The sequence below is a fragment of the Ranitomeya imitator genome, chromosome 4 (genome assembly GCF_032444005.1).
Source record: "Ranitomeya imitator isolate aRanImi1 chromosome 4, aRanImi1.pri, whole genome shotgun sequence".
NCBI classification, from domain to species: domain Eukaryota; kingdom Metazoa; phylum Chordata; class Amphibia; order Anura; family Dendrobatidae; genus Ranitomeya; species Ranitomeya imitator.
Window position 1 is genome coordinate 172648122 of NC_091285.1, and position 60948 is coordinate 172709069.

A 60948-nucleotide genomic window follows, 5' to 3' on the forward strand; every position below is an offset into this window, starting at 1 on the left:
CTCCAGGGGCAGTGCTACTTATGGGCCAGTTACCTTCCTCGGTGGCACTGGTCACTTTCATGGCGTCACCTTCCTCACGGTTCCCATGCATCTCCCCATTTCCTGTAGCACCGACACTTGCCCCTGTTAGGGGTTCCTCAGCCGTCTCACTCCGCAGAGCGACGTGGCTGGGCACGCCTGTACCTATGGACATATTAACCTTCACAGAAAAATCATTATCAGGTTCAGCTGGCACAGGTACAACATTTTCACCATCAATCCTAGGGAAAAAATGGTTATTAGATGCATCATTACAAGATAAAGCATGGTCAGGTAACACATGCGATTTCCCATCATCATCATCATCATCAGGGTTAACGTTACCCGCATTAGTAGATTGGGGAGGGGTGTCAGGAACGTAGTATGCAAACATCCTCCCCAAATCAGTCCCCAACAAAACATCAGTGGGCAAATTATCAGACAGCCCCACTTCCTTCACCCCGCTCCCAGCACCCCAATCAATAAAAACCCGGGCCATCGGTAAGGGACAGCTGATGCCCCCAATTCCAGTGACAGTTAGGGTTTTCCCCGGAATGATTTCTTCAGGGGCCGCCAGTTCGGGTCGGATGAGGGTTCGTTCAGCCCCGGTGTCCTTGAGGCCTGTAGCAACATGGCCCCCCACAGTAACGGGCTGTACGTTGTCACACACCCTCCCAACCACACCACCCACCAAAAGAACTGCTGCATTAGGCCCTGGGGCCTTGGCTGGGGGGTTCTTCGGCCTGTCTGGACAGAAGGTACTGATATGCCCAGGCCGCTTGCAGGTGTAACACGCGCGAGGTACGGTGGTAGGTCTGGTGCTGTTGGCCACAGGGCCAGGACCTCGGGTGTGCTGGCTGGCAGGGGTACTGGCGTTGGTTGCAGGCTTACCCCCTCTCCAGCTGGTGGTGACTGGCACTTCCGATCTACGGTTGGCCTCATAGGCATCGGCAATCTGTGCTGCTTTCGTCACGTCTTTGGGTTCTCTGTCCATAACGAACTGTCGCACCTCAGCTGGGCAAAGATGAAAGAACTGGTCTTTGATCATCAGGTCTCGCAGCTGCGCAAAGGTGGTCACTGACAGTCCTTGGGTCCACTGGTCAAAGTGGGTCCCCAGTCCATGCACCACATCACTGTAACTGTCGTGTGGGCCACGTTGGAGGGTCCGGAACTTTCTACGGTACACCTCGGGAGTAAGCTGGTACTTTGCTATCAGGGCCTGCTTGATGGCCTCATAGTCACCATCTTGTTCTTGAGGGAGGGCAGCAAACGCCTCCAGAGCTTTGCCTCTCAGCCCTGGTGTCAGGTATCGGGCCCATTCATCTTTAGGCAGCCGGTACTGTCTGCAGGCTTTCTCAAAGGCCCGCAGAAAAGTGTCCAAGTCCCCGTCCTTCTCCATAACAGGAAAGTGATCGGGCCGGGGCTTAGGTATCTGAGCGCTGCTGGGCTCACGGCTGGACTGGGACGACCCCTGCATTTGCAGTTGGGCTAACTGCAGCTGGTACTCCCACTCCGCTTGCCGCTCGGCTCGCTGGGCCTCTCGCTCGGCTCGCTCATGGTATTGCTGAATCAGCTGCCGACGTCCCTCTAGGTCATCTGCGGCGCATTGTTGCAGAGCCAGCTGCAGGAGGAGGTCTGCGCCCCCCTGGTTGCCAGTAGGGCCCGTATTCAGTGGTTGGACCTCTGCTGCAGTCTCATGTTCGCTGGTGCTGGCTTCTGCGGCCTCTGAGCTCTGAGATTGGTCTCGAGCGGCTTCCCATTGCACCAGATCTGCGACCAGTTGGGCTTTGTTTTTGCTTGCAAAGTCAATGTGCTGTGACTTGCATAAGGCGACAAGGGTGTCTCTGGTCTGCTGCTCATAGAAGGTTTCTCCCAGCACAACCATGGTTGCCAAATAAAAGATAGGATAGAAAAACGAAGAGAAAGGGAAGGGATAATTACCAGTACGCAATTGTCTCACAACTAAAAAGCACTGAGTTCGTTCTCCAAACTTATTTGCGCAGAGTCCTCGCAAGAACTTTCTGCAAGTTTTTAGTGAGAGGAATGATTACTCAAACCAAATCACTAATGCTCTAAAATATCCCACCGCCTTGCCACCAATTGTCACGATTCCCCCTGACCGCTGTCACCAATGGGTCAGGATTCACACCGTGACCGTCACCCCTACGTCACGGATTGAGGTGACTTTAGGCCAACAGACGGCTATCACATGTGCAGGGGGGCTTATCTTAGTTATCCCTCCACTGCTAACAATGTGATGAAGAACCACACACAAGGCTATTGACCTCTTAGTTTACAGCAGGGGCTTATTCTAGGTATCCCACTGCTTTCAATATACCACGAACTGCAGGGATTTATGTATATCCCGCTTACAGTTCCACTTAACACTTGCAGCTCTCTGGCGCCCCCTTACTCTCAGGTCAGATTAGGTACTGCACCCTGGGTAATTAGTCGCCAGAAAGGCTGCCTGCTATGTACTGGCTATTGGGCACGCTGCAGCGACGCGATAACTACTCCCACTCAGGCAGGAACAATAATTATTAACGTCGCAGCCGCTACAACATAACCCAAAAGTCTGCACACTTCTCGCTGCCACCAGCTTCGATTAAACGGGTCCGAAGCTGACCCAACACAACAGTAACAGTAGCGTATTTCACTTCAGAAGACAGGGTAAGTTTAGAGCATGGATGAACGAACTAATATATAATAGTATATTCCATTGAAATTAATTAGGCAGTGCTTTATGAAAAAATATTTTTATAAAGAAGTTACAAATGAGACAATTGCCAATATGTACAAGGGTAATTATAACATAAAGGGAATAAATGAGAAAAAGCAACACTTACATGTTCAAAGCATGACAGGCAACCAGGCTAGGGCAGTTTCCATATATCCCAGTCCATGGGATGCTGCTGGCTTCAGGAGAGGACAAGAAGTCAGGAAGAAATCTAGCAGAGACACAGCTGGGGATGTGTGCAGCCAGTTATACTTTCAAGGCTGTGACATCACAGAAAGGCTGGCTTATCCAGACCCTCCTCTCTCTACATTCTGCCTAAACTTTAAACTATTCTCTCTGATTTCTATAACTTCACTACAAAACATGTCAGCGTCCTAAAAAACCCATCAATCATCTCGGATTAACGTGAGCATTCTAATGAGATCAAATATGTCCTAACTGGGATACATATTTACAGAGAAATCCCTACCTCTTTACCAGATGAAGTTAGAAACCCGAGTTTAAAGGGATGGGTACCTACACCGAGTGAGACTACGAATATATATTTTCGTATTTCTAGCTTAAATCGTTTGCCTAATATCTAACAAAAACTAAACAAAGAATCTTTCATGAATTTTTGGAGCCACTTTTCCTTATAGCTGAACAAGAGCTTACACAGGAAATGCTAGTCGTAAATTCCGTTCGGCAATAAAACCTCTCTTCCCCCATACTCTCAGAGAAGGACAGCCAGGAATTTGCAGCTACAAACTGTTACTCCAAGAAGGGGGGGCTTAGCCCACTCAGGCTAGCAAGAGAACTACTTATGATATTTCATACCATATCGTGACAATCACTATACAGGGAGCCATTATAGCCAGTGCTCACTATACCGGGAGCAGTTACAGCCAGTGATCACTATACCGGGAGCAGTTACAGCCAGTGATCACTATACCGGGAGCAGTTACAGCCAGTGATCATTATACCGTGAGCCGTTACAGCCAGTGATCACTATACCGGGAGCAGTTACAGCCAGTGATCACTATACAGGGAGCCGTTATAGCCAGTGCTCACTATACCGGGAGCAGTTACAGCCAGTGATCACTATACCGGGAGCAGTTACAGCCAGTGATCACTATACCGGGAGCAGTTACAGCCAGTGATCACTATACCGGGAGCCGTTACAGCCAGTGATCACTATACAGGGAGCCGTTACAGCCAGTGCTCACTATACAGGGAGCAGTTACAGCCAGTGATCATTATACCGGGAGCCGTTACAGCCAGTGCTCAATATACCGGGAGCAGTTACAGCCAGTGATCACTATACCGGGAGCAGTTACAGCCAGGGATCACTATACCGGGAGCAGTTACAGCCAGTGCTCACTATACCGGGAGCCGTTACAGCCAGTGATCACTATACAGGGAGCCGTTACAGCCAGTGCTCACTATACAGGGAGCAGTTACAGCCAGTGATCATTATACCGGGAGCAGTTACAGCCAGTGATCACTATACCGGGAGCAGTTACAGCCAGTGATCACTATACAGGTAGCCGTTACAGCCAGTGATCACTATACCGGGAGCAGTTACAGCCAGTGATCACTATACAGGGAGCCATTATAGCCAGTGCTCACTATACCGGGAGCAATTACAGCCAGTGATCACTATACCGGGAGCAGTTACAGCCAGTGATCATTATACCGGGAGCAGTTACAGCCAGTGCTCACTATACAGGGAGCAGTTACAGCCAGTGATCACTATACCGGGAGCCGTTACAGCCAGTGATCACTATACAGGGAGCCGTTACAGCCAGTGCTCACTATACCGGGAGCATTTACAGCCAGTGATCATTATACCGGGAGCCGTTACAGCCAGTGATCACTATACCGGGAGTTGTTACAGCCAGTGATCATTATACCGGGAGCAGTTACAGCCAGTGATCACTATACAGGGAGCCATTATAGCCAGTGCTCACTATACCGGGAGCAGTTACAGCCAGTGATCACTATACCGGGAGCCGTTACAGCCAGTGATCACTATACAGGGAGCTGTTACAGCCAGTGATCACTATACCGGGAGCCGTTACAGCCAGTGATCACTATACCGGGAGTTGTTACAGCCAGTGATCATTATACCGGGAGCAGTTACAGCCAGTGATCACTATACAGGGAGCCATTATAGCCAGTGCTCACTATACCGGGAGCAGTTACAGCCAGTGATCACTATACAGGGAGCCATTATAGCCAGTGCTCACTATACCGGGAGCAGTTACAGCCAGTGATCACTATACCGGGAGCAGTTACAGCCAGTGATCACTATACCGGGAGCCGTTACAGCCAGTGATCACTATACCGGGAGCCGTTACAGCCAGTGATCACTATACAGGGAGCCGTTACAGCCAGTGCTCACTATACAAGGGAGCAGTTACAGCCAGTGATCACTATACCGGGAGCCGTTACAGCCAGTGATCATTATACCGGGAGCTGTTACAGCCAGTGATCATTATACCGGGAGCAGTTACAGCCAGTGATCACTATACAGGGAGCCGTTACAGCCAGTGCTCACTATACAGGGAGCCGTTACAGCCAGTGCTCACTATACCGGGAGCAGTTACAGCCAGTGATCATTATACCGGGAGCAGTTACAGCCAGTGATCACTATACCGGGAGCCGTTACAGCCAGTGATCACTATACCGGGAGCCGTTACAGCCAGTGATCACTATACCGGGAGCCGTTACAGCCAGTGATCACTATACCGGGAGCCGTTACAGCCAGTGATCACTATACCGGGAGCAGTTACAGCCAGTGATCACTATACCGGGAGCAGTTACAGCCAGTGATCACTATACAGGGAGCAGTTACAGCCAGTGATCACTATACCGGGAGCCGTTACAGCCAGTGATCACTATACCGGGAGCCGTTACAGCCAGTGATCACTATACAGGGAGCAGTTACAGCCAGTGATCACTATACAGGGAGCAGTTACAGCCAGTGATCATTATACCGGGAGCAGTTACAGCCAGTGATCACTATACCGGGAGCCGTTACAGCCAGTGATCATTATACCGGGAGCAGTTACAGCCAGTGATCACTATACCGGGAGCCGTTACAGCCAGTGATCACTATACAGGGAGCCGTTACAGCCAGTGATCATTATACCGGGAGCCGTTACAGCCAGTGATCACTATACCGGGAGCCGTTACAGCCAGTGATCACTATACAGGGAGCAGTTACAGCCAGTGATCATTATACCGGGAGCCGTTACAGCCAGTGATCACTATACCGGGAGCAGTTACAGCCAGTGATCACTATACAGGGAGCCATTATAGCCAGTGCTCACTATACCGGGAGCAGTTACAGCCAGTGATCACTATACCGGGAGCCGTTACAGCCAGTGATCACTATACAGGGAGCAGTTACAGCCAGTGATCACTATACAGGGAGCAGTTACAGCCAGTGATCACTATACAGGGAGCAGTTACAGCCAGTGATCACTATACCGGGAGCAGTTACAGCCAGTGATCACTATACCGGGAGCCGTTACAGCCAGTGATCACTATACAGGGAGCCATTATAGCCAGTGCTCACTATACCGGGAGCAGTTACAGCCAGTGATCACTATACCGGGAGCCGTTACAGCCAGTGATCACTATACAGGGAGCTGTTACAGCCAGTGATCACTATACCGGGAGCCGTTACAGCCAGTGATCACTATACCGGGAGTTGTTACAGCCAGTGATCATTATACCGGGAGCAGTTACAGCCAGTGATCACTATACAGGGAGCCATTATAGCCAGTGCTCACTATACCGGGAGCAGTTACAGCCAGTGATCACTATACAGGGAGCCATTATAGCCAGTGCTCACTATACCGGGAGCAGTTACAGCCAGTGATCACTATACCGGGAGCAGTTACAGCCAGTGATCACTATACCGGGAGCTGTTACAGCCAGTGATCACTATACCGGGAGCCGTTACAGCCAGTGATCACTATACAGGGAGCCGTTACAGCCAGTGCTCACTATACAGGGAGCAGTTACAGCCAGTGATCACTATACCGGGAGCCGTTACAGCCAGTGATCATTATACCGGGAGCTGTTACAGCCAGTGATCATTATACCGGGAGCAGTTACAGCCATTGATCACTATACAGGGAGCCGTTACAGCCAGTGCTCACTATACAGGGAGCCGTTACAGCCAGTGCTCACTATACCGGGAGCAGTTACAGCCAGTGATCATTATACCGGGAGCAGTTATAGCCAGTGATCACTATACCGGGAGCCGTTACAGCCAGTGATCACTATACCGGGAGCCGTTACAGCCAGTGATCACTATACCGGGAGCCGTTACAGCCAGTGATCACTATACCGGGAGCCGTTACAGCCAGTGATCACTATACCGGGAGCAGTTACAGCCAGTGATCACTATACCGGGAGCAGTTACAGCCAGTGATCACTATACAGGGAGCAGTTACAGCCAGTGATCACTATACCGGGAGCCGTTACAGCCAGTGATCACTATACCGGGAGCCGTTACAGCCAGTGATCACTATACAGGGAGCAGTTACAGCCAGTGATCACTATACAGGGAGCAGTTACAGCCAGTGATCACTATACAGGGAGCAGTTACAGCCAGTGATCACTATACCGGGAGCAGTTACAGCCAGTGATCACTATACCGGGAGCCGTTACAGCCAGTGATCACTATACCGGGAGCCGTTACAGCCAGTGATCATTATACCGGGAGCAGTTACAGCCAGTGATCATTATACCGGGAGCAGTTACAGCCAGTGATCACTATACCGGGAGCCGTTACAGCCAGTGATCATTATACCGGGAGCAGTTACAGCCAGTGATCACTATACCGGGAGCCGTTACAGCCAGTGATCACTATACAGGGAGCCGTTACAGCCAGTGATCATTATACCGGGAGCCGTTACAGCCAGTGATCACTATACCGGGAGCCGTTACAGCCAGTGATCACTATACAGGGAGCAGTTACAGCCAGTGATCATTATACCGGGAGCCGTTACAGCCAGTGATCACTATACCGGGAGCAGTTACAGCCAGTGATCACTATACAGGGAGCCATTATAGCCAGTGCTCACTATACCGGGAGCAGTTACAGCCAGTGATCACTATACCGGGAGCCGTTACAGCCAGTGATCATTATACAGGGAGCAGTTACAGCCAGTGATCACTATACAGGGAGCAGTTACAGCCAGTGATCACTATACAGGGAGCAGTTACAGCCAGTGATCACTATACCGGGAGCAGTTACAGCCAGTGATCACTATACCGGGAGCCGTTACAGCCAGTGATCACTATACAGGGAGCAGTTACAGCCAGTTATCACTATACCGGGAGCCGTTACAGCCAGTGATCACTATACCGGGAGCAGTTACAGCCAGTGATCATTATACCGGGAGCAGTTACAGCCAGTGATCACTATACAGGGAGCAGTTACAGCCAGTGATCACTATACCGGGAGCAGTTACAGCCAGTGATCATTATACAGGGAGCAGTTACAGCCAGTGATCATTATACAGGGAGCAGTTACAGCCAGTGATCATTATACCGGGAGCTGTTACAGCCAGTGATCACTATACAGGGAGCAGTTACAGCCAGTGATCATTATACCGGGAGCAGTTACTGCCAGTGATCATTATACAGGGAGCAGTTACAGCCAGTGATCACTATACCGGGAGCAGTTACAGCCAGTGATCACTATACCGGGAGCAGTTACAGCCAGTGATCATTATACCGGGAGCAGTTACAGCCAGTGATCATTATACCGGGAGCAGTTACAGCCAGTGATCACTATACAGGGAGCAGTTACAGCCAGTGATCACTATACAGGGAGCAGTTACAGCCAGTGATCACTATACAGGGAGCAGTTACAGCCAGTGATCACTATACCGGGAGCAGTTACAGCCAGTGATCATTATACCGGGAGCCGTTACAGCCAGTGATCACTATACCGGGAGCCGTTACAGCCAGTGATCATTATACCGGGAGCCGTTACAGCCAGTGATCACTATACCGGGAGCAGTTACAGCCAGTGATCATTATACCGGGAGCCGTTACAGCCAGTGATCACTATACCGGGAGCAGTTTCAGCCAGTGATCACTATACCGGGAGCAGTTACAGCCAGTGATCACTATACCGGGAGCAGTCACAGCCAGTGATCACTATACCGGGAGCCGTTACAGCCAGTGATCACTATACCGGGAGCAGTTACAGCCAGTGATCACTATACAGGGAGCCATTATAGCCAGTGCTCACTATACCGGGAGCAGTTACAGCCAGTGATCACTATACCGGGAGCAGTTACAGTCAGTGATCACTATACCGGGAGCAGTTACAGCCAGTGATCATTATACCGGGAGCCGTTACAGCCAGTGCTCACTATACCGGGAGCAGTTACAGCCAGTGATCACTATACCGGGAGCAGTTACAGCCAGTGATCACTATACCGGGAGCAGTTACAGCCAGTGCTCAGTATACCGGGAGCCGTTACAGCCAGTGATCACTATACAGGGAGCCGTTACAGCCAGTGCTCACTATACAGGGAGCAGTTACAGCCAGTGATCATTATACCGGGAGCCGTTACAGCCAGTGATCACTATACCGGGAGCTGTTACAGCCAGTGATCATTATACCGGGAGCAGTTACAGCCAGTGATCACTATACAGGGAGCCTTTATAGCCAGTGCTCACTATACCGGGAGCAGTTACAGCCAGTGATCACTATACCGGGAGCAGTTACAGCCAGTGATCACTATACCGGGAGCCGTTACAGCCAGTGATCACTATACCGGGAGCCGTTACAGCCAGTGATCATTATACCGGGAGCCGTTACAGCCAGTGATCACTATACCGGGAGCAGTTACAGCCAGTGATCACTATACAGGGAGCAGTTACAGCCAGTGATCACTATACAGGGAGCAGTTACAGCCAGTGATCATTATACCGGGAGCAGTTACAGCCAGTGATCACTATACCGGGAGCTGTTACAGCCAGTGATCATTATACCGGGAGCAGTTACAGCCAGTGATCACTATACCGGGAGCAGTTACAGCCAGTGATCACTATACAGGGAGCAGTTACAGCCAGTGATCACTATACCGGGAGCCGTTACAGCCAGTGATCACTATACAGGGAGCCATTATAGCCAGTGCTCACTATAACGGGAGCAGTTACAGCCAGTGATCACTATACCGGGAGCCGTTGCAGCCAGTGATCACTATACCGGGAGTTGTTACAGCCAGTGATCACTATACCGGGAGCAGTTACAGCCAGTGATCACTATACCGGGAGCAGTTACAGCCAGTGATCACTATACCGGGAGCCGTTACAGCCAGTGATCATTATACCGGGAGCAGTAACAGCCAGTGATCACTATACCGGGAGCAGTTACAGCCAGTGATCACTATACCGGGAGCCGTTACAGCCAGTGATCACTATACCGGGAGCCGTTACAGCCAGTGATCACTATACCGGGAGCAGTTACAGCCAGTGATCACTATACCGGGAGCAGTTACAGCCAGTGATCACTATACCGGGAGCAGTTACAGCCAGTGATCACTGTACCGGGAGCCATTACAGCCAGTGATCATTATACCGGGAGCAGTTACAGCCAGTGATCACTATACCGGGAGCCGTTACAGCCAGTGATCACTATACCGGGAGCCGTTACAGCCAGTGATCACTATACCGGGAGCCGTTACAGCCCGTGATCACTATACAGGGAGCAGTTACAGCCAGTGATCACTATACCGGGAGCCGTTACAGCCAGTGATCACTATACCGGGAGCAGTTACAGCCAGTGATCACTGTACCGGGAGCCATTACAGCCAGTGATCATTATACCGGGAGCAGTTACAGCCAGTGATCATTATACCGGGAGCAGTTACAGCCAGTGATCACTATACCGGGAGCAGTTACAGCCAGTGATCATTATACCGGGAGCAGTTACAGCCAGTGATCACTATACCGGGAGCCGTTACAGCCAGTGATCACTATACCGGGAGCAGTTACAGCCAGTGATCACTATACCGGGAGCAGTTACAGCCAGTGATCACTATACCGGGAGCAGTTACAGCCAGTGATCACTATACAGGGAGCCGTTACAGCCAGTGATCACTATACCGGGAGCAGTTACAGCCAGTGATCACTATACAGGGAGCCGTTACAGCCAGTGATCACTATACCGGGAGCAGTTACAGCCAGTGATCATTATACCGGGAGCCGTTACAGCCAGTGATCACTATACCGGGAGCAGTTACAGCCAGTGATCATTATACCGGGAGCAGTTACAGCCAGTGATCACTATACCGGGAGCAGTTACAGCCAGTGATCATTATACAGGGAGCCGTTACAGCCAGTGATCACTATACCGGGAGCCGTTACAGCCAGTGATCATTATACCGGGAGCAGTTACAGCCAGTGATCACTATACCGGGAGCAGTTACAGCCAGTGATCACTATACCGGGAGCAGTTACAGCCAGTGATCACTATACCGGGAGCAGTTACAGCCAGTGATCATTATACCAGGAGCAGTTACAGCCAGTGCTCACTATACCGGGAGCCGTTACAGCCAGTGATCACTATACAGGGAGCCGTTACAGCCAGTGATCACTATACAGGGAGCAGTTACAGCCAGTGATCATTATACAGGGAGCCGTTACAGCCAGTGATCACTATACCGGGAGCCGTTACAGCCAGTGATCATTATACCGGGAGCAGTTACAGCCAGTGATCACTATACCGGGAGCAGTTACAGCCAGTGATCACTATACCGGGAGCAGTTACAGCCAGTGATCACTATACCGGGAGCAGTTACAGCCAGTGATCATTATACCAGGAGCAGTTACAGCCAGTGCTCACTATACAGGGAGCAGTTACAGCCAGTGATCACTATACCGGGAGCCGTTACAGCCAGTGATCACTATACAGGGAGCCGTTACAGCCAGTGCTCACTATACAGGGAGCCGTTACAGCCAGTGCTCACTATACCGGGAGCAGTTACAGCCAGTGATCACTATACCGGGAGCAGTTACAGCCAGTGATCATTATACCGGGAGCAGTTACAGCCAGTGCTCACTATACAGGGAGCCGTTACAGCCAGTGATCACTATACCGGGAGCCGTTACAGCCAGTGATCATTATACAGGGAGCAGTTACAGCCAGTGATCACTATACAGGGAGCCGTTACAGCCAGTGATCACTATACAGGGAGCAGTTACAGCCAGTGATCACTATACAGGGAGCCGTTACAGCCAGTGCTCACTATACCGGGAGCAGTTACAGCCAGTGATCATTATACCGGGAGCCGTTACAGCCAGTGATCACTATACCGGGAGCCGTTACAGCCAGTGATCATTATACCGGGAGCAGTTACAGCCAGTGATCACTATACCGGGAGCAGTTACAGCCAGTGATCACTATACCGGGAGCAGTTACAGCCAGTGATCACTATACCGGGAGCAGTTACAGCCAGTGATCACTATACCGGGAGCCGTTACAGCCAGTGATCACTATACCGGGAGCCGTTACAGCCAGTGATCATTATACCGGGAGCCGTTACAGCCAGTGATCACTATACCGGGAGCAGATACAGCCAGTGATCACTATACAGGGAGCAGTTACAGCCAGTGATCACTATACCGGGAGCAGTTACAGCCAGTGATCACTATACCGGGAGCAGTTACAGCCAGTGATCATTATACCGGGAGCCGTTACAGCCAGTGATCACTATACCGGGAGCCGTTACAGCCAGTGATCACTATACAGGGAGCAGTTACAGCCAGTGATCACTATACCGGGAGCCGTTACAGCCAGTGATCACTATACAGGGAGCCATTATAGCCAGTGCTCACTATAACGGGAGCAGTTACAGCCAGTGATCACTATACCGGGAGCCGTTGCAGCCAGTGATCACTATACCGGGAGTTGTTACAGCCAGTGATCACTATACCGGGAGCAGTTACAGCCAGTGATCACTATACCGGGAGCAGTTACAGCCAGTGATCACTATACCGGGAGCCGTTACAGCCAGTGATCATTATACCGGGAGCAGTAACAGCCAGTGATCACTATACCGGGAGCAGTTACAGCCAGTGATCACTATACCGGGAGCCGTTACAGCCAGTGATCACTATACCGGGAGCCGTTACAGCCAGTGATCACTATACCGGGAGCAGTTACAGCCAGTGATCACTATACCGGGAGCAGTTACAGCCAGTGATCACTATACCGGGAGCAGTTACAGCCAGTGATCACTATACCGGGAGCAGTTACAGCCAGTGATCACTATACCGGGAGCAGTTACAGCCAGTGATCATTATACCGGGAGCAGTTACAGCCAGTGCTCACTATACAGGGAGCAGTTACAGCCAGTGATCACTATACCGGGAGCCGTTACAGCCAGTGATCACTATACAGGGAGCCGTTACAGCCAGTGATCACTATACAGGGAGCCGTTACAGCCAGTGCTCACTATACAGGGAGCCGTTACAGCCAGTGATCACTATACAGGGAGCAGTTACAGCCAGTGATCACTATACAGGGAGCCGTTACAGCCAGTGCTCACTATACCGGGAGCAGTTACAGCCAGTGATCATTATACCGGGAGCCGTTACAGCCAGTGATCACTATACCGGGAGCCGTTACAGCCAGTGATCATTATACCGGGAGCAGTTACAGCCAGTGATCACTATACCGGGAGCAGTTACAGCCAGTGATCACTATACCGGGAGCAGTTACAGCCAGTGATCACTATACCGGGAGCCGTTACAGCCAGTGATTACTATACCGGGAGCAGATACAGCCAGTGATCACTATACAGGGAGCAGTTACAGCCAGTGATCACTATACCGGGAGCCGTTACAGCCAGTGATCACTATACAGGGAGCAGTTACAGCCAGTGATCACTATACCGGGAGCCGTTACAGCCAGTGATCACTATACAGGGAGCCATTATAGCCAGTGCTCACTATAACGGGAGCAGTTACAGCCAGTGATCACTATACCGGGAGCCGTTGCAGCCAGTGATCACTATACCGGGAGTTGTTACAGCCAGTGATCACTATACCGGGAGCAGTTACAGCCAGTGATCACTATACCGGGAGCAGTTACAGCCAGTGATCACTATACCGGGAGCCGTTACAGCCAGTGATCATTATACCGGGAGCAGTAACAGCCAGTGATCACTATACCGGGAGCAGTTACAGCCAGTGATCACTATACCGGGAGCCTTTACAGCCAGTGATCACTATACCGGGAGCCGTTACAGCCAGTGATCACTATACCGGGAGCAGTTACAGCCAGTGATCACTATACCGGGAGCAGTTACAGCCAGTGATCACTATACCGGGAGCAGTTACAGCCAGTGATCACTGTACCGGGAGCCATTACAGCCAGTGATCATTATACCGGGAGCAGTTACAGCCTGTGATCACTATACCGGGAGCCGTTACAGCCAGTGATCACTATACCGGGAGCCGTTACAGCCAGTGATCACTATACCGGGAGCCGTTACAGCCAGTGATCACTATACAGGGAGCAGTTACAGCCAGTGATCACTATACCGGGAGCCGTTACAGCCAGTGATCACTATACCGGGAGCAGTTACAGCCAGTGATCACTGTACCGGGAGCCATTACAGCCAGTGATCATTATACCGGGAGCAGTTACAGCCAGTGATCACTATACCGGGAGCAGTTACAGCCAGTGATCATTATACCGGGAGCAGTTACAGCCAGTGATCACTATACCGGGAGCCGTTACAGCCAGTGATCACTATACCGGGAGCCGTTACAGCCAGTGATCACTATACCGGGAGCAGTTACAGCCAGTGATCACTATACCGGGAGCAGTTACAGCCAGTGATCACTATACCGGGAGCAGTTACAGCCAGTGATCATTATACCGGGAGCCGTTACAGCCAGTGATCACTATACCGGGAGCAGTTACAGCCAGTGATCATTATACAGGGAGCAGTTACAGCCAGTGATCATTATACCGGGAGCAGTTACAGCCAGTGATCACTATACCGGGAGCAGTTACAGCCAGTGATCACTATACCGGGAGCAGTTACAGCCAGTGATCACTATACCGGGAGCAGTTACAGCCAGTGATCATTATACCAGGAGCAGTTACAGCCAGTGCTCACTATACAGGGAGCAGTTACAGCCAGTGATCACTATACCGGGAGCCGTTACAGCCAGTGATCACTATACAGGGAGCCGTTACAGCCAGTGCTCACTATACAGGGAGCCGTTACAGCCAGTGCTCACTATACCGGGAGCAGTTACAGCCAGTGATCATTATACCGGGAGCCGTTACAGCCAGTGATCACTATACCGGGAGCTGTTACAGCCAGTGACCATTATACCGGGAGCAGTTACAGCCAGTGATCACTATACCGGGAGCAGTTACAGCCAGTGATCACTATACCGGGAGCAGTTACAGCCAGTGATCACTATACCGGGAGCAGTTACAGCCAGTGAAAACTATACCGGGAGCCGTTACAGCCAGTGATCACTATACCGGGAGCCGTTACAGCCAGTGATCACTATACCGGGAGCCGTTACAGCCAGTGATCACTATACCGGGAGCAGTTACAGCCAGTGATCACTATACAGGGAGCAGTTACAGCCAGTGATCACTATACCGGGAGCAGTTACAGCCAGTGATCACTATACCGGGAGCAGTTACAGCCAGTGATCATTATACCGGGAGCCGTTACAGCCAGTGATCACTATACCGGGAGCCGTTACAGCCAGTGATCACTAAACAGGGAGCAGTTACAGCCAGTGATCATTATACCGGGAGCAGTTACAGCCAGTGATCACTATACCGGGAGCAGTTACAGCCAGTGATCACTATACAGGGAGCAGTTACAGCCAGTGATCACTATACCGGGAGCCGTTACAGCCAGTGATCACTATACAGGGAGCCATTATAGCCAGTGCTCACTATACCGGGAGCAGTTACAGCCAGTGATCACTATACCGGGAACCGTTACAGCCAGTGATCACTATACCGGGAGTTGTTACAGCCAGTGATCACTATACCGGGAGCAGTTACAGCCAATGATCACTATACCGGGAGCAGTTACAGCCAGTGATCACTATACCGGGAGCCGTTACAGCCAGTGATCATTATACCGGGAGCAGTTACAGCCAGTGATCATTATACCGGGAGCAGTTACAGCCAGTGATCACTATACCGGGAGCAGTTACAGCCAGTGATCACTATACCGGGAGCCGTTACAGCCAGTGATCACTATACCGGGAGCCGTTACAGCCAGTGATCACTATACCGGGAGCAGTTACAGCCAGTGATCACTATACCGGGAGCAGTTACAGCCAGTGATCACTATACCGAGAGCAGTTACAGCCAGTGATCACTGTACCGGGAGCCATTACAGCCAGTGATCATTATACCGGGAGCAGTTACAGCCAGTGATCACTATACCGGGAGCCGTTACAGCCAGTGATCACTATACCGGGAGCCGTTACAGCCAGTGATCACTATACCGGGAGCCGTTACAGCCAGTGATCACTATACCGGGAGCAGTTACAGCCAGTGATCACTATACCGGGAGCCGTTACAGCCAGTGATCATTATACCGGGAGCAGTTACAGCCAGTGATCACTATACCGGGAGCCGTTACAGCCAGTGATCACTATACCGGGAGCCGTTACAGCCAGTGATCACTTTACCGGGAGCCGTTACAGCCAGTGATCACTATACAGGGAGCAGTTACAGCCAGTGATCACTATACCGGGAGCCGTTACAGCCAGTGATCACTATACCGGGAGCAGTTACAGCCAGTGATCACTATACCGGGAGCAGTTACAGCCAGTGATCAGTATACCGGGAGTTGTTACAGCCAGTGATCACTATACCGGGAGCCGTTACAGCCAGTGATCATTATACCGGGAGCAGTTACAGCCAGTGATCACTATACCGGGAGCCATTACAGCCAGTGATCACTATACCGGGAGCCGTTACAGCCAGTGATCACTTTACCGGGAGCCGTTACAGCCAGTGATCACTATACAGGGAGCAGTTACAGCAGTGATCACTATACCGGGAGCAGTTACAGCCAGTGATCACTATACCGGGAGCAGTTACAGCCAGTGATCACTATACCGGGAGCAGTTACAGCCAGTGATCACTATACCGGGAGCCGTTACAGCCAGTGATCATTATACAGGGAGCAGTTACAGCCAGTGATCACTATACCGGGAGCAGTTACAGCCAGTGATCACTATACCGGGAGCCGTTACAGCCAGTGATCACTATACCGGGAGCCGTTACAGCCAGTGATCACTATACCGGGAGCAGTTACAGCCAGTGATCACTATACCGGGAGCAGTTACAGCCAGTGATCACTATACCGGGAGCAGTTACAGCCAGTGATCACTGTACCGGGAGCCATTACAGCCAGTGATCATTATACCGGGAGCAGTTACAGCCAGTGATCACTATACCGGGAGCCGTTACAGCCAGTGATCACTATACCGGGAGCCGTTACAGCCAGTGATCACTATACCGGGAGCCGTTACAGCCAGTGATCACTATACAGGGAGCAGTTACAGCCAGTGATCATTATACCGGGAGCAGTTACAGCCAGTGATCACTATACAGGGAGCAGTTACAGCCAGTGATCACTATACCGGGAGCAGTTACAGCCAGTGATCATTATACCGGGAGCAGTTACAGCCAGTGATCACTATACCGGCAGCCGTTACAGCCAGTGATCACTATACAGGGAGCCGTTACAGCCAGTGATCACTATACAGGGAGCAGTTACAGCCAGTGATCACTATACCGGGAGCCGTTACAGCCAGTGATCATTATACCGGGAGCCGATACAGCCAGTGATCATTATAGCGGGAGCAGTTACAGCCAGTGATCATTATACCGGGAGCCGTTACAGCCAGTGATCATTATACCGGGAGCCGTTACAGCCAGTGATCATTATACCGGGAGCAGTTACAGCCAGTGATCATTATACAGGGAGCAGTTAAAGCCAGTGATCACTATACCGGGAGCCGTTACAGCCAGTGATCACTATACCGGGAGCAGTTACAGCCAGTGATCACTGTACCGGGAGCCATTACAGCCAGTGATCATTATACCGGGAGCAGTTACAGCCAGTGATCACTACACCGGGAGCCGTTACAGCCAGTGATCACTATACCGGGAGCCGTTACAGCCAGTGATCACTATACCGGGAGCCGTTACAGCCAGTGATCACTATACCGGGAGCAGTTACAGCCAGTGATCACTATACCGGGAGCAGTTACAGCCAGTGATCACTATACCGGGAGCCGTTACAGCCAGTGATCACTATACCGGGAGCCGTTACAGCCAGTGATCACTATACCGGGAGCCGTTACAGCCAGTGATCACTATACCGGGAGCCGTTACAGCCAGTGATCACTATACCGGGAGCCGTTACAGCCAGTGATCACTATACCGGGAGCAGTTACAGCCAGTGATCACTATACCGGGAGCAGTTACAGCCAGTGATCACTATACCGGGAGCAGTTACAGCCAGTGATCACTATACAGGGAGCAGTTACAGCCAGTGATCACTATACCGGGAGCCGTTACAGCCAGTGATCACTATACAGGGAGCCATTATAGCCAGTGCTCACTATACCGGGAGCAGTTACAGCCAGTGATCACTATACCGGGAGCCGTTACAGCCAGTGATCACTATACCGGGAGTTGTTACAGCCAGTGATCACTATACCGGGAGCAGTTACAGCCAGTGATCACTATACCGGGAGCAGTTACAGCCAGTGATCACTATACTGGGAGCCGTTACAGCCAGTGATCATTATACCGGGAGCAGTTACAGCCAGTGATCACTATACCGGGAGCCGTTACAGCCAGTGATCACTATACCGGGAGTCGTTACAGCCAGTGATCACTATACCGGGAGCAGTTACAGCCAGTGATCACTATACCGGGAGCAGTTACAGCCAGTGATCACTATACCGGGAGCAGTTACAGCCAGTGATCACTGTACCGGGAGCCGTTACAGCCAGTGATCACTATACCGGGAGTTGTTACAGCCAGTGATCACTATACTGGGAGCAGTTACAGCCAGTGATCACTATACCGGGAGCAGTTACAGCCAGTGATCACTATACCGGGAGCCATTACAGCCAGTGATCATTATACCGGGAGCAGTTACAGCCAGTGATCACTATACTGGGAGCCGTTACAGCCAGTGATCACTATACCGGGAGCCGTTACAGCCAGTGATCACTATACCGGGAGCCGTTACAGCCAGTGATCACTATACAGGGAGCAGTTACAGCCAGTGATCACTATACCGGGAGCCGTTACAGCCAGTGATCACTATACCGGGAGCAGTTACAGCCAGTGATCACTGTACCGGGAGCCATTACAGCCAGTGGTCATTATACCGGGAGCAGTTACAGCCAGTGGTCACTATACCGGAAGCCGTTACAGCCAGTGATCACTATACCGGGAGCCGTTACAGCCAGTGATCACTATACCGGGAGCCGTTACAGCCAGTGATCACTATACCGGGAGCAGTTACAGCCAGTGATCACTATACCGGGAGCAGTTACAGCCAGTGATCACTATACCGGGAGCAGTTACAGCCAGTGATCACTATACAGGGAGCAGTTACAGCCAGTGATCACTATACCGGCAGCAGTTACAGCCAGTGATCACTATACCGGGAGCAGTTACAGCCAGTGATCACTATACAGGGAGCAGTTACAGCCAGTGATCACTATACAGGGAGCAGTTACAGCCAGTGATCACTATACCGGGAGCAGTTACAGCCAGTGATCACTATACCGGGAGCCGTCACAGCCAGTGATCATTATACCGGGAGCAGTTACAGCCAGTGATCACTATACCGGGAGCAGTTACAGCCAGTGATCACTATACCGGGAGCCGTTACAGCCAGTGATCACTATACCGGGAGCCGTTACAGCCAGTGATCACTATACCGGGAGCAGTTACAGCCAGTGATCACTATACCGGGAGCAGTTACAGCCAGTGATCACTATACCGGGAGCAGTTACAGCCAGTGATCACTGTACCGGGAGCCATTACAGCCAGTGATCATTATACCGGGAGCAGTTACAGCCAGTGATCACTATACCGGGAGCAGTTACAGCCAGTGATCACTATACCGGGAGCAGTTACAGCCAGTGATCACTATACACTGGGAGCAGTTACAGCCAGTGATCACTATACCGGGAGCCGTTACAGCCAGTGATCACTATACAGGGAACCATTATAGCCAGTGCTCACTATATCGGGAGCAGTTACAGCCAGTGATCACTATACCGGGAGCCGTTACAGCCAGTGATCACTATACCAGGAGTTGTTACAGCCAGTGATCACTATACCGGGAGCAGTTACAGCCAGTGATCACTATACCGGGAGCAGTTACAGCCAGTGATCACTATACCGGGAGCCGTTACAGCCAGTGATCATTATACCGGGAGCAGTTACAGCCAATGATCACTATACCGGGAGCCGTTACAGCCAGTGATCACTATACCGGGAGCCGTTACAGCCAGTGATCATTATACCGGGAGCAGTTACAGCCAGTGATCACTATACCGGGAGCAGTTACAGCCAGTGATCACTATACCGGGAGCAGTTACAGCCAGTGATCACTGTACCGGGAGCCGTTACAGCCAGTGATCACTATACCGGGAGTTGTTACAGCCAGTGATCACTATACCGGGAGCAGTTACAGCCAGTGATCACTATACCGGGAGCAGTTACAGCCAGTGATCACTATACCAGGAGCCATTACAGCCAGTGATCATTATACCGGGAGCAGTTACAGCCAGTGATCACTATACCGGGAGCCGTTACAGCCAGTGATCACTATACCGGGAGCCGTTACAGCCAGTGATCACTATACCGGGAGCCGTTACAGCCAGTGATCACTATACAGGGAGCATTTACAGCCAGTGATCACTATACCGGGAGCCGTTACAGCCAGTGATCACTATACCGGGAGCAGTTACAGCCAGTGATCACTGTACCGGGAGCCATTACAGCCAGTGATCATTATACCGGGAGCAGTTACAGCCAGTGATCACTATACCGGAAGCCGTTACAGCCAGTGATCACTATACCGGGAGCCGTTACAGCCAGTGATCACTATACCGGGAGCAGTTACAGCCAGTGATCACTATACCGGGAGCAGTTACAGCCAGTGATCACTATACCGGGAGCAGTTACAGCCAGTGATCACTATACCGGGAGCAGTTACAGCCAGTGATCACTATACAGGGAGCAGTTACAGCCAGTGATCACTATACCGGAAGCCGTTACAGCCAGTGATCACTATACCGGGAGCCGTTACAGCCAGTGATCACTATACCGGGAGCAGTTACAGCCAGTGATCACTATACCGGGAGCAGTTACAGCCAGTGATCACTATACAGGGAGCAGTTACAGCCAGTGATCACTATACCGGAAGCCGTTACAGCCAGTGATCACTATACCGGGAGCAGTTACAGCCAGTGATCACTATACCGGGAGCAGTTACAGCCAGTGATCACTATACCGGGAGCAGTTACAGCCAGTGATCACTATACCGGAAGCCGTTACAGCCAGTGATCACTATACCGGGAGCCGTTACAGCCAGTGATCACTATACCGGGAGCAGTTACAGCCAGTGATCACTATACCGGGAGCAGTTACAGCCAGTGATCACTATACAGGGAGCAGTTACAGCCAGTGATCACTATACCGGAAGCCGTTACAGCCAGTGATCACTATACCGGGAGCCGTTACAGCCAGTGATCACTATACCGGGAGCAGTTACAGCCAGTGATCACTATACCGGGAGCAGTTACAGCCAGTGATCACTATACAGGGAGCAGTTACAGCCAGTGATCACTATACCGGAAGCCGTTACAGCCAGTGATCACTATACCGGGAGCAGTTACAGCCAGTGATCACTATACCGGGAGCAGTTACAGCCAGTGATCACTATACCGGGAGCAGTTACAGCCAGTGATCACTATACAGGGAGCAGTTACAGCCAGTGATCACTATACCGGCAGCAGTTACAGCCAGTGATCACTATACCGGGAGCAGTTACAGCCAGTGATCACTATACAGGGAGCCGTTACAGCCAGTGATCACTATACAGGGAGCAGTTACAGCCAGTGATCACTATACAGGGAGCAGTTACAGCCAGTGATCACTATACCGGGAGCCGTTACAGCCAGTGATCATTATACCGGGAGCCGTTACAGCCAGTGATCATTATACAGGGAGCAGTTACAGCCAGTGATCATTATACAGGGAGCAGTTACAGCCAGTGATCATTATACCGGGAGCCGTTACAGCCAGTGATCATTATACCGGGAGCCGTTACAGCCAGTGATCACTATACCGGGAGCAGTTACAGCCAGTGATCACTATACAGGGAGCAGTTACAGCCAGTGATCACTATACCGGCAGCAGTTACAGCCAGTGATCACTATACCGGGAGCAGTTACAGCCAGTGATCATTATACCGGGAGCCGTTACAGCCAGTGATCATTATACCGGGAGCCGTTACAGCCAGTGATCACTATACCGGGAGCAGTTACAGCCAGTGATCACTATACAGGGAGCAGTTACAGCCAGTGATCACTATACCGGCAGCAGTTACAGCCAGTGATCACTATACCGGGAGCAGTTACAGCCAGTGATCACTATACCGGCAGCAGTTACAGCCAGTGATCACTATACCGGCAGCAGTTACAGCCAGTGATCACTATACCGGGAGCAGTTACAGCCAGTGATCACTATACAGGGAGCAGTTACAGCCAGTGATCATTATACAGGGAGCAGTTACAGCCAGTGATCACTATACCGGGAGCCGTTACAGCCAGTGATCACTATACCGGGAGCAGTTACAGCCAGTGATCACTATACAGGGAGCAGTTACAGCCAGTGATCACTATACAGGGAGCAGTTACAGCCAGTGATCACTATACCGGGAGCCGTTACAGCCAGTGATCACTATACCGGGAGCAGTTACAGCCAGTGATCACTATACCGGGAGCCGTTACAGCCAGTGATCACTATACCGGGAGCAGTTACAGCCAGTGATCATTATACAGGGAGCCGTTACAGCCAGTGATCACTATACAGGGAGACGTTACAGCCAGTGATCACTATACAGGGAGCAGTTACAGCCAGTGATCACTATACCGGGAGCCGTTACAGCCAGTGATCACTATACAGGGAGCCGTTACAGCCAGTGATCACTATACCGGGAGCCGTTACAGCCAGTGATCACTATACCGGGAGCAGTTACAGCCAGTGATCATTATACCGGGAGCCGTTACAGCCAGTGATCATTATACCGGGAGCAGTTACAGCCAGTGATCACTATACCGGGAGCCGTTACAGCCAGTGATCACTATACAGGGAGCCGTTACAGCCAGTGATCACTATACAGGGAGCCGTTACAGCCAGTGATCATTATACCGGGAGCAGTTACAGCCAGTGATCACTATACAGGGAGCCGTTACAGCCAGTGATCATTATACCGGGAGCAGTTACAGCCAGTGATCACTATACAGGGAGCCGTTACAGCCAGTGATCATTATACCGGGAGCCGTTACAGCCAGTGATCACTATACCGGGAGCAGTTACAGCCAGTGATCACTATACCGGGAGCAGTTACAGCCAGTGATCACTATACCGGGAGCAGTTACAGCCAGTGATCATTATACCGGGAGCCGTTACAGCCAGTGATCACTATACCGGGAGCAGTTACAGCCAGTGATCATTATACAGGGAGCAGTTACAGCCAGTGATCACTATACCGGGAGCAGTTACAGCCAGTGATCATTATACCGGGAGCCGTTACAGCCAGTGATCATTATACAGGGAGCAGTTACAGCCAGTGATCACTATACAGGGAGCAGTTACAGCCAGTGATCATTATACCGGGAGCAGTTACAGCCAGTGATCACTATACCGGGAGCAGTTACAGCCAGTGATCACTATACCGGGAGCAGTTACAGCCAGTGATCATTATACAGGGAGCAGTTACAGCCAGTGATCATTATACCGGGAGCAGTTACAGCCAGTGATCATTATACAGGGAGCAGTTACAGCCAGTGATCACTATACAGGGAGCAGTTACAGCCAGTGATCACTATACAGGGAGCAGTTACAGCCAGTGATCATTATACAGGGAGCAGTTACAGCCAGTGATCACTATACAGGGAGCAGTTACAGCCAGTGATCACTATACAGGGAGCAGTTACAGCCAGTGATCATTATACAGGGAGCAGTTACAGCCAGTGATCACTATACAGGGAGCAGTTACAGCCAGTGATCACTATACCGGGAGCCGTTACAGCCAGTGATCATTATACCGGGAGCAGTTACAGCCAGTGATCACTATACCGGGAGCAGTTACAGCCAGTGATCACTATACAGGGAGCCGTTACAGCCAGTGATCATTATACCGGGAGCCGTTACAGCCAGTGATCACTATACCGGGAGCAGTTACAGCCAGTGATCACTATACCGGGAGCAGTTACAGCCAGTGATCACTATACCGGGAGCCGTTACAGCCAGTGATCACTATACAGGGAGCCGTTACAGCCAGTGATCACTATACAGGGAGCAGTTACAGCCAGTGATCACTATACTGGGAGCAGTTACAGCCAGTGATCACTATACAGGGAGCCGTTACAGCCAGTGATCATTATACCGGGAGCAGTTACAGCCAGTGATCACTATACCGGGAGCAGTTACAGCCAGTGATCACTATACAGGGAGCCGTTACAGCCAGTGATCATTATACCGGGAGCAGTTACAGCCAGTGATCACTATACAGGGAGCCGTTACAGCCAGTGATCATTATACCGGGAGCAGTTACAGCCAGTGATCACTATACCGGGAGCAGTTACAGCCAGTGATCACTATACAGGGAGCAGTTACAGCCAGTGATCACTATACCGGGAGCCGTTACAGCCAGTGATCACTATACCGGGAGCCGTTACTGCCAGTGATCACTATACCGGGAGCAGTTACAGCCAGTGATCACTATACCGGGAGCAGTTACAGCCAGTGATCACTATACAGGGAGCAGTTACAGCCAGTGATCACTATACCGGGAGCCGTTACAGCCAGTGACCACTATACCGGGAACCGTTACAGCCAGTGATCACTATACCGGGAGCAGTTACAGCCAGTGATCACTATACCGGGAGCAGTTACAGCCAGTGATCATTATACAGGGAGCCGTTACAGCCAGTGATCATTATACAGGGAGCAGTTACAGCCAGTGATCACTATACCGGGAGCAGTTACAGCCAGTGATCACTATACCGGGAGCAGTTACAGCCAGTGATCACTATACCGGGAGCAGTTACAGCCAGTGATCATTATACCGGGAGCCGTTACAGCCAGTGATCACTATACCGGGAGCAGTTACAGCCAGTGATCATTATACAGGGAGCAGTTACAGCCAGTGATCATTATACAGGGAGCAGTTACAGCCAGTGATCATTATACCGGGAGCTGTTACAGCCAGTGATCACTATACCGGGAGCAGTTACAGCCAGTGATCATTATACAGGGAGCAGTTACAGCCAGTGATCATTATACAGGGAGCAGTTACAGCCAGTGATCATTATACAGGGAGCAGTTACAGCCAGTGATCATTATACCGGGAGCCGTTACAGCCAGTGATCACTATACAGGGAGCCGTTACAGCCAGTGATCACTATACAGGGAGCAGTTACAGCCAGTGATCATTATACAGGGAGCAGTTACAGCCAGTGATCATTATACCGGGAGCCGTTACAGCCAGTGATCACTATACCGGGAGCAGTTACAGCCAGTGATCACTATACCGGGAGCAGTTACAGCCAGTGATCATTATACAGGGAGCCGTTACAGCCAGTGATCATTATACAGGGAGCAGTTACAGCCAGTGATCACTATACCGGGAGCAGTTACAGCCAGTGATCATTATACCGGGAGCAGTTACAGCCAGTGATCATTATACAGGGAGCAGTTACAGCCAGTGATCATTATACCGGGAGCCGTTACAGCCAGTGATCACTATACCGGGAGCAGTTACAGCCAGTGATCACTATACAGGGAGCAGTTACAGCCAGTGATCACTATACCGGGAGCAGTTACAGCCAGTGATCATTATACCGGGAGCCGTTACAGCCAGTGATCACTATACCGGGAGCAGTTACAGCCAGTGATCATTATACCGGGAGCAGTTACAGCCAGTGATCATTATACCGGGAGCAGTTACAGCCAGTGATCATTATACCGGGAGCCGTTACAGCCAGTGATCACTATACAGGGAGCCGTTACAGCCAGTGATCACTATACCGGGAGCAGTTACAGCCAGTGATCACTATACCAGGAGCAGTTACAGCCAGTGATCACTATACCGGGAGCAGTTACAGCCAGTGATCACTATACCGGGAGCAGTTACAGCCAGTGATCATTATACCGGGAGCCGTTACAGCCAGTGATCACTATACCGGGAGCAGTTACAGCCAGTGATCATTATACCAGGAGCAGTTACAGCCAGTGATCACTATACCGGGAGCAGTTACAGCCAGTGATCATTATACCGGGAGCCGTTACAGCCAGTGATCACTATACAGGGAGCAGTTACAGCCAGTGATCATTATACCGGGAGCCGTTACAGCCAGTGATCACTATACAGGGAGCCGTTACAGCCAGTGATCATTATACCGGGAGCAGTTACAGCCAGTGATCATTATACCGGGAGCCGTTACAGCCAGTGATCACTATACCGGGAGCAGTTACAGCCAGTGATCATTATACCGGGAGCCGTTACAGCCAGTGATCACTATACCGGGAGCAGTTACAGCCAGTGATCACTATACCGGGAGCAGTTACAGCCAGTGATCATTATACCGGGAGCCGTTACAGCCAGTGATCATTATACCGGGAGCCGTTACAGCCAGTGATCACTATACAGGGAGCAGTTACAGCCAGTGATCATTATACAGGGAGCAGTTACAGCCAGTGATCATTATACCGGGAGCCGTTACAGCCAGTGATCACTATACCGGGAGCAGTTACAGCCAGTGATCATTATACCGGGAGCCGTTACAGCCAGTGATCACTATACCGGGAGCAGTTACAGCCAGTGATCACTATACAGGGAGCAGTTACAGCCAGTGATCACTATACCGGGAGCAGTTACAGCCAGTGATCACTATACAGGGAGCAGTTACAGCCAGTGATCACTATACCGGGAGCAGTTACAGCCAGTGATCATTATACCGGGAGCCGTTACAGCCAGTGATCATTATACCGGGAGCAGTTACAGCCAGTGATCATTATACCGGGAGCAGTTACAGCCAGTGATCACTATACCGGGAGCAGTTACAGCCAGTGATCACTATACCGGGAGCAGTTACAGCCAGTGATCACTATACAGGGAGCAGTTACAGCCAGTGATCACTATACAGGGAGCAGTTACAGCCAGTGATCATTATACCGGGAGCCGTTACAGCCAGTGATCACTATACCGGGAGCAGTTACAGCCAGTGATCATTATACCGGGAGCCGTTACAGCCAGTGATCATTATACAGGGAGCAGTTACAGCCAATGATCACTATACAGGGAGCAGTTACAGCCAGTGATCACTATACCGGGAGCAGTTACAGCCAGTGATCATTATACCGGGAGCAGTTACAGCCAGTGATCACTATACCGGGAGCAGTTACAGCCAGTGATCACTATACAGGGAGCAGTTACAGCCAGTGATCACTATACCGGGAGCAGTTACAGCCAGTGATCATTATACCGGGAGCCGTTACAGCCAGTGATCATTATACCGGGAGCCGTTACAGCCAGTGATCACTATACAGGGAGCAGTTACAGCCAGTGATCATTATACCGGGAGCCGTTACAGCCAGTGATCACTATACCGGGAGCAGTTACAGCCAGTGATCATTATACCGGGAGCCGTTACAGCCAGTGATCACTATACCGGGAGCAGTTACAGCCAGTGATCATTATACCGGGAGCCGTTACAGCCAGTGATCACTATACCGGGAGCAGTTACAGCCAGTGATCACTATACAGGGAGCAGTTACAGCCAGTGATCACTATACCGGGAGCAGTTACAGCCAGTGATCACTATACAGGGAGCAGTTACAGCCAGTGATCACTATACCGGGAGCAGTTACAGCCAGTGATCACTATACAGGGAGCAGTTACAGCCAGTGATCACTATACCGGGAGCAGTTACAGCCAGTGATCACTATACAGGGAGCAGTTACAGCCAGTGATCACTATACCGGGAGCAGTTACAGCCAGTGATCACTATACAGGGAGCAGTTACAGCCAGTGATCACTATACCGGGAGCAGTTACAGCCAGTGATCATTATACCGGGAGCCGTTACAGCCAGTGATCATTATACCGGGAGCAGTTACAGCCAGTGATCACTATACCGGGAGCCGTTACAGCCAGTGATCACTATACCGGGAGCAGTTACAGCCAGTGATCACTATACCGGGAGCAGTTACAGCCAGTGATCACTATACAGGGAGCAGTTACAGCCAGTGATCACTATACAGGGAGCAGTTACAGCCAGTGATCATTATACCGGGAGCCGTTACAGCCAGTGATCACTATACCGGGAGCAGTTACAGCCAGTGATCATTATACCGGGAGCCGTTACAGCCAGTGATCATTATACAGGGAGCAGTTACAGCCAGTGATCACTATACAGGGAGCAGTTACAGCCAGTGATCACTATACCGGGAGCAGTTACAGCCAGTGATCATTATACCGGGAGCAGTTACAGCCAGTGATCACTATACCGGGAGCAGTTACAGCCAGTGATCATTATACAGGGAGCAGTTACAGCCAGTGATCACTATACAGGGAGCAGTTACAGCCAGTGATCATTATACCGGGAGCAGTTACAGCCAGTGATCACTATACCGGGAGCAGTTACAGCCAGTGATCATTATACCGGGAGCCGTTACAGCCAGTGATCACTATACCGGGAGCAGTTACAGCCAGTGATCATTATACAGGGAGCAGTTACAGCCAGTGATCACTATACAGGGAGCAGTTACAGCCAGTGATCATTATACAGGGAGCAGTTACAGCCAGTGATCACTATACCGGGAGCAGTTACAGCCAGTGATCATTATACCGGGAGCCGTTACAGCCAGTGATCATTATACAGGGAGCAGTTACAGCCAGTGATCATTATACCGGGAGCCGTTACAGCCAGTGATCACTATACCGGGAGCAGTTACAGCCAGTGATCACTATACAGGGAGCAGTTACAGCCAGTGATCACTATACCGGGAGCAGTTACAGCCAGTGATCACTATACAGGGAGCAGTTACAGCCAGTGATCACTATACCGGGAGCAGTTACAGCCAGTGATCACTATATAGGGAGCAGTTACAGCCAGTGATCACTATACCGGGAGCCGTTACAGCCAGTGATCACTATACCGGGAGCAGTTACAGCCAGTGATCATTATACCGGGAGCAGTTACAGCCAGTGATCACTATACCGGGAGCCGTTACAGCCAGTGATCACTATACCGGGAGCAGTTACAGCCAGTGATCATTATACCGGGAGCCGTTACAGCCAGTGATCATTATACCAGGAGCAGTTACAGCCAGTGATCACTATACCGGGAGCAGTTACAGCCAGTGATCATTATACCGGGAGCCGTTACAGCCAGTGATCATTATACCGGGAGCCGTTACAGCCAGTGATCACTATACAGGGAGCAGTTACAGCCAGTGATCATTATACCGGGAGCCGTTACAGCCAGTGATCACTATACAGGGAGCAGTTACAGCCAGTGATCACTATACCGGGAGCAGTTACAGCCAGTGATCATTATACCGGGAGCCGTTACAGCCAGTGATCATTATACCGGGAGCCGTTACAGCCAGTGATCACTATACAGGGAGCAGTTACAGCCAGTGATCATTATACAGGGAGCAGTTACAGCCAGTGATCATTATACCGGGAGCCGTTACAGCCAGTGATCATTATACCGGGAGCAGTTACAGCCAGTGATCACTATACAGGGAGCAGTTACAGCCAGTGATCACTATACCGGGAGCAGTTACAGCCAGTGATCACTATACCGGGAGCAGTTACAGCCAGTGATCATTATACCGGGAGCCGTTACAGCCAGTGATCACTATACCGGGAGCAGTTACAGCCAGTGATCACTATACCGGGAGCAGTTACAGCCAGTGATCATTATACCGGGAGCCGTTACAGCCAGTGATCACTATACCGGGAGCAGTTACAGCCAGTGATCACTATACCGGGAGCAGTTACAGCCAGTGATCACTATACAGGGAGCAGTTACAGCCAGTGATCACTATACCGGGAGCCGTTACAGCCAGTGATCATTATACCGGGAGCCGTTACAGCCAGTGATCACTATACCGGGAGCAGTTACAGCCAGTGATCATTATACCGGGAGCCGTTACAGCCAGTGATCATTATACCGGGAGCCGTTACAGCCAGTGATCACTATACAGGGAGCAGTTACAGCCAGTGATCATTATACCAGGAGCCGTTACAGCCAGTGATCACTATACCGGGAGCAGTTACAGCCAGTGATCATTATACCGGGAGCAGTTACAGCCAGTGATCACTATACCGGGAGCAGTTACAGCCAGTGATCACTATACAGGGAGCAGTTACAGCCAGTGATCACTACACAGGGAGCAGTTACAGCCAGTGATCACTATACCGGGAGCTGTTACAGCCAGTGATCACTATACAGGGAGCAGTTACAGCCAGTGATCACTATACAGGGAGCAGTTACAGCCAGTGATCACTATACCGGGAGCAGTTACAGCCAGTGATCACTATACCGGGAGCTGTTACAGCCAGTGATCACTATACAGGGAGCAGTTACAGCCAGTGATCATTATACAGGGAGCAGTTACAGCCAGTGATCACTATACAGGGAGCAGTTACAGCCAGTGATCACTATACCGGGAGCAGTTACAGCCAGTGATCACTGTACCGGGAGCCATTACAGCCAGTGATCACTATACCGGGAGCAGTTACAGCCAGTGATCATTATACCGGGAGCAGTTACAGCCAGTGATCATTATACCGGGAGCAGTTACAGCCAGTGATCACTATACCGGGAGCAGTTACAGCCAGTGATCACTATACCGGGAGCCGTTACAGCCAGTGATCACTATACCGGGAGCAGTTACAGCCAGTGATCACTATACAGGGAGCAGTTACAGCCAGTGATCACTATACAGGGAGCAGTTACAGCCAGTGATCACTATACCAGGAGCCGTTACAGCCAGTGATCACTATACCGGGAGCCGTTACAGCCAGTGATCACTATACAGGGAGCAGTTACAGCCAGTGATCACTATACCGGGAGCCGTTACAGCCAGTGATCACTATACCGGGAGCCGTTACAGCCAGTGATCACTATACCGGGAGCCGTTACAGCCAGTGATCACTATACCGGGAGCTGTTACAGCCAGTGATCACTATACAGGGAGCAGTTACAGCCAGTGATCACTATACCGGGAGCAGTTACAGCCAGTGATCACTATACCGGGAGCCGTTACAGCCAGTGATCATTATACCGGGAGCAGTTACAGCCAGTGATCACTATACCGGGAGCTGTTACAGCCAGTGATCACTATACCGGGAGCCGTTACAGCCAGTGATCACTATACCGGGAGCCGTTACAGCCAGTGATCACTATACAGGGAGCAGTTACAGCCAGTGATCACTATACCGGGAGCAGTTACAGCCAGTGATCACTATACCGGGAGCCGTTACAGCCAGTGATCATTATACCGGGAGCAGTTACAGCCAGTGATCACTATACCGGGAGCTGTTACAGCCAGTGATCATTATACCGGGAGCAGTTACAGCCAGTGATCACTATACCGGGAGCCGTTACAGCCAGTGATCACTATACCGGGAGCAGTTACAGCCAGTGATCACTATACCGGGAGCAGTTACAGCCAGTGATCACTATACCGGGAGCAGTTACAGCCAGTGATCACTATACCGGGAGCAGTTACAGCCAGTGATCACTATACCGGGAGCAGTTACAGCCAGTGATCACTATACCGGGAGCAGTTACAGCCAGTGATCACTATACCGGGAGCCGTTACAGCCAGTGATCATTATACCGGGAGCAGTTACAGCCAGTGATCACTATACCGGGAGCTGTTACAGCCAGTGATCATTATACCGGGAGCAGTTACAGCCAGTGATCACTATACCGGGAGCCGTTACAGCCAGTGATCACTATACCGGGAGCAGTTACAGCCAGTGATCACTATACCGGGAGCAGTTACAGCCAGTGATCACTATACCGGGAGCAGTTACAGCCAGTGATCACTATACCGGGAGCAGTTACAGCCAGTGATCACTATACCGGGAGCAGTTACAGCCAGTGATCACTATACAGGGAGCAGTTACAGCCAGTGATCACTATACCGGGAGCCGTTACAGCCAGTGATCACTATACCGGGAGCCGTTACAGCCAGTGATCATTATACAGGGAGCCGTTACAGCCAGTGATCATTATACAGGGAGCAGTTACAGCCAGTGATCACTATACCGGGAGCCGTTACAGCCAGTGATCACTATACAGGGAGCAGTTACAGCCAGTGATCACTATACCGGGAGCCGTTACAGCCAGTGATCACTATACCGGGAGCAGTTACAGCCAGTGATCATTATACAGGGAGCAGTTACAGCCAGTGATCACTATACCGGGAGCCGTTACAGCCAGTGATCACTATACCGGGAGCAGTTACAGCCAGTGATCACTATACCGGGAGCAGTTACAGCCAGTGATCACTATACAGGGAGCAGTTACAGCCAGTGATCACTATACCGGGAGCCGTTACAGCCAGTGATCACTATACCGGGAGCCGTTACAGCCAGTGATCATTATACAGGGAGCCGTTACAGCCAGTGATCATTATACAGGGAGCAGTTACAGCCAGTGATCACTATACCGGGAGCCGTTACAGCCAGTGATCACTATACAGGGAGCAGTTACAGCCAGTGATCACTATACCGGGAGCCGTTACAGCCAGTGATCACTATACCGGGAGCAGTTACAGCCAGTGATCATTATACAGGGAGCAGTTACAGCCAGTGATCAGATAATTGTCAGGAGGAGTAAGAGCAGATGCTAGCGAGATGCTATCAATCTGTACCCAAGGACTCCTGGAGAAAGAAAATTGGATCCCGGGTCCATTGTAGTTGTACTGAGATCACTATACGGTTCTATGAGATCATGGGTTATTTTTCCGGTAAACACACAGTGACTGGATTTAACACAGGCATTAAAATAGGGAATGAAAATAAAAGACATATACCGTATGTAATAAATATAGTTTATCGAATACAGTAGCTGCTACACGTTAGGCACTGAACCGAATAACAAAAATCAGATTTATTAGAGAAAATAATTGGTCACAGGAAGTCTGACACCATGTTAGCGTGACACATGAATATTGTTTGCCTGATAAACTAGGATAAATTGTAAGTAATAAGGGAGTTAATAGCAAAGCAAGGGCTCCTTCCAAATGATGACATAACTCAGAAATGGTCTGTTGGCCCCACAGCCTTGATCTGCTTAATTAGAAGATCCCTCATAATGGAGGACTTCCCTAAGAATGCAATGGGCTACACTTTGGACCCCATTTCTGACCTTACATTTAATTGAGGCCTTACTCTGTAACACGAGGATCGGTTCGCTATTACTTTATGGGATCCGGCAGCTTGTGCTCACGTAGCGAAGCAGTTCCGACTGCAGTGGTCTCATTAGGACTTAAGAGGACCTGTCTCTCACCATTTATTCACAATTGTCGCACCTGATGTGTCGCCGTTCTGCTGCATCGGGCATTATTTTCCATTGGTTCCTGCACCTCTCTATTCCTGAGACATGGCCACCTCCTCCTCCCTATAGTTCAATCTAGTCTTATTCACCAAATGGGTGTGGTTTCAACTCTTCTCTATGGGTGTCTTCTTCTTCTAGTCTTTTTTAAAGCGAATCAGTCAGCAAATTGTTGCTATGTTTGCTGCAGACAGCATGCTGTAGGGGTTAAAACACAAATTTCAGCTATTCCTCTCTTATCAAACTCCATGGTTTTGTTTACTTGCAATGATTGTTGGACACCACCGCACATGCCTCCTGGTCTGACTCCGCCCCCTCCCATGACAAGTAGCTCACTGTCTACTGACACTGAATATACAAAGCTTGATTGTGTCACAACTGCTGCACCCACGAAACTAAGCGACACACCGTTGGAATCAGGGTCACGTTTCCTACATTATGCTGCTCTCATATGAGGTAGCAAAAACCTTCTGACAGATTCCCTTTAAATAAAGCTGTGGTCTCTTTTAGTAATGACTACTGGTTAAAATACATTCTGTCTGCTTCTAGGAAATAGACTATCATTAACAGAAGTCATCATATGCATTACGGAAATATGATAATAATGGAAGTAGGATTTAACATAGTTCATACAAATTCAGAAATCATCCTCTCCCCCAATCTGGGGCGGAGACCACGCGTCCTAATCCTTGAAAGACGGAAGCAACCAGTAGGACACCAATCCACGTTTTCTCCACAATGGCAGGAACTTTTGACGCCAGCTTTCCTGATCCATTTCTAGATTTAGTGTCCATTGAAGATTGTGATGACGGCGGGTTTCTTTGCTGCATCTCTCCATAAGAGACGGATGAACGGTGTCAGCGGCATCGTCTGATCAAGCTCTCAGGGTATGCTAGCAGCCATCCTTCCAAAAGATCCTGGAAATGGCGAGCACAGTGTCGGCTAAAAGGGAAACAGCCTTTTCTTGAGGATATAGAGCACAGTTGCTAAAAACAAGGCGAGCGCTAGGAAAATGAGCAGCTTGTCCGTCAGCTCGCGACGATTATACTTGGTAATGAGTTTTCGCCCCAGCTGAATGGTCCCAGACATGGACTTGAACTCTTCATTGGCTTCCTGGATGGTCCTGGATGAGGTGGCTGTAGAAGAATCAATAAAAAAATGTTTAAAATTCAATGCAGCATTACAGGATGTGGAAAACTTTAAAAGAAAATCTGAGAGCAGCATGATGTGGGGACAGAGACCCTGATTCCAATTATATGTCACTTACTGAGCTGCGTGATGCAGTAAAATCACTGCTATCTGCTGCAGACCTACCAGTTCTCTGAATGCTGTGCTCTGTATAACCCCGCCCCCACCACTCATTGGCAGCTTTCTGCCTATGCACAGTATATAGAGAAAACTGCCAATCTGTGGTGGGGGCAGGGTTATCCAGAGCTCATGAGTAAGGATGACTATTTAGAAGCAGGTTTACTAGTCCTCTAGTGGTAATCTCCTGCTTATAAAACTGTGATTTTATGGAAAACTACAGCAAGCAGATGAGTAAGGGACACATCTCTGGAATCAGGGTTTCAGCTCAGCTGCTTTGGAGTAGCAAAAACTGGTGACCGATTTTCTTTAAAGGAAATTCAAAAGCACAATTACAATATATAGCATTCAATCCAGTAAGGATGTAAATACTGATAAAGATCGTGACCTAAACTCACACAATGATCCCCATTCATCAAGACGAGCGTTTAGCGCTCCGGGCATGATGAAGGGTAAGATGAGCCAACTGTATTAAAGGTACCGTCACACTAAGCGACGCTGCAGCGATACCGACAACGATCCGGATCGCTGCAGCGTCGCTGTTTGGTCGCTGGAGAGCTGTCACACAGACCGCTCTCCAGCGACCAACGATGCCGGTAACCAGGGTAAACATCGGGTAACTAAGCGCAGGGCCGCGCTTAGTAACCCGATGTTTACCCTGGTTACCATCCTAAAAGTAAAAAAAACAAACAGTACATACTTACCTAACGCTGTCTGTCCCCGGCGCTGTGCTTCTCTGCACTCCTCCTGCACTGACTGTGAGCACAGCGGCCGGAAAGCAGAGCGGTGACGTCACCGCTCTGCTTTCCGGCTGACCGACGCTCACAGCCAGTGCAGGAGGAGTGCAGAGGACAGCGCCGGGGGACAGACAGCGGTAGGTAAGTATGTACTGTTTGTTTTTTTACTTTTAGGATGGTAACCAGGGTAAACATCGGGTTACTAAGCGCGGCCCTGCGCTTAGTTACCCGATGTTTACCCTGGTTACCAGTGAAGACATCGCTGGATCGGTGTCACACACGCCGATCCAGCGATGTCCACGGGAGATCCAGCGACGAAATAAAGTTCTGGACTTTGTTCAGCGACCAACGATCTCCCAGCAGGGGCCTGATCGTTGGTCGCTGTCACACATAACGATTTCATTAACGATATTGTTAACAACATCGTTATGTGTGAAGGTACCTTAAGAGTGATGTGAATTTGGCACATCTTTCAGCTGCCGCACGCCACCGTGAGGAATGTTCTCCAACCGGTGACAGGCGCACATTTCTGTCGTAATTTACGCCTTTTTGGTAGCACGCAGTAGAATGAAAGTGTTGACCACGCCCATCCCGCTAAGCTCCTCCTACTTTTTCAGGTACGGGGGTCTTACCTAGGGTGTGCATGGCCACCTCGCTCTGCTGCACCTGCTGGGACATCATGCGACTGATGCTCATCAGACTCTCCGTGATGCCACTCGTGGACTGAGCCAGGTTTTCTTTGGTTACTTTTCTGTTAGAGAACAATGAATTTATTACATTTTTACGCTCAACACAAAAATAATACATATTTAATGGAGAAGAAAATTCATCCTTGGAAAAAAAACAAAAAAAAACAAGGATTCTGCTTTAGGAAAATCTGAAGAAATGCATTGGAGGCAAGAATGTTATCACCTATACTATATACAGGTCCTTCTCAAAAAATTAGCATATAGTGTTAAATTTCATTATTTACCATAATGTAATGATTACAATTAAACTTTCATATATTATAGATTCATTATCCACCAACTGAAATTTGTCAGGTCTTTTATTGTTTTAATACTGATGATTTTGGCATACAACTCCTGATAACCCAAAAAACCTGTCTCAATAAATTAGCATATTTCACCCATCCAATCAAATAAAAGTGTTTTTTAATAACAAACAAAAAAACCATCAAATAATAATGTTCAGTTATGCACTCAATACTTGGTCGGGAATCCTTTGGCAGAAATGACTGCTTCAATGCGGCGTGGCATGGAGGCAATCAGCCTGTGACACTGCTGAGATGTTATGGAGGCCCAGGATGCTTCAATAGCGGCCTTAAGCTCATCCAGAGTGTTGGGTCTTGCGTCTCTCAACTTTCTCTTCACAATATCCCACAGATTCTCTATGGGGTTCAGGTCAGGAGAGTTGGCAGGCCAATTGAGCACAGTAATACCATGGTCAGTAAACCATTTACCAGTGGTTTTGGCACTGTGAGCAGGTGCCAGGTCGTGCTGAAAAATGAAATCTTCATCTCCATAAAGCATTTCAGCCGATGGAAGCATGAAGTGCTCCAAAATCTCCTGATAGCTAGCTGCATTGACCCTGCCCTTGATGAAACACAGTGGACCAACACCAGCAGCTGACATGGCACCCCACACCATCACTGACTGTGGGTACTTGACACTGGACTTCAGGCATTTTGGCATTTCCTTCTCCCCAGTCTTCCTCCAGACTCTGGCACCTTGATTTCCGAATGACATGCAAAATTTGCTTTCATCAGAAAAAAGTACTTGGGACCACTTAGCAACAGTCCAGTGCTGCTTCTCTGTAGCCCATTTCGGCACCTGTAGCCCATTTCCTGCACACGCCTGTGCACGGTGGCTCTGGATGTTTCCACACCAGACTCAGTCCACTGCTTCCTCAGGTTCCCCAAGGTCTGGAATCGGTCCTTCTCCACAATCTTCCTCAGGGTCCGGTCTCCTCTTCTCGTTGTACAGCGTTTTCTGCCACATTGTTTCCTTCCAACAGACTTACCATTGAGGTGCCTTGATACAGCACTCTGGGAACAGCCTATTTGTTGAGAAATTTCTTTCTGGGTCTTACCCTCTTGCTTGAGGGTGTCAATGATGGCCTTCTTGACATCTGTCAGGTCGCTAGTCTTACCCATGATGGGGGTTTTGAGTAATGAACCAGGCAGGGAGTTTATAAAAGCCTCAGGTATCTTTTGCATGTGTTTAGAGTTAATTAGTTGATTCAGAAGATTAGGGTAATAGGTCGTTTAGAGAACCTTTTCTTGATATGCTAATTTATTGAGACAGGTTTTTTGGGTTATCAGGAGTTGTATGCCAAAATCATCAGTATTAAAACAATAAAGGCCCCTTCACACTTAAGGTACCGTCACACATAGCGACGCTGCAGCGATACCGACAACGATCCGGATCGCTGCAGCGTCGCTGTTTGGTCGCTGGAGAGCTGTCACACAGACCGCTCTCCAGCGACCAACGATGCCGGTAACCAGGGTAAACATCGGGTAACTAAGCACAGGGCCGCGCTTAGTAACCCGATGTTTACCCTGGTTACCATGCTAAAAGTAAAAAAAAACAAACACTAGATACTTACCTACCGCTGTCTATCCTCCAGCGCTGCGCTCTGCTTCTCTGCTCTCCTCCTGTACTGGCTGTGAGCCGGAAAGCAGAGCGGTGACGTCACCGCTCTGCTTTCCGGCTCACAGCCAGTACAGGAGGAGTGCAGAGCACAGCGCTGGAGGACAGACGGCTGTAGGTAAGTATCTAGTGTTTGTTTTTTTACTTTTAGCATGGTAACCAGGGTAAACATCGGGTTACTAAGCGCGGCCCTGCGCTTAGTTACCCGATGTTTACCCTGGTTACCAGTGAAGACATCGCTGGATCGGTGTCACACACGCCGATCCAGCGATGTCTCCAGGGAGTCCAGCGACGAAATAAAGTTCTGGACTTTATTCAGCGACCAACGATCTCCCAGCAGGGGCCTGATCGTTGGTCGCTGTCACACATAACGATTTCATTAACGATATCGTTGCTACGTCACAAATAGCAACGATATCGTTAACAATATCGTTATGTGTGAAGGTACCTTAAAAGACCTGACAAATTTCAGTTGGTGGATAATGAATCTATAATATATGAAAGTTTAATTGTAATCATTACATTATGGTAAATAATGAAATTTAACACTATATGCTAATTTTTTGAGAAGGACCTGTATATGACACATCTATCAGAAACTCTGTGCTACGCTACGCTCCCTACAGGCTGCATGCCGCTACGCTCCCTACAGGCTGCATGCCGCTACGCTCCCTACAGGCTGCATGCCGCTACGCTCCCTACAGGCTGCATGCCGCTACGCTCCCTACAGGCTGCATGCCGCTACGCTCCCTACAGGCTGCATGCCGCTACGCTCCCTACAGGCTGCATGTCGCTACGCTCCCTACAGGCTGCATGCCGCTACGCTCCCTACAGGCTGCATGCCGCTACGCTCCCTACAGGCTGCATGCCGCTACGCTCCCTACAGGCTGCATGCCGCTACGCTCCCTACAGGCTGCATGCCGCTACGCTCCCTACAGGCTGCATGCCGCTACGCTCCCTACAGGCTGCATGCCGCTACGCTCCCTACAGGCTGCATGCCGCTACGCTCCCTACAGGCTGCATGCCGCTACGCTCCCTAAGGGACATGGCCCCATTGGATGGTACAGCTTTTCCCTTTAAATATTTTTAATAGGCTAAGAACCTTTCTCCGCCAGCGTACCTTTGCCTTGTGCCATCGCCTCCTTCGAGCAGTTCATCCTTTTCAGCATTATCGATCGCCAGCTTACAAGACAGGTTGGCTTTCCTCCACACGCTCTGATTGCTAAAATGAAGCACAGATTGGGTGCACTCACACAGGCAGCAGATACCCCTCCATGTCCGCCTACACTGCCCCATTACCCTCCCTCACCATGGCTATTCTGCGGTGGAACGATCACCCGATCAACGAGCAAAATGCTTATCGGTCGAGTGACATGATGATGCTGGCAAAATCATCTGCGTCCTGCATCACCTTTGACATCACCCACCAGGCCCCCCGATGTGAGCAACCTATTTAAAGTGACATTAAACCTTAAAAAAAAAAAAAAAAAAACAAATAAAAATCTCCCCCGTACCCTGTACATACAGTTAGGGCCAGAAATATTTGGACAGTGACACAATTTTCGCGAGTTGGGCTCTGCATGCCACCACATTGGATTTGAAATGAAACCTCTACAACAGAATTCAAGTGCAGATTGTAACGTTTAATTTGAAGGGTTGAACAAAAATATCTGATAGAAAATGTAGGAATTGTACACATTTCTTTACAAACACTCCACATTTTAGGAGGCCAAAAGTAATTGGACAAATAAACATAACCCAAACAAAATATTTTTATTTTCAATATTTTGTTGCAAATCCTTTGGAGGCAATCACTGCCTTAAGTCTGGAACCCATGGACATCACCAAACGCTGGGTTTCCTCCTTCTTAATGCTTTGCCAGGCCTTTACAGCCGCAGCCTTCAGGTCTTGCTTGTTTGTGGGTCTTTCCGTCTTAAGTCTGGATTTGAGCAAGTGAAATGCATGCTCAATTGGGTTTAGATCTGCAGATTGACTTGGCCATTGCAGAATGTTCCACTTTTTGGCACTCATGAACTCCTGGGTAGCTTTGGCTGTATGCTTGGGGTCATTGTCCATCTGTACTATGAAGCGCCGTCCAATCAACTTTGCAGCATTTGGCTGAATCTGGGCTGAAAGTATATCCCGGTACACTTCAGAATTCATCCGGCTACTCTTGTCTGCTCTTATGTCATCAATAAACACAAGTGATCCAGTGCCATTGAAAGCCATGCATGCCCATGCCATCACGTTGCCTCCACCATGTTTTACAGAGGATGTGGTGTGCCTTGGATCATGTGCCGTTCCCTTTCTTCTCCAAACTTTTTTCTTCCCATCATTCTGGTACAGGTTGATCTTTGTCTCATCTGTCCATAGAATACTTTTCCAGAACTGAGCTGGCTTCTTGAGGTGTTTTTCTGCAAATTTAACTCTGGCCTGTCTATTTTTGGTATTGATGAATGGTTTGCATCTAGATGTGAACCCTTTGTATTTACTGTCATGGAGTCTTCTCTTTACTGTTGACTTAGAGACAGATACACCTACTTCACTGAGAGTGTTCTGGACTTCAGTTGATGTTGTGAACGGGTTCTTCTTCACCAAATTAAGTATGCGGCGATCATCCACCACTGTTGTCATCCGTGGACGCCCAGGCCTTTTTGAGTTCCCAAGCTCACCAGTCAATTCCTTTTTTCTCAGAATGTACCCAACTGTTGATTTTGCTACTCCAAGCATGTCTGCTATCTCTCTGATGGATTTTTTCTTTTTTTTCAGCCTCAGGATGTTCTGCTTCACCTCAATTGAGAGTTCCTTTGACCGCATGTTGTCTGCTCACAGCAACAGCTTCCAAATGCAAAACCACACACCTGGAATCCACCCCTGACCTTTTAACTACTTCATTGATTACAGGTTAACGAGGGAGACGCCTTCAGAGTTAATTGCAGCCCTTAGAGTCCATTGTCCAATTACTTTTGGTCCCTTGAAAAAGAGGACGCTATGCATTACAGAGCTATGATTCCTAAACCCTTTCTCCGATTTGGATGTGGAAACTATCATATTGCAGCTGGGAGTGTGCACTTTCAGCCCATATTATATATATAATTGTATTTCTGAACATGTTTTTGTAAACAGCTAAAATAACAAAACTTGTGTCACTGTCCAAATATTTCTGGCCCTAACTGTACGACAAGATTTCTGCAGATGCCGAAAAAGAATAGTTTTGGGGAAATCTGTCAGGCAAAGAGGGAGCTCCCACCTCCATCACTGGATAGAGACCACCAGCAATGCAGCAGTTCTGAAATTGGGATCTGGGAAGGAGGAAGTCACCATTGACCATACTGGAGCTTGTACATACTAAGGAATACAGCAGCACACTGTGTGCGCCAAGATATGTGCACACACCAAATACATGAAATGTAACTGCATTACTGTCATATAGACTATACTGATAAAACTAAGGGTCTTAGCACACAAATTTGTTAATTTCACTGTGCAAAGAGATATGCCTTGTCATGGCCAGTGGGCACGCGCAAATTGGTTAATTTCACTGTACAAAGAGTGATATGCCTTGTCGTGGCCAGTGGGCACCACAAATTGGTCAATTTCACTATGCAAAGAGAAATATGCCTTGTCACGGCCAGTGGGCACGCACAAATAAGTCACTTTCACTATGCAAAGAGAGATATGCCTTGTCGTGGTCGGTGGGCACACACAAATAAGTCAATTTTACTATGCAAAGAGAGATATGCCTTGTTGTGGTCCATGGGCACGCACAAATTGGTCAATTTCACTATGCAAAGAGAGATATGCCTCGTCATGGTCGGTGGGCACCACAAATTGGTCAATTTCACTATGCAAAGAGAAATATGCCTTGTCACGGCCAGTGGGCACGCACAAATAAGTCACTTTCACTATGCAAAGAGAGATATGCCTTGTTGTGGTCCGTGGGCATGCACAAATAAGTCACTTTCACTATGCAAAGAGAGATATGCCTCGTCATGGTCGGTGTGCACCACAAATTGGTCAATTTGTTCACTAACTACCTCAATTTTAGAAGTATATTCTACACAGCAGTAATGCAGTTGATATTGCACATACTCACTGTTGGCACATATCTTGGAGCACACAGAGGGCTGCTGTATTCATTGGTTTGCCCATAATGCAGTGACGGCAGCTCGTCCCTGTTCACATTTGCCTCATTCTGGTAAGAGGTGCGGGTCAGTTTTATTTCTTTAGTTGTTCAATGTGCAAAGACCTAAATGACAGGTGGCAGGAAAAAAGCAGAACATGAGCCTTGTGATCATACTCTTCCAGCACAAAGGATAGTCTAGGAAGGATTGCTCTGGGTAGCTGTAGCATTCAGCAGACAGGTATTACATCCCCTCTTGGGGATTTCCCATTAAAGTTGTTTTTCGAGGACGTACATGTATGTCACATCTCTAGGGGACCACTGGGGACCCCAATGACTGCAGTGCCCATAAGTCACAGCTGGCGCATGGGCCTGCTGCGTATAGCAGATGTGTGTCCCCACCCGGGGGTCTGTCAGACCCTGTACACACCTGAGCATCTGCTTCTTGTGACACTCCATCTCCTTCAGTAACGCTTGCTTGTCAGACTCCTTGTCCTGTTCTTTGGACATCTGCTCCAGATCCTTCAGGAAATACACAAACCGACAAATGTCACATTTTACCCACGGGACAGGACAAAGGGGAATAAAAGTAAGATTACTAAGGGTAACTAATCAAGAGAACCTGACATGTGACACCTGCTGTCTGGTGGGCAGAGACCTGTCACCCATTATCCTCGTATGGTCACTGTACACCCAGGTGGGTATATGACTGTTAGTGAGTGCCCCCCAAATGTGGCAGTGTGCCGGTGTGACGTACGGTGGGACACCAGTTTAGGATTCCCCAGGGAAGGTTTTCTCAGGTTTGGGGTTTTCTGACCGGAAGAAGTTTGGGATCCACTGTTGAAGATCAGTGTTACTGGCCAATCTTTCAGTAATAAGTTCCCTTTAAATGTAAAGGTGTTCCCATGTTATTGCTAGGACCACCATCATCACACCGGCGTCCATGATGGCGACTCCCACCCTACCTGGATCCTCAGCCTCAGCAGACGGAACTTGTCCTTCACTTGTGCGTTGAGGTCACTCAGTGCAGCAATGGGCCCGGCACATTCCCGGATGTCCTAGGTATAATGAGAAGCAGAAGTCATCGGCTCCGTACACCGGGTACAAGCTCCGGGCTACGATGAACTCCAGGTGCTACGTACATTACTGATGCCCACCCCGGCTCGGGCCCCACCTGCCATCTCTTCTAGATAATGGTCCTACAAAGTGAGAGCTGGGGAGGCCGGCTCAGAGGGCAGAAAAGACATATGCAAAGTGTACATAGGGCTGCGCTTGGACATAAATAGAAATTGTCCCTTACTCACCCTCCTCCGGTCCAACAACTGAGTCTCCACCGCTGCTCCTTGCCTCTGTTATTGCTGCCGCCAATCACTGAGCAGATCATGACTTCAACTCAGAGCCACTGATTGGCTGCAGCGCTGTGAACGTGACAGATACTACTGGGAAAACATGGGTGGGCTCCTGCCACTGCATCAACAAGGAAACACTGACCTCAGGGCTGGTGACAAGCACACAATGATACCCAGCACTGGTGTCACCTCCTAATAGGAGACATTGCAGGGACAGAGTCTCCAACAATGCATTATCCTTTCTAAGGGTCTGATGGTAGGGCCAGCAGCCTGGGAAGGCCAGCTCCGGGGGCAGCTGCAGCCGATCACGTACCTGGATCAGCGCTTTGATCTCCAGATCATACTTGACAATCTCCTGGTGACAGATCTCGACGTGGACATCCCGGGAAGTCGCCATGGCTGTTGTGCTGCTGCTACGGAGCGCGATGTGGCTCAAAAGCCAGAAATTAGCGTTCAACCTGCTGTTCTATCGCCACCTAGCGTGCGAACTGCGCAATTGCAGGACCTAAGTTGAATTCCAATTGCAGGTTCCTGCTCTGCAGCGTAGACAGGTTCATGGCCGCCAATTTGTGCTCCCATAAATTACAGTCCGAGTTCTGTGCTTGATAGCTGTGATAAAATGGCCTTTCCCAACCTACTGCCACTAAATTTGGAGCAAACTACTTTCTAAATGGTCATTGTAGGTGCTGACTTATATTTGGTGTCTCACAGCGTTGGCGAACTGTGTCTTTCAGTTCCGTCATAGGGACAGAAAAATAGGAATTTAACCCCTTCACCCCGAAGCCTGTTTTCAACTTCCTGACCAGGCCATTTTTTTTCAATTCTGACCACTGTCACTTTATGGCGGGCTTCACACTAGCGAGTTTTACGGACGTATGAGAGGTGCTGAAAATACGGATTGCATACGGTACAATGCTTCTCTATGCCCCAGCTCCTACCTGCCGTATTTTACGGATCCGTATTATACGGTCTTGACCGGCCGTAGAAAATCGCAGCCTGCTGCGTTTGTCACCGTATTGCGCAAAAAAAATCGCCAATGAAAGTCTATGGGGGCGAGAAAAATACGGATTACACACGGACCAGCAGTGTGACTTGCGAGAAGTACGCAGCGGTGTTCTATAGAAAAGCCGGTAATTCAATTGCCAGCTTTTCTCCTTCACAAACCCGACATGATATGAGACATCGTTTACATACAGTAAACCATCTCATATTCTTTTTTTTTTTGCATATTCCACACTACTAATGTTAGTAGTGTGTATGTGCAAAATTTGGGCGCCCTAGCTATTAAAATAAAGAGTTAAATCGCGGAAAAAATTGGCGTGGGCTCCCGCCAGAGTGGGAAAGCCAGTGACTGAGGGCAGATATTAATAGCCTAGAGAGAGTCCATGGTTATTGCCCCCCCCCCCCCCCCCCCGGCTAAAAACATCTGCCCCCAGCCACCCCACAAAAGTTCCTACGCTCGAGTTCATATGGGGACATCCCGCAGAGGGCGCATCACCGCGACTCAAGGTAACTACAGGACATTCCCTTGCATTCCATTCATTCACAAATTTTTACAGACAGGAGCACAGCTGCATTATAGCAGAGCTCCTGGGTGTAAAAAGATTTAACCCCTTCAGATGGATTTACATCGTGGGACGTGACTGAATGACGGAAGGTATGGGATATTGTTGGTTTTTTATTTTTCCTTTTTTACAGAACCAGGGTCTTCAGGTGGATTAAGAGTATAATAAAATATTAAAACACCCTGTGTCTTTATTTCATTAAAATACTTCGTAATAATGTGTGTGTGTGTTTTATTAACCATTTCGTACTATTGGATTAATAATGGATAGGTGTCATAATTGACGCCTCTCCATTATTAATCTAGCTTAATGTCACCTTACAATAGCAAGGTGACATTAACCCTTCATTACCCCATATCCCACCGCTACACGGAAGTGGGAAGAGAGTGGCCAAGTGCCAGAATAGGCGCATCTTCCAGATGTGCCTTTTCTGGGGTGGCTGGGGGCAGATGTTTTTAGCCAGGGGGGGGGCAATAACCATGGACCCTCTCCAGGCTTTTAATATCTGCCCTCAGTCACTGGCTTTACCACTCTGGCGGAGAAAATTGCACGGGAGCCCACGCCAATTTTTTCTTAAAGGGACACTGTCACCTGAATTTGGAGGGAACAATCTTCAGCCATGGAGGCGGGGTTTTTGATTCACCCTTTCCTTACCCGCTGGCTGCATGCTGGTTGCAATATTGGATTGAAGTTCATTCTCTGTCCTCCATAGTACACGCCTGCATAAGGCAATCTTGCACAGCGCAGGCATGTACTACGGAGGACAGAGAATGAACTTCAATCCAATATTGCAGCCAGCATGCAGCCAGCGGGTAAGGAAAGGGTGAATCAAAAACCCCAAAACCCCGCCTCCATGGCTGAAGATTGTTCCCTCCAAATCCAGGTGACAGTGTCCCTTTAATTTAATAGCTAGAGCGTCCAAATTTTGCACATACACACTACTAACATTAGTAGTGTGGAATATGCAAAAAAAAGGGATATGAGATGGTTTACTGTATGTAAACCATGTCTCATATCATGTCGGGTTTGTGATGGAGATAGGAAAAGCCGGCAATTGAATTACCGGCTTTTCTGCTATCTCACGCTGAATCTACTATATAATTGTCTAAGGGTCACTTCCGTCTGTCCTTCTGTCTGTCACGGATATTCAATCGCTGATTGGTCTTGCCAGCTGCCTGTCATGGCTGCCGCGACCAATCAGCGACGGGCACAGTCCGGAAGAAAATGGCTGCTCCTTACTCCCCGCAGTCAGTGCCCGGCGCCCGCATATTCCCCTCCGGTCACCGCTAACACAGGGTTAATGTCGGCGGTAACGGACCGCGTTATGCTGCGGGTAACGCACTCCGTTACCGCCGCTATTAACCCTGTGTGTCCCCAACTTGTTACTATTGACGCTGCCTATGCGGCATCAATAGTAAAAAATGTAATGTTAAAAATAATAATTAAAAAAAAACCTGCTATACTCACTCTCTGTAGTACGCTGAGCCGCTCGCGCCGGCCGCCATCTTCCGTTGCAGGTTCCGGTGTCAAAGATGGTATGGGAGAAGGACCTGCCATGACGCAACGGTCATGTGACCGCAACGTCATCACAGGTCCTGCGCTCATACCAACCCTGGGATCGGGAGCTGCCGTGGACTACAAGGGGCCCTCGGAAAGGTGAGTATATGTTTATTTTTTTACCTGTGACAAACGTGGCTGGGCAATATACTACGTGACTCTGTGCAGTATACTACATCACTGGGCAATATACTACGTCACGGGGCAATATACTACGTCACTGGGCAATATACTACGTGACTGTGCAATATACTACGTCACTGGGCAATATACTACGTGACTGTGCAATATACTACGTCACTGGGCAATATACTACGTCACTGGGCAATGTACTACGTAACTGGGCAATATACTACGTGACTGTGCAATATACTACGTGACTGGGCAATATACTACGTGGCTGGGCAATATACTACATCACTAAGCAATATACTACGTAACTGGGCAATATACTACATCACTAAGCAATATACTACGTAACTGGGCAATATACTACGTCACTAGGCAATATACTACGTGACTGTGCAATATACTACGTCACTGGGCAATGTATTACGTGGCTGGGCAATATACTACGTGGCTGGGCAATATACTACGTGGCCGGGCAATATACTACGTGACTGTGCAATATACTACGTCACTGGGCAATATACTACGTGGCTAGGCAATATACTACGTGGCTGGGCAATATACTACGTGGTTGAGCAATATACTACGTCACTGGGCAATATACTACGTCACTGGGCAATATACTACGTGACTGTGCAATATACTACGTCACTGGGCAATGTATTACGTGGCTGGGCAATATACTACGTGGCTGGGCAATATACTACGTGGCTTGGCAATATACTACGTGGCCGGGCAATATACTACGTGACTGTGCAATATACTACGTCACTGGGCAATATACTACGTGGCTGGGCAATATACTACGTGGCTGGGCAATATACTACGTGGTTGAGCAATATACTACGTCACTGGGCAATATACTACGTCACTGGGCAATATACTACGTGGTTGAGCAATATACTACGTCACTGGGCAATATACTACGTCACTTGGCAATATACTACGTGTCTGGGCAATATACTACATGGCTGGACAATATACTACGAGGCTGGGCAATATACTACATCACTAAGCAATATACTACGTAACTGGGCAATATACTACATCACTAAGCAATATACTACGTAACTGGACAATATACTACGTCACTAGGCAATATACTACATCACTGGGCAATATACTACGTAACTGGGCAATATACTACGTCACTGGGCAATGTATTACGTGGCTGGGCAATATACTACGTGGCTGGGCAATATACTACATCACTGGGCAATATACTACATCACTGGGCAATATACTACGTGACTGTGCAATATACTACGTCACTGGGCAATGTATTACGTGGCTGGGCAATATACTACGTGGCTGGGCAATATACTACATCACTGGGCAATATACTACATCACTGGGCAATATACTACGTGACTGTGCAATATACTACGTCACTGGGCAATGTATTACGTGACTGTGCAATATACTACGTGGCTGGGCAATATACTACGTGGCTTGGCAATATACTACGTGGCCGGGCAATATACTACGTGACTGTGCAATATACTACGTCACTGGGCAATATACTACGTGGCTGGGCAATATACTACGTGGCTGGGCAATATACTACGTGGTTGAGCAATATACTACGTCACTGGGCAATATACTACGTGACTGTGCAATATACTACGTCACTGGGCAATATACTACGTCACTGGGCAATGTACTACGTAACTGGGCAATATACTACGTGACTGTGCAATATACTACGTAACTGGGCAATATACTACGTGACTGGGCAATATACTACGTGGCTGGGCAATATACTACATCACTAAGCAATATACTACGTAACTGGGCAATATACTACGTCACTAGGCAATATACTACATCACTGGGCAATATACTACATCACTGGGCAATATACTACGTCACTGGGCAATATACTACGTGGCTGGGCAATATACTACGTGGCTGGGCAATATACTACGTGGTTGAGCAATATACTACGTCACTGGGCAATATACTACGTCACTGGGCAATATACTACGTCACTGGGCAATATACTACGTGGTTGAGCAATATACTACGTCACTGGGCAATATACTACGTCACTTGGCAATATACTACGTGTCTGGGCAATATACTACATGGCTGGACAATATACTACGAGGTTGGACAATATACTACGTGGACATGCATATTCTAGAATACCCGATGCGTTAGAATCGGGCCACCATCTAGTTAAATATACAGTATATATATATATGTGTGTGTCTCAATGACATTATATATACTGTATTTTCTGGCGTATAAGACTACTTTTTAACCCCTGAAAATTCTCTCAAAAGTCGGGTGTCGTCTTATACACCAGGTGTCGTCTTATAGGGCAGATGCGGAGTAAACTGCGGTCACTGCATATTGTGGGGGGAGCGACCCCAATGACAAGGTGAGGGGGGCCTCACCGGGAAGGTGTAAGAGAAGCAGAGGCAGAGAAGGAGATAATAGGATACAAGGGTGAGCCAGATGAGTGAAAGAGGAGTGTTTTTCTAGGCACAGCACCGCTCTCTCTCTTTTTTGCATACCCCTGGCATCCCAGACACTGACAGTTTGCTTCACTTACACCTTCCTGGTGAGGCGCTCCCTCACCTCGTCATCGGGACCACTCCCCCCACTATATACTTCGACAGCAGATTGCTCCGCACCCACCCAATAAGACGACACCCGGCATATAAGACAACCCCCGACTTTTGAGAAGATTTTATATTTTAACTGGAAAAGTTGGGGTCGTCTTATACACCCAGTCATCTTATACGCCGGAAAATACGGGTATATATATATATATATATATATATATATATATATATATATATATATATATATATATATATATATATATATATAGACTGTATATAAGTTTTAACGAACATTTGAGCCCATGGATCCATTGTATGTCGGTTTTGCAAGCCTGCGAAAAAATCTCGCAGTACGGATGGCATACGGATTACATACGGAGGATGCCATGCGTAAAATATGCTGCCACACCCTGCCTACGGATGACATATGGATCACTATTTTAGGAACATTTCTGCGTATTACGGCCGTAAAAAACGGACCGTATTTTCATACGCTGAGTGTGACGCCGGCCTCATACATAGGGGTGACGACCCTGCCCTTGCGGGCTTACATTCTACAGGCTACACAGGCCTATGGGGAGTGCATTATACTGTACTGGCCTATGGGAAGTGCATTATACTATACAGGCCTGTGGGGAGTGCATAATACTATACAGGCCTATGGGAAGTGCATTATACTATACAGGCCTATGGGGAGTGCATTATACTGTACAGGCCTATGGGGGTGCATTATACTGTACAGGCCTATGGGGAGTGCATTATACTGTACAGGCCTATGGGGAGTGCATTATACTATACAGGCCTATGGGAAGTGCATTATACTATACAGGCCTATGGGGAGTGCATTATACTATACAGGCCTATGGGAAGTGCATTATACTATACAGGCCTATGGGAAGTGCATTATACTATACAGGCCTATGGGGAGTGCATTATACTATACAGGCCTATGGGAAGTGCATTATACTATACAGGCCTATGGGGAATGTATTATACTATACAGGCCTATGGGGAGTGCATTATACTATACAGGCCTATGCGAAGTGCATTATACTATACAGGCCTATGGGAAGTGCATTATACTATACAGGCCTATGGGGAGTGCATTATACTATACAGGCCTATGGGGAGTGCATTATACTGTACTGGCGTATGGGAAGTGCATTATACTATACAGGCCTATGGGGAGTGCATTATACTATACAGGCCTATGGGGAGTGCATTATAATATACAGGCCTATGGGGAGTGCATTATACTATACAGGCCTATGGGGAGTGCATTATACTGTACAGGCCTATGGGGAGTGCATTATACTATACAGGCCTAAGGGGAGTGCATTATAATATACAGGCCTATGGGGAGTGCATTATACTATACAGGCCTATGGGGAGTGCATTATACTATGCAGGCCTATGGGAAGTGCATTATACTATACAGGCCTATGGGAAGAGCATTATACTATACAGGCCTATGGGGAGTGCATTATACTATACAGGCCTATGGGAAGTGCATTATACTATACAGGCCTATGGGGAGTGCATTATACTATACAGGCCTATGGGGCGTGCATTATACTATACAGGCCTATGGGGAATGTATTATACTATACAGGCCTATGGGGAGTGCATTATACAATACAGGCCTATGGGAAGTGCATTATACTATACAGGCCTATGGGAAGTGCATTATACTATACAGGCCTATGGGAAGTGCATTATACTATACAGGCCTATGGGAAGTGCATTATACTATACAGGCCTATGGGGAGTGCATTATACTATACAGGCCTATGGGGAGTGCATTATACTATACAGGCCTATGGGGAGTGCAATATACTGTTCTGGCGTACGGGAAGTGCATTATACTATACAGGCCTATGGGGAGTGCATTATACAATACAGGCCTATGGGGAGTGCATTATACTATACAGGCCTATGGGGAGTGCATTATACTGTACAGGCCTATGGGGAATGCATTATACTATACAGGCCTATGGGGAGTGCATTATAATATACAGGCCTATGGGGAGTGCATTATACTATACAGGCCTATGGGGCGTGCATTATACTGTACAGGCCTATGGGGAGTGCATTATACTATACAGGCCTATGGGGAGTGCATTATAATATACAGGCCTATGGGGAGTGCATTATACTATACAGGCCTATGGGGAGTGCATTATACTATACAGGCCTATGGGGAGTGAATTATACTATACAGGCCTATGGGGAGTGCATTATACTGTACAGGCCTATGGGGAGTGCATTATACTATACAGGCCTATGGGGAGTGCATTATACTATACAGGCCTATGGGGAGTGCATTATACTATACAGGCATAGGGGAAGTGCATTATACTATACAGGCCTATGGGGAGTGCATTATACTGTACAGGCCTATGGGGAGTGCATTATACTGTACAGGCCTATGGGGAGTGCATTATACTATACAGGCCTATGGGGAGTGCATTATACTGTACAGGCCTATGGGGAGTGCATTATACTAAACAGGCCTATGGGGAGTGCATTATACTGTACTGGCATATGGGAAGTGCATTATACTATACAGGCGTATGGGGAGTGCATTATACTATACAGGCCTATGGGGAGTGCATTATACTATACAGGCCTATGGGGAGTGCATTATACTGTACAGGCCTATGGGGAGTGCATTATACTATACAGACCTATGGGGAGTGCATTATAATATACAGGCCTATGGGGAGTGCATTATACTATACAGGCCTATGGGGAGTGCATTATACTATACAGGCCTATGGGAAGTGCATTATACTATACAGGCCTATGGGAAGTGCATTATACTATACAGACCTATGGGGAGTGCATTATACTATACAGGCCTATGGGGAGTGCATTATACTATACAGGCCTATGGGGAGTGCAATATACTGTTCTGGCGTATGGGAAGTGCATTATACTATACAGGCCTATGGGGAGTGCATTATACTATACAGGCCTATGGGGAGTGTATTATACTATACAGGCCTATGGGGAGTGCATTATACTATACAGGCCTATGGGGAGTGCATTATACAGTACTGGCGTATGGGAAGTGCATTATACTATACAGGCCTATAGGGAGTGCATTATACTATACAGGCCTATGGGGAGTGCATTATACTATACAGGCCTATGGGGAGTGCATTATAATATACAGGCCTATGGGGAGTGCATTATACTATACAGGCCTATGGGGAGTGCATTATACTATACAGGCCTATGGGGAGTGCATTATACTATACAGGCCTATGGGGAGTGCAATATACTGTTCTGGCGTATGGGAAGTGCATTATACTATACAGGCCTATGGGGAGTGCATTATACTATACAGGCCTATGGGGAGTGCATTATACTGTACAGGCCTATGGGGAGTGCATTATACTATGCAGGCCTATGGGAAGTGCATTATACTATACAGGCCTATGGGGAATGTATTATACTATACAGGCCTATGGGGAGTGTATTATACTATACAGGCCTATGGGGAGTGCATTATACTGTACTGGCCTATGGGGAGTGCATTATACTATACAGGCCTATGGGAAGTACATTATACTATACAGGCCTATGGGAAGTGCATTATACTATACAGGCCTATGGGGAGTGCATTATACTATACAGGCCTATGGGGAGTGCATTATACTATACAGGCCTATGGGGAGTGCAATATACTGTTCTGGCGTATGGGAAGTGCATTATACTATACAGGCCTATGGGGAGTGCATTATACTATACAGGCCTATGGGGAGTGCATTATACTATACAGGCATATGGGGAGTGCATTATAATATACAGGCCTATGGGGAGTGCATTATACTATACAGGCCTATGGGGAGTGCATTATACTATACAGGCCTATGGGGAGTGCATTATAATATACAGGCCTATGGGGAGTGCATTATACTATACAGGCCTATGGGGAGTGCATTATACTATACAGGCCTATGGGGAGTGCATTATACTATACAGGCCTATGGGGAGTGCATTATACTATACAGGCCTATGGGGAGTGCATTATACTGTACAGGCCTATGGGGAGTGCATTATACTAAACAGGCCTATGGGGAGTGCATTATACTGTACTGGCATATGGGAAGTGCATTATACTATACAGGCCTATGGGGAGTGCATTATACTATACAGGCCTATGGGGAGTGCATTAAACTATACAGGCCTATGGGGAGTGCATTATACTATACAGGCCTATGGGGAGTGCATTATACTGTACAGGCCTATGGGGAGTGCATTATACTATACAGGCCTATGGGGAGTGCATTATAATATACAGGCCTATGGGGAGTGCATTATACTATACAGGCCTATGGGAAGTGCATTATACTATACAGGCCTATGGGAAGTGCATTATACTATACAGGCCTATGGGGAGTGCATTATACTATACAGGCCTATGGGGAGTGCATTATACTATACAGGCCTATGGGGAGTGCAATATACTGTTCTGGCGTATGGGAAGTGCATTATACTATACAGGCCTATGGGGAGTGCATTATACTATACAGGCCTATGGGGAGTGCATTATACTGTACTGGCGTATGGGAAGTGCATTATACTATACAGGCCTATAGGGAGTGCATTATACTATACAGGCCTATGGGGAGTGCATTATACTGTACAGGCCTATGGGGAGTGCATTATAATATACAGGCCTATGGGGAGTGCATTATACTACACAGCCCTATGGGGAGTGCATTATACTATACAGGCCTATGGGGAGTGCATTATACTGTACTGGCGTATGGGAAGTGCATTATACTATACAGGCCTATGGGGAGTGCATTATACTGTACAGGCCTATGGGGAGTGCATTATACTATACAGGCCTATGGGGAGTGCATTATACTATACAGGCCTATGGGGAGTGCATTATACTATACAGGCCTATGGGAAGTGCATTATACTATACAGGCCTATGGGGAGTGATTTATACTATACAGGCCTATGGGGAGTGCATTATACTATACAGGCCTATGGGGAGTGCATTATACTATACAGGCCTATGGGGAGTGCATTATACAATACAGGCCTATGGGGAGTGATTTATACTATACAGGCCTATGGGGAGTGCATTATACTATACAGGCCTATGGGGAGTGCATTATACTGTACAGGCCTATGGGGAGTGCATTATACTATACAGACCTATGGGGAGTGCATTATAATATACAGGCCTATGGGGAGTGCATTATACTATACAGGCCTATGGGGAGTGCATTATACTATACAGGCCTATGGGAAGTGCATTATACTATACAGGCCTATGGGAAGTGCATTATACTATACAGACCTATGGGGAGTGCATTATACTATACAGGCCTATGGGGAGTGCATTATACTATACAGGCCTATGGGGAGTGCAATATACTGTTCTGGCGTATGGGAAGTGCATTATACTATACAGGCCTATGGGGAGTGCATTATACTATACAGGCCTATGGGGAGTGTATTATACTATACAGGCCTATGGGGAGTGCATTATACTATACAGGCCTATGGGGAGTGCATTATACAGTACTGGCGTATGGGAAGTGCATTATACTATACAGGCCTATAGGGAGTGCATTATACTATACAGGCCTATGGGGAGTGCATTATACTATACAGGCCTATGGGGAGTGCATTATAATATACAGGCCTATGGGGAGTGCATTATACTATACAGGCCTATGGGGAGTGCATTATACTATACAGGCCTATGGGGAGTGCATTATACTATACAGGCCTATGGGGAGTGCAATATACTGTTCTGGCGTATGGGAAGTGCATTATACTATACAGGCCTATGGGGAGTGCATTATACTATACAGGCCTATGGGGAGTGCATTATACTGTACAGGCCTATGGGGAGTGCATTATACTATGCAGGCCTATGGGAAGTGCATTATACTATACAGGCCTATGGGGAATGTATTATACTATACAGGCCTATGGGGAGTGTATTATACTATACAGGCCTATGGGGAGTGCATTATACTGTACTGGCCTATGGGGAGTGCATTATACTATACAGGCCTATGGGAAGTACATTATACTATACAGGCCTATGGGAAGTGCATTATACTATACAGGCCTATGGGGAGTGCATTATACTATACAGGCCTATGGGGAGTGCATTATACTATACAGGCCTATGGGGAGTGCAATATACTGTTCTGGCGTATGGGAAGTGCATTATACTATACAGGCCTATGGGGAGTGCATTATACTATACAGGCCTATGGGGAGTGCATTATACTATACAGGCATATGGGGAGTGCATTATAATATACAGGCCTATGGGGAGTGCATTATACTATACAGGCTTATGGGGCGTGCATTATACTGGACAGGCCTATGGGGAGTGCATTATACTATACAGGCCTATGGGGAGTGCATTATAATATACAGGCCTATGGGGAGTGCATTATACTATACAGGCCTATGGGGAGTGCATTATACTATACAGGCCTATGGGGAGTGCATTATACTATACAGGCCTATGGGGAGTGCATTATACTGTACAGGCCTATGGGGAGTGCATTATACTATACAGGCCTATGGGGAGTGCATTATACTATACAGGCCTATGGGGAGTGCATTATAATATACAGGCATATGGGGAGTGCATTATACTATACAGGCCTATGGGGAGTGCATTATACTATACAGGCCTATGGGGAGTGCATTATACTGTACAGGCCTATGGGGAGTGCATTATACTAAACAGGCCTATGGGGAGTGCATTATACTGTACTGGCATATGGGAAGTGCATTATACTATACAGGCCTATGGGGAGTGCATTATACTATACAGGCCTATGGGGAGTGCATTAAACTATACAGGCCTATGGGGAGTGCATTATACTATACAGGCCTATGGGGAGTGCATTATACTGTACAGGCCTATGGGGAGTGCATACTATACAGGCCTATGGGGAGTGCATTATAATATACAGGCCTATGGGGAGTGCATTATACTATACAGGCCTATGGGAAGTGCATTATACTATACAGGCCTATGGGAAGTGCATTATACTATACAGGCCTATGGGGAGTGCATTATACTATACAGGCCTATGGGGAGTGCATTATACTATACAGGCCTATGGGGAGTGCAATATACTGTTCTGGCGTATGGGAAGTGCATTATACTATACAGGCCTATGGGGAGTGCATTATACTATACAGGCCTATGGGGAGTGCATTATACTGTACTGGCGTATGGGAAGTGCATTATACTATACAGGCCTATAGGGAGTGCATTATACTATACAGGCCTATGGGGAGTGCATTATACTATACAGGCCTATGGGGAGTGCATTATAATATACAGGCCTATGGGGAGTGCATTATACTATACAGGCCTATGGGAAGTGCATTATACTATACAGGCCTATGGTAAGTGCATTATACTATACAGGCCTATGGGGAGTGCATTATACTATACAGGCCTATGGGGAGTGCATTATACTATACAGGCCTATGGGGAGTGCAATATACTGTTCTGGCGTATGGGAAGTGCATTATACTATACAGGCCTATGGGGAGTGCATTATACTATACAGGCCTATGGGGAGTGCATTATACTGTACTGGCGTATGGGAAGTGCATTATACTATACAGGCCTATAGGGAGTGCATTATACTATACAGGCCTATGGGGAGTGCATTATACTGTACAGGCCTATGGGGAGTGCATTATAATATACAGGCCTATGGGGAGTGCATTATACTACACAGCCCTATGGGGAGTGCATTATACTATACAGGCCTATGGGGAGTGCATTATACTGTACTGGCGTATGGGAAGTGCATTATACTATACAGGCCTATGGGGAGTGCATTATACTGTACAGGCCTATGGGGAGTGCATTATACTATACAGGCCTATGGGGAGTGCATTATACTATACAGGCCTATGGGGAGTGCATTATACAATACAGGCCTATGGGGAGTGATTTATACTATACAGGCCTATGGGGAGTGCATTATACTATACAGGCCTATGGGGAGTGCATTATACTATACAGGCCTATGGGGAGTGCATTATACTATACAGGCCTATGGGGAGTGCATTATACTATACAGGCCTATGGGGAGTGCATTATACTATACAGGCCCATGGAGGTGCGTTATACTTCTTATATGGATCCCCATGACTTCTATGTAAGCCCCTGATGAGTATAACGGTTTATTTTCTTTTATACATTACAGAACAACGGCAGTTCGGGAGACAAATATATACCAGGATGGGGCACCGGATAGTTACACCACTGAGGTCAGACTATTCAACATTGCAACAAAGCTATACTGTGTAAAATGAATAGGGAAAATGTGAATATGGGTGGAAAATATTTTGGCATAGGGGGTCCCATTTGAAAGTTCACACGGGGCCCATAACTTTGTAGTTACACCACGGTTAATAGCCTAAGAAGGGGCCATGGATATTGGCCCCCCTGGATAAAAACATCAGTACTCACCCACCCCAGCAAAGGCTCATCTCTAAGATGTGCCAATTCCGGCACTTATCCTCGCTCTTCCCACTTGCCCTGTAGTGGCTACCACAGCATCTTGCAGCGGCATGCTATTCCATACGGTTTGCGTTTAGTTGGACCATCATTTATTTTTCAACAGGACAATGACCCCAAAAACACCTCCAGGCTGTGTAAGGGCTATTTGACCAAGAAGGAGAGTGATGGGGTGCTACGCCAGATGACCTGGCCTCCACAGTCACCAGACCTGAACGCAATCGAGATGGTTTGGGGTGAGCTGGACCGCAGAGTGAAGCCAAAAGGGCCAACAAGTGCTAAGCATCTGTGGGAACTCCTTCAAAATTGTTGGAAGACCATTTCCGGTGACTACCTCTTGAAGCTCATCAAGAGAATGCCAAGAGTGTGCAAAGCAGTCATCAAAGCAAAAGGTGGCTACTTTGAAGAACCTAGAATATAAGACATATTTTCAGTTGTTTCACACTTGTTTGTTAAGTATATAATTCCACATGTGTTAATTCATAGTTTTTATGCCTTCAGTGTGAATGTACAATTTTCATAGTCATGAAAATACAGAAAAATCTTTAAATGACAAGGTGTGTCCAAACGTTTGGTCTGTACTGTATGTATATATATATGTATAATAGATGGTGGCCCGATTGTAACACATCGGGTATTCTAGAATATGCATGTCCACGTAGTATATTGCACAGCCCACGTAGTATATTGCCCGGCCACGTAGTATATTGCCCAGCCATGTAGTATATTGCCCAGTCACATAGTATATTGCCCTGCCATGTAGTATATTGCCCAGTTACGTAGTATATTGCCCAGTGACGTAGTATATTGCCCATTGACGTAGTATACAGAACAGAGCCACGTAGCACATTGCCCAGCCACGTAGCATATAGCCCAGTCACGTAGTATATTGCCCTGCCATTTAGTACATTGCCCAGTGACGTAGTATATTGCCCAGTGACGTAGTATATTGCCCATTGACGTAGTATACAGAACAGAGCCACGTAGTATATTGCACAGCGATGTAGTATATTGCCCATCCACGTATGTCACAGGTTAAAAAATAAAAAATAAACATATACTCACCTTCCGAGGGCCACTTGTCATGGTCATGTGATCGAACTACGTCATGGCAGGTCCTTCTCATGCAGGCGTGCAGGGCCTGTGATGACGTCGCGGTCACATGACCGTGACGTCATGGCAGGTCCTTCTCGCGCAGGCCTGTGATGACGTCGCGGTCACATGACCGTGACATCATGGCAGGTCCTTCTCCCATACCACCGGAACCTGCCGCTTGCATGGAGCAGTCACCGGAGCATAGCGAGGAGCAGGAAAGGCGGTGGAAGGTGAGTATATAATGATTTTTTATTTTTTAAAATTATTTTTAACATTAGATGTTTTTACTATTGACGCTGCATAGGCAGCATCAATAGTAAAAACTTGGTCACACAGGGTTAATAGCGGCGGTAACGGAGTGAGTTACCCGCGGCATAACGCAGTCCGTTACCGCTGGCATTAACCCTGTGTGAGCGGTGACTGCGGGGAGTATGGAGCGGGCGCCAGGCACTGACTGCAGGGGAGTAGGGAGGGACTAATCGGACTGTGGCCGTCGCTGATTGGTAGCGGCAGCCATGACAGGCAGCTGCCGAGACCAATCAGCGACTGAATATCCGTGACAGAAAGAAGGACAGACAGAAGTGACCCTTAGACAATTATAAAGTAGATATATATTCTATGTGTATATTTCTATTCTATATTTTCTATTCTAACCTGTCAGTGTGATTTTACTGTACACCGCACATGAAATACCGGCTTTTCAAAGGACAGCGGTGCATAAAAAAGGGACAGCATTCGCATGGTGCGAGAGCTGTGTTTTTTTCTCACATTCATTGACCTGCATTGGCGAGTCTCGTCTGAGATACGTAGCAAATCGCAGCATGCTCTGATTTTTTTCAGTCCAATTTCAGCTGAGAAAAAAATTGCAGGTGAGAGATGAGATGTAACTCATTGAATAACATGGTCAGAGTGCAATCCGACTTTTAATCAGATTGCATTCATCCGTTTTTCTCACAAATGAGTCTGAGCCTTTAGTAGCCATTCATACTGTCACGGTTGCACCCGCTCAAGGTGTCTGGGATGCAGTTACTGACAGTTCAGCCGTCCAATCTGGTATAGGGGTGTGCTGAATCTGTCAGTACTGTGATTGACAGCTCGACTATCTAATCTGAGACTGTGAGGCTCCGCTGCCTCATGTGTTCATTATTCCACTTAATGCCATGCTTCTTAACTGAACTGAGTTTCCCAGAACACTGCCAGATGTACATTCATCTTGTGAGGTTTGTGCTGTGCTCTCTGTGCCTTGAGTTATATATGTTTGATCTGTTGCCTGACCTTGGGCTTTGTTCTGACTACCCTCCCGGTACTCTGACATCGGAACATTACCCGAGTACGCTTTTGTTCTTCCTTCTGTTTATGACGTTTTCTCCTGGCTTCTGAACATGGACTCCTTGACCACTCTGACTCACAGCTTGGCCGTCACATTACATGTGGCCACTACGTTTTTCTTTTTTGCCAGTATGGATCCTGTTCACACGCTTTGTGACCAGGTGGCAAATATGATGCAGATAACTCAGGATCTAGCGAAGGATTGCCAGAGTCTGGTGTCATCGCAATATCAGTTGCAGGCTCAGATAGATAATTTTATGAAGACCTCCCCGTACTGCCTCACTGCCGGCAGTGGCTGTGACGTCG

The 60948-nt window shown here is 48.4% G+C and overlaps 1 protein-coding gene across 1 annotated transcript; it reads right to left on the reverse strand.

The window, feature by feature from the left end:
- Window positions 1-33162: 33162 nt before the first annotated feature.
- On the reverse strand, window positions 33163-44272 carry BNIP1 (BCL2 interacting protein 1). The gene is made up of 6 exons (XM_069764094.1): window positions 44163-44272; window positions 43466-43558; window positions 42931-43022; window positions 39498-39599; window positions 36359-36477; window positions 33163-34820 (listed from the first exon to the last, which is right to left on the reverse strand). The coding sequence occupies exons 1-6, from the start codon at window positions 44244-44246 to the stop codon at window positions 34627-34629; spliced, it is 684 nt and encodes a 227-aa protein (XP_069620195.1). The 5' UTR covers window positions 44247-44272; the 3' UTR covers window positions 33163-34626.
- Window positions 44273-60948: the final 16676 nt, after the last annotated feature.

Coding starts and splice junctions, on each gene's coding strand:
- BNIP1 (XM_069764094.1), bottom strand. CDS start 44,246: ATGGCGACTTCCCGGGATGTCCACGTCGAGATCTGTCACCAGGAGATT. Junction 43,559..44,162: donor AGATCAAAGCGCTGATCCAG/GTACGTGATCGG, acceptor CATTATACCTAG/GACATCCGGGAATGTGCCGG. Junction 34,821..36,358: donor GGTGGCCATGCACACCCTAG/GTAAGACCCCCG, acceptor ATTCTTCTACAG/CCACCTCATCCAGGACCATC.